The following is a 72,089-nucleotide window of genomic DNA, read 5'->3' as shown; positions in this document are numbered from 1 at the left end:
TCACTCTGTTTTCTCCTATATTGATAGATGTATTTGGAACTCTGAATCCAACAAGGTTTGTGCTAGGTTCTTGAAACTTGACACAATAATGTAGTTTCACGTTCTATCTCTGTGTTTTGTTTCCTCTTGATGTAGCCCTAACAGTGACTGGCGAGAAACACTTTCATGGAAAGGGGTTGCCAGGCTTCCCAAATATATGAATCTCCAGAAATCTCAGGAAATATTTTTTCACCCAAACAGGATGATACTTTCAGGTAATGATCAGTACACTAAGGCGACTTGGTTCCCCAAACTTCGTTTTTCTATGTTTTCAGCGTTCGTTTCCAGTAACAGTTTGAATTTTTAGGTTTCACTCTGTTTTCTCCTATATTGATAGATGTATTTGGAAGTCTAAATCCAACACGGTTTGTGCTAGCTTCTTGAAACTTGACACAATAAAGTAGTTTCACGTTCTATCTCTATGTTTTGTTTCCTCTTGATGTAGCCCTAAGCAGTGACTGGCGAGAAACACTTTCATGGAAAGGGGTTGCCAGGCTTCCCAAAATTACGAATCTCCAGAAATCTCAGCAAATATTTTTTCACCCAAACTGGATGATACTTTCAGGTAATGATCAGTACACTAAGGCGACTTGGTTCCCCAAATTTCGTTCTTCTATGTTGAAGCGTTCCTTTCCAGTAACAGTTTGAATTTTTAGGTTTCACTCTGTTTTCTCCTATATTGATAGATGTATTTGGAACTCTAAATCCAACATGGTTTGTGCTAGCTTCTTGAAACTTGACACAATAAAGTAGTTTCACGTTCTATCTCTATGTTTTGTTTCCTCTTGATGTAGCCCTAAGCAGTGACTGGCGAGAAACACTTTCATGGAAAGGGGTTGCCAGGCTTCCCAAAATTACGAATCTCCAGAAATCTCAGCAAATATTTTTTCACCCAAACAGGATGATACTTTCAGGTAATGATCAGTACACTAAGGCGACTTGGTACCCCAAATTTCATTCTTCTATGTTGAAGCGTTCGTTTCCAGTAATAGTTTGAATTTTAGGTTTCACTCTGTTTTCTCCTATATTGATAGATGTATTTGGAACTCTGAATCCAACAAGGTTTGTGCTAGGTTCTTGAAACTTGACACAATAAAGTAGTTTCACGTTCTATCTCTATGTTTTGTTTCCTCTTGATGTAGCCCTAACAGTGACTGGCGAGAAACACTTTCATGGAAAGGGGTTGCCAGGCTTCCCAAATATATGAATCTCCAGAAATCTCAGGAAATATTCTTTCACCCAAACAGGATGATACTTTCAGGTAATGATCAGTACATTAAGGCGACTTGGTTCCCCAAATTTCGTTTTTCTATGTTAAAGCGTTCCTTTCCAGTAACAGTTTGAATTTTTAGGTTTCACTCTGTTTTCTCCTATATTGATAGATGTATTTGGAAGTCTAAATCCAACACGGTTTGTGCTAGCTTCTTGAAACTTGACACAATAAAGTAGTTTCACGTTCTATCTCTATATTTTGTTTCCTCTTGATGTAGCCCTAAGCAGTGACTGGCGAGAAACACTTTCATGGAAAGGGGTTGCGAGGCTTCCCAAAATTACGAATCTCCAGAAATCTCAGCAAATATTTTTTCACCCAAACTGGATGATACTTTCAGGTAATGATCAGTACACTAAGGCGACTTGGTTCCCCAAATTTCGTTCTTCTATGTTGAAGCGTTCGTTTCCAGTAACAGTTTGAATTTTAGGTTTCACTCTGTTTTCTCCTATATTGATAGATGTATTTGGAACTCTGAATCCAACAAGGTTTGTGCTAGGTTCTTGAAACTTGACACAATAAAGTAGTTTCACGTTCTATCTCTGTGTTTTGTTTCCTCTTGATGTAGCCCTAACAGTGACTGGCGAGAAACACTTTCATGGAAAGGGGTTGCCAGGCTTCCCAAATATATGAATCTCCAGAAATCTCAGGAAATATTTTTTCACCCAAACAGGATGATACTTTCAGGTAATGATCAGTACACTAAGGCGACTTGGTTCCCCAAACTTCGTTTTTCTATGTTTTCAGCGTTCGTTTCCAGTAACAGTTTGAATTTTTAGGTTTCACTCTGTTTTCTCCTATATTGATAGATGTATTTAGAAGTCTAAATCCAACACGGTTTGTTCTAGCTTCTTGAAACTTGACACAATAAAGTAGTTTCACGTTCTATCTCTATGTTTTGTTTCCTCTTGATGTAGCCCTAAGCAGTGACTGGCGAGAAACACTTTCATGGAAATGGGTTGCCAGGCTTCCCAAAATTACGAATCTCCAGAAATCTCAGCAAATATTTTTTCACCCAAACTGGATGATACTTTCAGGTAATGATCAGTACACTAAGGCGACTTGGTTCCCCAAATTTCGTTCTTCTATGTTGAAGCGTTCATTTCCAGTAACAGTTTGAATTTTAGGTTTCACTCTGTTTTCTCCTATATTGATAGATGTATTTGGAACTCTAAATCCAACACGGTTTGTGCTAGCTTCTTGAAACTTGACACAATAAAGTAGTTTCACGTTCTATCTCTATGTTTTCTTTCCTCTTGATGTAGCCCTAAGCAGTGACTGGCGAGAAACACTTTCATGGAAAGGGGTTGCCAGGCTTCCCAAAATTACGAATCTCCAGAAATCTCAGCAAATATTTTTTCACTCAAACTGGATGATACTTTCAGGTAATGATCAGTACACTAAGGAGACTTGGTTCCCCAAATTTCGTTCTTCTATGTTGAAGCGTTCGTTTCCAGTAACAGTTTGAATTTTAGGTTTCACTCTGTTTTCTCCTATATTGATAGATGTATTTGGAACTCTGAATCCAACAAGGTTTGTGCTAGGTTCTTGAAACTTGACACAATAAAGTAGTTTCACGTTCTATCTCTGTGTTTTGTTTCCTCTTGATGTAGCCCTAACAGTGACTGGCGAGAAACACTTTCATGGAAAGGGGTTTCCAGGCTTCCCAAATATATGAATCTCCAGAAATCTCAGGAAATATTTTTTCACCCAAACAGGATGATACTTTCAGGTAATGATCAGTACACTAAGGCGACTTGGTTCCCCAAACTTCGTTTTTCTATGTTTTCAGCGTTCGTTTCCAGTAACAATTTGAATTTTTAGGTTTCACTCTGTTTTCTCCTATATTGATAGATGTATTTGGAAGTCTAAATCCAACACGGTGTGTGCTAGCTTCTTGAAACTTGACACAATAAAGTAGTTTCACGTTCTATCTCTATGTTTTCTTTCCTCTTGATGTAGCCCTAAGCAGTGACTGGCGAGAAACACTTTCATGGAAAGGGGTTGCCAGGCTTCCCAAAATTACGAATCTCCAGAAATCTCAGCAAATATTTTTTCACCCAAACTGGATGATACTTTCAGGTAATGATCAGTACACTAAGGCGACTTGGTTCCCCAAATTTCGTTCTTCTATGTTGAAGCGTTCGTTTCCAGTAACAGTTTGAATTTTTAGGTTTCACTCTGTTTTCTCCTATATTGATAGATGTATTTGGAACTCTAAATCCAACACGGTTTGTGCTAGCTTCTTGAAACTTGACACAATAAAGTAGTTTCACATTCTATCTCTATGTTTTGTTTCCTCTTGATGTAGCACTAAGCAGTGACTGGCGAGAAACACTTTCATGGAAAGGGGTTGCCAGGCTTCCCAAAATTACGAATCTCCAGAAATCTCAGCAAATATTTTTTCACCCAAACAGGATGATACTTTCAGGTAATGATCAGTACACTAAGGCGACTTGGTACCCAAATTTCGTTCTTCTATGTTGAAGCATTCGTTTCCAGTAATAGTTTGAATTTTAGGTTTCACTCTGTTTTCTCCTATATTGATAGATGTATTTGGAATTCTGAATCCAACAAGGTTTGTGCTAGGTTCTTGAAACTTGACACAATAAAGTAGTTTCACGTTCTATCTCTATGTTTTGTTTCCTCTTGATGTAGTCCTAACAGTGACTGGCGAGAAACACTTTCATGGAAAGCGGTTGCCAGGCTTCCCAAATATATGAATCTCCAGAAATCTCAGGAAATATTTTATCACCCAAACAGGATGATACTTTCAGGTAATGATCAGTACATTAAGGCGACTTGGTTCCCCAAATTTCGTTTTTCTATGTTAAAGCGTTCGTTTCCAGTAACAGTTTGAATTTTTAGGTTTCACTCTGTTTTCTCCTATATTGATAGATGTATTTGGAAGTCTAAATCCAACACGGTTTGTGCTAGCTTCTTGAAACTTGACACAATAAAGTAGTTTCACGTTCTATCTCTATGTTTTGTTTCCTCTTGATGTAGCCCTAAGCAGTGACTGGCGAGAAACACTTTCATGGAAAGGGGTTGCCAGGCTTCCCAAAATTACGAATCTCCAGAAATCTCAGCAAATATTTTTTCACCCAAACTGGATGATACTTTCAGGTAATGATCAGTACACTAAGGCGACTTGGTTCCCCAAATTTCGTTCTTCTATGTTGAAGCGTTCCTTTCCAGTAACAGTTTGAATTTTTAGGTTTCACTCTGTTTTCTCCTATATTGATAGATGTATTTGGAACTCTAAATCCAACATGGTTTGTGCTAGCTTGTTGAAACTTGACACAATAAAGTAGTTTCACGTTCTATCTCTATGTTTTGTTTCCTCTTGATGTAGCCCTAAGCAGTGACTGGCGAGAAACACTTTCATGGAAAGGGGTTGCCAGGCTTCCCAAAATTACGAATCTCCAGAAATCTCAGCAAATATTTTTTCACCCAAACTGGATGATACTTTCAGGTAATGATCAGTACACTAAGGCGACTTGGTTCCCCAAATTTCGTTCTTCTATGTTGAAGCGTTCGTTTCCAGTAACAGTTTGAATTTTAGGTTTCACTCTGTTTTCTCCTATATTGATTGATGTATTTGGAACTCTGAATCCAACAAGGTTTGTGCTAGGTTCTTGAAACTTGACACAATAAAGTAGTTTCACGTTCTATCTCTGTGTTTTGTTTCCTCTTGATGTAGCCCTAACAGTGACTGGCGAGAAACACTTTCATGGAAAGGGGTTTCCAGGCTTCCCAAATATATGAATCTCCAGAAATCTCAGGAAATATTTTTTCACCCAAACAGGATGATACTTTCAGGTAATGATCAGTACACTAAGGCGACTTGGTTCCCCAAACTTCGTTTTTCTATGTTTTCAGCGTTCGTTTCCAGTAACAATTTGAATTTTTAGGTTTCACTCTGTTTTCTCCTATATTGATAGATGTATTTGGAAGTCTAAATCCAACACGGTGTGTGCTAGCTTCTTGAAACTTGACACAATAAAGTAGTTTCACGTTCTATCTCTATGTTTTCTTTCCTCTTGATGTAGCCCTAAGCAGTGACTGGCGAGAAACACTTTCATGGAAAGGGGTTGCCAGGCTTCCCAAAATTACGAATCTCCAGAAATCTCAGCAAATATTTTTTCACCCAAACTGGATGATACTTTCAGGTAATGATCAGTACACTAAGGCGACTTGGTTCCCCAAATTTCGTTCTTCTATGTTGAAGCGTTCGTTTCCAGTAACAGTTTGAATTTTTAGGTTTCACTCTGTTTTCTCCTATATTGATAGATGTATTTGGAACTCTAAATCCAACACGGTTTGTGCTAGCTTCTTGAAACTTGACACAATAAAGTAGTTTCACATTCTATCTCTATGTTTTGTTTCCTCTTGATGTAGCACTAAGCAGTGACTGGCGAGAAACACTTTCATGGAAAGGGGTTGCCAGGCTTCCCAAAATTACGAATCTCCAGAAATCTCAGCAAATATTTTTTCACCCAAACAGGATGATACTTTCAGGTAATGATCAGTACACTAAGGCGACTTGGTACCCAAATTTCGTTCTTCTATGTTGAAGCATTCGTTTCCAGTAATAGTTTGAATTTTAGGTTTCACTCTGTTTTCTCCTATATTGATAGATGTATTTGGAATTCTGAATCCAACAAGGTTTGTGCTAGGTTCTTGAAACTTGACACAATAAAGTAGTTTCACGTTCTATCTCTATGTTTTGTTTCCTCTTGATGTAGTCCTAACAGTGACTGGCGAGAAACACTTTCATGGAAAGCGGTTGCCAGGCTTCCCAAATATATGAATCTCCAGAAATCTCAGGAAATATTTTATCACCCAAACAGGATGATACTTTCAGGTAATGATCAGTACATTAAGGCGACTTGGTTCCCCAAATTTCGTTTTTCTATGTTAAAGCGTTCGTTTCCAGTAACAGTTTGAATTTTTAGGTTTCACTCTGTTTTCTCCTATATTGATAGATGTATTTGGAAGTCTAAATCCAACACGGTTTGTGCTAGCTTCTTGAAACTTGACACAATAAAGTAGTTTCACGTTCTATCTCTATGTTTTGTTTCCTCTTGATGTAGCCCTAAGCAGTGACTGGCGAGAAACACTTTCATGGAAAGGGGTTGCCAGGCTTCCCAAAATTACGAATCTCCAGAAATCTCAGCAAATATTTTTTCACCCAAACTGGATGATACTTTCAGGTAATGATCAGTACACTAAGGCGACTTGGTTCCCCAAATTTCGTTCTTCTATGTTGAAGCGTTCCTTTCCAGTAACAGTTTGAATTTTTAGGTTTCACTCTGTTTTCTCCTATATTGATAGATGTATTTGGAACTCTAAATCCAACATGGTTTGTGCTAGCTTGTTGAAACTTGACACAATAAAGTAGTTTCACGTTCTATCTCTATGTTTTGTTTCCTCTTGATGTAGCCCTAAGCAGTGACTGGCGAGAAACACTTTCATGGAAAGGGGTTGCCAGGCTTCCCAAAATTACGAATCTCCAGAAATCTCAGCAAATATTTTTTCACCCAAACTGGATGATACTTTCAGGTAATGATCAGTACACTAAGGCGACTTGGTTCCCCAAATTTCGTTCTTCTATGTTGAAGCGTTCGTTTCCAGTAACAGTTTGAATTTTAGGTTTCACTCTGTTTTCTCCTATATTGATTGATGTATTTGGAACTCTGAATCCAACAAGGTTTGTGCTAGGTTCTTGAAACTTGACACAATAAAGTAGTTTCACGTTCTATCTCTGTGTTTTGTTTCCTCTTGATGTAGCCCTAACAGTGACTGGCGAGAAACACTTTCATGGAAAGGGGTTGCCAGGCTTCCCAAATATATGAATCTCCAGAAATCTCAGGAAATATTTTTTCACCCAAACAGGATGATACTTTCAGGTAATGATCAGTACACTAAGGCGACTTGGTTCCCCAAACTTCGTTTTTCTATGTTAAAGCGTTCGTTTCCAGTAACAGTTTGAATTTTAGGTTTCACTCTGTTTTCTCCTATATTGATAGATGTATTTGGAAGTCTAAATCCAACACGGTTTGTGCTAGCTTCTTGAAACTTGACACAATAAAGTAGTTTCACATTCTATCTCTATGTTTTGTTTCCTCTTGATGCAGCCCTAAGCAGTGACTGGCGAGAAACACTTTCATGGAAAGGGGTTGCCAGGCTTCCCAAAATTACGAATCTCCAGAAATCTCAGCAAATATTTTTTCACCCAAACTGGATGATACTTTCAGGTAATGATCAGTACACTAAGGCGACTTGGTTCCCCAAATTTCGTTCTCTATGTTGAAGCGTTCGTTTCCAGTAACACTTTGAATTTTTAGGTTTCACTCTGTTTTCTCCTATATTGATAGATGTATTTGGAACTCTAAATCCAACACGGTTTGTGCTAGCTTCTTGAAACTTGACACAATAAAGTAGTTTCACATTCTATCTCTATGTTTTGTTTCCTCTTGATGTAGCCCTAACAGTGGCTGGCGAGAAACACTTTCATGGAAAGGGGTTGCCAGGCTTCCCAAAATTACGAATCTCCAGAAATCTCAGCAAATATTTTTTCACCCAAACAGGATGATACTTTCAGGTAATGATCAGTACACTAAGGCGACTTGGTTCCCCAAATTTCGTTCTTCAATGTTGAAGCGTTCGTTTCCAGTAACAGTTTCTATTTTAGGTTTCACTCTGTTTTCTCCTATATTGATAGATGTATTTTGAACTCTGAATCCAACAAGGTTTTTGCTAGGTTCTTTAAACTTGACACAATAAAGTAGTTTCACGTTCTATATCTATGTTTTGTTTCCTCTTGATGTAGCCCTAAGCAGTGACTGGCGAGAAACACTTTCATGGAAAGGGGTTGCCAGGCTTCCCAAAATTACGAATCTCCAGAAATCTCAGCAAATATTTTTTCACCCAAACTGGATGATACTTTCAGGTAATGAACAGTACACTAAGGCGACTTGGTTCCCCAAATTTCGTTCTTCTTTGTTGAAGCGTTCGTTTCCAGTAACAGTTTGAATTTTTAGGTTTCACTCTGTTTTCTCCTATATTGATAGATGTATTTGGAAGTCTAAATCCAACACGGTTTGTGCTAGCTTCTTGAAACTTGACACAATAAAGTAGTTTCACGTTCTATCTCTATGTTTTGTTTCCTCTTGATGTAGCCCTAAGCAGTGACTGGCGAGAAACACTTTCATGGAAAGGGGTTGCCAGGCTTCCCAAAATTACGAATCTCCAGAAATCTCAGCAAATATTTTTTCACCCAAACTGGATGATACTTTCAGGTAATGATCAGTACACTAAGGCGACTTGCTTCCCCAAATTACGTTTTTCTATGTTGAAGCGTTCGTTTCCCGTAACAGTTTGAATTTTAGGTTTCACTCTGTTTTCTCCTATATTGATAGATGTATTTGGAACTCTGAATCCAACAAGGTTTGTGCTAGCTTCTTGAAACTTGACACAATAAAGTAGTTTTACGTTCTATCTCTATGTTTTGTTTCCTCTTGATGTAGCCCTAAGCAGTGACTGGCGAGAAACACTTTCATGGAAAGGGGTTGCCAGGCTTCCCAAATATATGAATCTCCAGAAATCTCAGGAAATATTTTTTCACCCAAACAGGATGATACTTTCAGGTAATGATCAGTACACTAAGGCGACTTGGTTCCCCAAACTTCGTTTTTCTATGTTTTCAGCGTTCGTTTCCAGTAACAGTTTGAATTTTTAGGTTTCACTCTCTTTTCTCCTATATTGATAGATGTATTTGGAAGTCTAAATCCAACACGGTTTGTGCTAGCTTCTTGAAACTTGACACAATAAAGTAGTTTCACATTCTATCTCTATGTTTTGTTTCCTCTTGATGTAGCCCTAAGCAGTGACTGGCGAGAAACACTTTCATGGAAAGGGGTTGCCAGGCTTCCCAAAATTACGAATCTCCAGAAATCTCAGGAAATATTTTTTCACCCAAACAGGATGATACTTTCAGCTAATGATCAGTACACTAAGGCGACTTGGTTCCCCAAACTTTGTTTTTCTATGTTAAAGCGTTCGTTTCCAGTAACAGTTTGAATTTTTAGGTTTCACTCTGTTTTCTCCTATATTGATAGATGTATTTGGAAGTCTAAATCCAACACGGTTTGTGCTAGCTTCTTGAAACTTGACACAATAAAGTAGTTTCACGTTCTATCTCTATGTTTTGTTTCCTCTTGATGTAGCCCTAAGCAGTGACTGGCGAGAAACACTTTCATGGAAAGGGGTTGCCAGGCTTCCCAAAATTACGAATCTCCAGAAATCTCAGCAAATATTTTTTCACCCAAACTGGATGATACTTTCAGGTAATGATCAGTACACTAAGGCGACTTGGTTCCCCAAATTTCGTTCTTCTATGTTGAAGCGTTCGTTTCCAGTAACAGTTTGAATTTTTAGGTTTCACTCTGTTTTCTCCTATATTGATAGATGTATTTGGAACTCTAAATCCAACACAGTTAGTGCTAGCTTCTTGAAACTTGACACAATAATGTAGTTTCATGTTCTATCTCTATGCTTTGTTTCCTCTTGATGTAGCCCTAAGCAGTGACTGGCGAGAAACACTTTTATGTAAAGAGGTGGCTTCCCAAAATTACGAATCTCCAGAAATCTCAGCAAATATTTTTTCACCCAAACTGGATGATACTTTCAGGTAATGATCAGTACACTAAGGCGACTTGGTTCCCCAAATGTCGTTCTTCTATGTTAAAGCGTTCGTTTCCAGTAACAGTTTGAATTTTTAGGTTTCACTCTGTTTTCTCCTATATTGATAGATGTATTTGGAAGTCTAAATCCAACACGGTTTGTGCTAGCTTCTTGAAACTTGACACAATAAATAGTTTCACGTTCTATCTCTATGTTTTGTTTCCTCTTTATGTAGCCCTAAGCAGTGACTGGCGAGAAACACTTTCATGGAAAGGGGTTGCCAGGCTTCCCAAAATTACGAATCTCCAGAAATCTCAGCAAATATTTTTTCACCCAAACTGGATGATACTTTCAGGTAATGATCAGTACACTAAGGCGACTTGGTTCCCCAAATTTTGTTCTTCTATGTTGAAGCGTTCGTTTCCAGTAACAGTTTGAATTTTAGGTTTCACTCTGTTTTCTCCTATATTGATAGATGTATTTGGAAGTCCAAATCCAACACGGTTTGTGCTAGCTTCTTGAAACTTGACACAATAAAGTAGTTTCACGTTCTATCTCTATGTTTTGTTTCCTCTTGATGTAGCCCTAAGCAGTGACTGGCGAGAAACACTTTCATGGAAAGGGGTTGCCAGGCTTCCCAAAATTACGAATCTCCAGAAATCTCAGGAAATATTTTTTCACCCAAACAGACTGATACTTTCAGGTAATGATCAGTACACTAAGGCGACTTGGTTCCCCAAACTTTGTTTTTCTATGTTAAAGCGTTCGTTTCCAGTAACAGTTTGAATTTTTAGGTTTCACTCTGTTTTCTCCTATATTGATAGATGTATTTGGAAGTCTAAATCCAACACGGTTTGTGCTAGCTTCTTGAAACTTGACACAATAAAGTAGTTTCATGTTCTATCTCTATGTTTTGTTTCCTCTTGATGTAGCCCTAAGCAGTGACTGGCGAGAAACACTTTCATGGAAAGGGGTTGCCAGGCTTCCCAAAATTACGAATCTCCAGAAATCTCAGGAAATATTTTTTCACCCAAACTGGATGATACTTTGAGGTAATGATCAGTACACTAAGGCGACTTGGTTCCCCGAATTTCGTTCTTCTATGTTGAAGCGTTCGTTTCCAGTAACAGTTTGAATTTTTAGGTTTCACTCTGTTTTCTCCTATATTGATAGATGTATTTGGAACTCTGAATCCAACACGGTATGTGCTAGCTTCTTGAAACTTGACACAATAATGTAGTTTCACGTTCTATCTCTATGTTTTGTTTCCTCTTGATGTAGCCCTAAGCAGTGACTGGCGAGAAACAATTTCATGGAAAGAGGTGGCTTCCCAAAATTACGAATCTCCAGAAATCTCAGCAAATATTTTTTCACCCAAACTGGATGATACTTTCAGGTAATGATCAGTACACTAAGGCGACTTGGTTACCCAAATTTCATTCTTCTATGTTGAAACGTTCGTTTCCAGTAACAGTTTGAATTTTTAGGTTTCACTCTGTTTTCTCCTATATTGATAGATGTATTTGAAACTCTAAATCCAACACGGTTTGTGCTAGCTTCTTGAAACTTGACACAATAAAGTAGTTTCACGTTCTATCTCTATGTTTTGTTTCCTCTTGATGTAGCCCTAAGCAGTGACTGGCGAGAAACACTTGCATGGAAAGGGGTTGCCAGGCTTCCCAAAATTACGAATCTCCAGAAATCTCAGCAAATATTTTTTCACCCAAACTGGATGATACTTTCAGGTAATGATCAGTACACTAAGGCGACTTGGTTCCCCAAATTTCGTTCTTCTATGTTGAAGCGTTCGTTTCCAGTAACAGTTTGAATTTTTAGGTTTCACTCTGTTTTCTCCTATATTGATAGATGTATTTGGAACTCTGAATCCAACAAGGTTTGTGCTAGGTTCTTGAAACTTGACACAATAAAATAGTTTCACGTTCTATCTCTATGTTTTGTTTCCTCTTGATGTAGCCCTAACAGTGAGTGGCGAGAAACACTTTCATGGAAAGGGGTTGCCAGGCTTCCCAAATATATGAATCTCCAGAAATCTCAGGAAATATTTTTTCACCCAAACAGGATGATACTTTCAGGTACTGATCAGTAAACTAAGGCGACTTGGTTCCCCAAATTTCGTTTTTCTATGTTAAAGCGTTCGTTTCCAGTAACAGTTTGAATTTTTAGGTTTCACTCTGTTTTCTCCTATATTGATAGATGTATTTGGAAGTCTAAATCCAACACGGTTTGTGCTAGCTTCTTGAAACTTGACACAATAAAGTAGTTTCATGTTCTATCTCTATGTTTTGTTTCCTCTTGATGTAGCCCTAAGCAGTGACTGGCGAGAAACACTTTCATGGAAAGGGGTTGCCAGGCTTCCCAAAATTACGAATCTCCAGAAATCTCAGCAAATATTTTTTCACCCAAACTGGATGATACTTTCAGGTAATGATCAGTACACTAAGGCGACTTGGTTCCCCAAATGTCGTTCTTCTATGTTAAAGCGTTCGTTTCCAGTAACAGTTTGAATTTTTAGGTTTCACTCTGTTTTCTCCTATATTGATAGATGTATTTGGAAGTCTAAATCCAACACGGTTTGTGCTAGCTTCTTGAAACTTGACACAATAAATAGTTTCACGTTCTATCTCTATGTTTTGTTTCCTCTTGATGTAGCCCTAAGCAGTGACTGGCGAGAAACACTTTCATGGAAAGGGGTTGCCAGGCTTCCCAAAATTACGAATCTCCAGAAATCTCAGCAAATATTTTTTCACCCAAACTGGATGATACTTTCAGGTAATGATCAGTACACTAAGGCGACTTGGTTCCCCAAATTTCGTTCTTCTATGTTGAAGCGTTCGTTTCCAGTAACAGTTTGAATTTTAGGTTTCACTCTGTTTTCTCCTATATTGATAGATGTATTTGGAACTCTGAATCCAACAAGGTTTGTGCTAGGTTCTTGAAACTTGACACAATAAAGTAGTTTCACATTCTATCTCTATGTTTTGTTTCCTCTTGATGTAGCCCTAACAGTGACTGGCGAGAAACACTTTCATGGAAAGGGGTTGCCAGGCTTCCCAAATATATGAATCTCCAGAAATCTCAGGAAATATTTTTTCACCCAAACAGGATGATACTTTCAGGTACTGATCAGTAAACTAAGGCGACTTGGTTCCCCAAATTTCGTTTTTCTATGTTAAAGCGTTCGTTTCCAGTAACAGTTTGAATTTTTAGGTTTCACTCTGTTTTCTCCTATATTGATAGATGTATTTGGAAGTCTAAATCCAACACGGTTTGTGCTAGCTTCTTGAAACTTGACACAATAAAATAGTTTCACGTTCTATCTCTATGTTTTGTTTCCTCTTGATGTAGCCCTAAGCAGTGACTGGCGAGAAACACTTTCATGGAAAGGGGTTGCCAGGCTTCCCAAAATTACGAATCTCCAGAAATCTCAGCAAATATTTTTTCACCCAAACAGGATGATACTTTCATGTAATGATCAGTACACTAAGGCGACTTGGTTCCCCAAATTTCGTTCTTCTATGTTGAAGCGTTCGTTTCCAGTAACAGTTTGAATTTTAGGTTTCACTCTGTTTTCTCCTATATTGATAGATGTATTTGGAACTCTAAATCCAACACAGTTAGTGCTAGCTTCTTGAAACTTGACACAATAATGTAGTTTCACGTTCTATCTCTATGCTTTGTTTCCTCTTGATGTAGCCCTAAGCAGTGACTTGCGAGAAACACTTTTATGGAAAGAGGTGGCTTCCCAAAATTACGAATCTCCAGAAATCTCAGCAAATATTTTTTCACCCAAACTGGATGATACTTTAAGGTAATAATCAGTACACTAAGGCAACTTGGTTCCCCAAATGTCGTTCTTCTATGTTAAAGCGTTCGTTTCCAGTAACAGTTTGAATTTTTAGGTTTCACTCTGTTTTCTCCTATATTGATAGATGTATTTGGAAGTCTAAATCCAACACGGTTTGTGCTAGCTTCTTGAAACTTGACACAATACATAGTTTCACGTTCTATCTCTATGTTTTGTTTCCTCTTGATGTAGCCCTAAGCAGTGACTGGCGAGAAACACTTTCATGGAAAGGGGTTGCCAGGCTTCCCAAAATTACGAATCTCCAGAAATCTCAGCAAATATTTTTTCACCCAAACTGGATGATACTTTCAGGTAATGATCAGTACACTAAGGCGCCTTCGTTCCCCAAATGTCGTTCTTCTATGTTGAAGCGTTCGTTTCCAGTAACAGTTTGAATTTTTAGGTTTCACTCTGTTTTCTCCTATATTGATAGATGTATTTGGAAGTCTAAATCCAACACGGTTTGTGCTAGCTTCTTGAAACTTGACACAATAAAGTAGTTTCACGTTCTATCTCTATGTTTTGTTTCCTCTTGATGTAGCCCTAAGCAGTGACTGGCGAGAAACACTTTCATGGAAAGGGGTTGCCAGGCTTCCAAAAATTACGAATCTCCAGAAATCTCAGCAAATATTTTTTCACCCAAACAGGATGATACTTTCAGGTAATGATCAGTACACTAAGGCGACTTGGTTCCCCAAATATCGTTCTTCTATGTTGAAGCGTTCGTTTCCAGTAACAGTTTGAATTTTAGGTTTCACTCTGTTTTCTCCTATATTGATAGATGTATTTGGAACTCTGAATCCAACAAGGTTTGTGCTAGGTTCTTGAAACTTGACACAATAAAGTAGTTTCACGTTCTATCTCTATGTTTTGTTTCCTCTTGATTTAGCCCTAACAGTGACTGGCGAGAAACACTTTCATGGAAAGGGGTTGCCAGGCTTCCCAAATATATGAATCTCCAGAAATTTCAGGAAATATTTTTTCACCCAAACAGCATGACACTTTCAGGTAATGATCAGTACACTAAGGCGACTTGGTTCCCCAAATTTCGTTCTTCTATGTTGAAGCGTTCGTTTCCAGTAACAGTTTGAATTTTAGGTTTCACTCTGTTTTCTCCTTATTGATAGATGTATTTGGAACTCTGAATCCAACAAGGTTTGTGCTAGGTTCTTGAAACTTGACACAATAAAGTAGTTTCACGTTCTATCTCTATGTTTTGTTTCCTCTTGATGTAGCCCTAACAGTGACTGGCGAGAAACACTTTCATGGAAAGGGGTTGCCAGGCTTCCCAAATATATGAATCTCCAGAAATCTCAGGAAATATTTTTTCACCCAAACAGGATGATACTTTCAGGTAATGATCAGTACATTAAGGCGACTTGGTTCCCCAAATTTCTTTTTTCTATGTTAAAGCGTTCGTTTCCAGTAACAGTTTGAATTTTTAGGTTTCACTCTGTTTTCTCCTATATTGATAGATGTATTTGGAAGTCTAAATCCAACACGGTTTGTGCTAGCTTCTTGAAACTTGACACAATAAAGTAGTTTCACGTTCTATCTCTATGTTTTGTTTCCTCTTGATGTAGCCCTAAGCAGTGACTGGCGAGAAACACTTTCATGGAAAGGGGTTGCCAGGCTTCCCAAAATTACGAATCTCCAGAAATCTCAGCAAATATTTTTCCACCCAAACAGGATGATACTTTCAGGTAATGATCAGTACACTAAGGCGACTTGGTTCCCCAAATTTCGTTCTTCTATGTTGAAGCGTTCGTTTCCAGTAACAGTTTGAATTTTAGGTTTCACTCTGTTTTCTCCTATATTGATAGATGTATTTGGAACTCTGAATCCAACAAGGTTTGTGCTAGGTTCTTGAAACTTGACACAATAAATTAGTTTCATGTTCTATCTCTATGTTTTGTTTCCTCTTGATGTAGCCCTAACAGTGACTGGCGAGAAACACTTTCATGGAAAGGGGTTGCCAGGCTTCCCAAATATATGAATCTCCAGAAATCTCTGGAAATATTTTTTCACCCAAACAGGATGACACTTTCAGGTAATGATCAGTACACTAAGGCGACTTGGTTCCCCAAATTTCGTTTTTCTATGTTAAAGCGTTCGTTTCCAGTAACAGTTTGAATTTTTAGGTTTCACTCTGTTTTCTCCTATATTGATAGATGTATTTGGAAGTCTAAATCCAACATGGTTTTTGCTAGCTTCTTGAAACTTGACACAATAAAGTAGTTTCACGTTCTATCTCTATGTTTTGTTTCCTCTTGATGTAGCCCTAAGCAGTGACTGGCGAGAAACACTTTCATGGAAAGGGGTTGCCAGGCTTCCCAAAATTACGAATCTCCAGAAATCTCAGCAAATATTTTTTCACCCAAACTGGATGATACTTTCAGGTAATGATCAGTACACTAAGGCGACTTGGTTCCCCAAATTTCGTTCTTCTATGTTAAAGCGTTCGTTTCCAGTAACAGTTTGAATTTTTAGGTTTCACTCTGTTTTCTCCTATATTGATAGATGTATTTGGAAGTCTAAATCCAACACGGTTTGTGCTAGCTTCTTGAAACTTGACACAATAAATAGTTTCACGTTCTATCTCTATGTTTTGTTTCCTCTTGATGTAGCCCTAAGCAGTGACTGGCGAGAAACACTTTCATGGAAAGGGGTTGCCAGGCTTCCCAAAATTACGAATCTCCAGAAATCTCAGCAAATATTTTTTCACCCAAACTGGATGATACTTTCAGGTAATGATCAGTACACTAAGGCGACTTGGTTCCCCAAATTTCGTTCTTCTATGTTGAAGCGTTCGTTTCCAGTAACAGTTTGAATTTTAGGTTTCACTCTGTTTTCTCCTATATTGATAGATGTATTTGGAACTCTGAATCCAACAAGGTTTGTGCTAGGTTCTTGAAACTTGACACAATAAAGTAGTTTCACATTCTATCTCTATGTTTTGTTTCCTCTTGATGTAGCCCTAACAGTGACTGGCGAGAAACACTTTCATGGAAAGGGGTTGCCAGGCTTCCCAAATATATGAATCTCCAGAAATCTCAGGAAATATTTTTTCACCCAAACAGGATGATACTTTCAGGTAAAGATCAGTACATTAAGGCGACTTGGTTCCCCAAATTTCGTTTTTCTATTTTAAAGCGTTCGTTTCCCGTAACAGTTTGAATTTTTAGGTTTCACTCTGTTTTCTCCTATATTGATAGATGTATTTGGAAGTCCAAATCCAACACGGTTTGTGCTAGCTTCTTGAAACTTGACACAATAAAATAGTTTCACGTTCTATCTCTATGTTTTGTTTCCTCTTGATGTAGCCCTAAGCAGTGACTGGCGAGAAACACTTTCATGGAAAGGGGTTGCCAGGCTTCCCAAAATTACGAATCTCCAGAAATCTCAGCAAATATTTTTTCACCCAAACAGGATGATACTTTCATGTAATGATCAGTACACTAAGGCGACTTGGTTCCCCAAATTTCGTTCTTCTATGTTGAAGCGTTCGTTTCCAGTAACAGTTTGAATTTTAGGTTTCACTCTGTTTTCTCCTATATTGATAGATGTATTTGGAACTCTAAATCCAACACAGTTAGTGCTAGCTTCTTGAAACTTGACACAATAATGTAGTTTCACGTTCTATCTCTATGCTTTGTTTCCTCTTGATGTAGCCCTAAGCAGTGACTTGCGAGAAACACTTTTATGGAAAGAGGTGGCTTCCCAAAATTACGAATCTCCAGAAATCTCAGCAAATATTTTTTCACCCAAACTGGATGATACTTTAAGGTAATAATCAGTACACTAAGGCAACTTGGTTCCCCAAATGTCGTTCTTCTATGTTAAAGCGTTCGTTTCCAGTAACAGTTTGAATTTTTAGGTTTCACTCTGTTTTCTCCTATATTGATAGATGTATTTGGAAGTCTAAATCCAACACGGTTTGTGCTAGCTTCTTGAAACTTGACACAATACATAGTTTCACGTTCTATCTCTATGTTTTGTTTCCTCTTGATGTAGCCCTAAGCAGTGACTGGCGAGAAACACTTTCATGGAAAGGGGTTGCCAGGCTTCCCAAAATTACGAATCTCCAGAAATCTCAGCAAATATTTTTTCACCCAAACTGGATGATACTTTCAGGTAATGATCAGTACACTAAGGCGCCTTCGTTCCCCAAATGTCGTTCTTCTATGTTGAAGCGTTCGTTTCCAGTAACAGTTTGAATTTTTAGGTTTCACTCTGTTTTCTCCTATATTGATAGATGTATTTGGAAGTCTAAATCCAACACGGTTTGTGCTAGCTTCTTGAAACTTGACACAATAAAGTAGTTTCACGTTCTATCTCTATGTTTTGTGTCCTCTTGACGTAGCCCTAAGCAGTGACTGGCGAGAAACACTTTCATGGAAAGGGGTTGCCAGGCTTCCAAAAATTACGAATCTCCAGAAATCTCAGCAAATATTTTTTCACCCAAACAGGATGATACTTTCAGGTAATGATCAGTACACTAAGGCGACTTGGTTCCCCAAATATCGTTCTTCTATGTTGAAGCGTTCGTTTCCAGTAACAGTTTGAATTTTAGGTTTCACTCTGTTTTCTCCTATATTGATAGATGTATTTGGAACTCTGAATCCAACAAGGTTTGTGCTAGGTTCTTGAAACTTGACACAATAAAGTAGTTTCACGTTCTATCTCTATGTTTTGTTTCCTCTTGATTTAGCCCTAACAGTGACTGGCGAGAAACACTTTCATGGAAAGGGGTTGCCAGGCTTCCCAAATATATGAATCTCCAGAAATTTCAGGAAATATTTTTTCACCCAAACAGCATGACACTTTCAGGTAATGATCAGTACACTAAGGCGACTTGGTTCCCCAAATTTCGTTCTTCTATGTTGAAGCGTTCGTTTCCAGTAACAGTTTGAATTTTAGGTTTCACTCTGTTTTCTCCTTATTGATAGATGTATTTGGAACTCTGAATCCAACAAGGTTTGTGCTAGGTTCTTGAAACTTGACACAATAAAGTAGTTTCACGTTCTATCTCTATGTTTTGTTTCCTCTTGATGTAGCCCTAACAGTGACTGGCGAGAAACACTTTCATGGAAAGGGGTTGCCAGGCTTCCCAAAATTACGAATCTCCAGAAATCTCAGGAAATATTTTTTCACCCAAACAGGATGATACTTTCAGGTAATGATCAGTACATTAAGGCGACTTGGTTCCCCAAATTTCTTTTTTCTATGTTAAAGCGTTCGTTTCCAGTAACAGTTTGAATTTTTAGGTTTCACTCTGTTTTCTCCTATATTGATAGATGTATTTGGAAGTCTAAATCCAACACGGTTTGTGCTAGCTTCTTGAAACTTGACACAATAAAGTAGTTTCACGTTCTATCTCTATGTTTTGTTTCCTCTTGATGTAGCCCTAAGCAGTGACTGGCGAGAAACACTTTCATGGAAAGGGGTTGCCAGGCTTCCCAAAATTACGAATCTCCAGAAATCTCAGCAAATATTTTTCCACCCAAACAGGATGATACTTTCAGGTAATGATCAGTACACTAAGGCGACTTGGTTCCCCAAATTTCGTTCTTCTATGTTGAAGCGTTCGTTTCCAGTAACAGTTTGAATTTTAGGTTTCACTCTGTTTTCTCCTATATTGATAGATGTATTTGGAACTCTGAATCCAACAAGGTTTGTGCTAGGTTCTTGAAACTTGACACAATAAATTAGTTTCACGTTCTATCTCTATGTTTTGTTTCCTCTTGATGTAGCCCTAACAGTGACTGGCGAGAAACACTTTCATGGAAAGGGGTTGCCAGGCTTCCCAAATATATGAATCTCCAGAAATCTCAGGAAATATTTTTTCACCCAAACAGGATGATACTTTCAGGTAATGATCAGTACATTAAGGCGACTTGGTTCCCCAAATTTCTTTTTTCTATGTTAAAGCGTTCGTTTCCAGTAACAGTTTGAATTTTTAGGTTTCACTCTGTTTTCTCCTATATTGATAGATGTATTTGGAAGTCTAAATCCAACACGGTTTGTGCTAGCTTCTTGAAACTTGACACAATAAAGTAGTTTCACGTTCTATCTCTATGTTTTGTTTCCTCTTGATGTAGCCCTAAGCAGTGACTGGCGAGAAACACTTTCATGGAAAGGGGTTGCCAGGCTTCCCAAAATTACGAATCTCCAGAAATCTCAGCAAATATTTTTCCACCCAAACAGGATGATACTTTCAGGTAATGATCAGTACACTAAGGCGACTTGGTTCCCCAAATTTCGTTCTTCTATGTTGAAGCGTTCGTTTCCAGTAACAGTTTGAATTTTAGGTTTCACTCTGTTTTCTCCTATATTGATAGATGTATTTGGAACTCTGAATCCAACAAGGTTTGTGCTAGGTTCTTGAAACTTGACACAATAAATTAGTTTCATGTTCTATCTCTATGTTTTGTTTCCTCTTGATGTAGCCCTAACAGTGACTGGCGAGAAACACTTTCATGGAAAGGGGTTGCCAGGCTTCCCAAATATATGAATCTCCAGAAATCTCTGGAAATATTTTTTCACCCAAACAGGATGACACTTTCAGGTAATGATCAGTACACTAAGGCGACTTGGTTCCCCAAATTTCGTTTTTCTATGTTAAAGCGTTCGTTTCCAGTAACAGTTTGAATTTTTAGGTTTCACTCTGTTTTCTCCTATATTGATAGATGTATTTGGAAGTCTAAATCCAACATGGTTTTTGCTAGCTTCTTGAAACTTGACACAATAAAGTAGTTTCACGTTCTATCTCTATGTTTTGTTTCCTCTTGATGTAGCCCTAAGCAGTGACTGGCGAGAAACACTTTCATGGAAAGGGGTTGCCAGGCTTCCCAAAATTACGAATCTCCAGAAATCTCAGCAAATATTTTTTCACCCAAACTGGATGATACTTTCAGGTAATGATCAGTACACTAAGGCGACTTGGTTCCCCAAATTTCGTTCTTCTATGTTAAAGCGTTCGTTTCCAGTAACAGTTTGAATTTTTAGGTTTCACTCTGTTTTCTCCTATATTGATTGATGTATTTGGAACTCTGAATCCAACAAGGTTTGTGCTAGGTTCTTGAAACTTGACACAATAAAGTAATTTCACGTTCTATCTCTATGTTTTGTTTCCTCTTGATGTAGCCCTAACAGTGACTAGCGAGAAACACTTTCATGGAAAGGGGTTGCCAGGCTTCCCAAAATTACGAATCTCCAGAAATCTCAGCAAATATTTTTTCACCCAAACTGGATGATACTTTCAGGTAATGATCAGTACACTAAGGCGACTTGGTTCCCCAAATTTCGTTCTTCTATGTTGAAGCGTTCGTTTCCAGTAACAGTTTGAATTTTTAGGTTTCACTCTTTTTTCTCCTATATTGATAGATGTATTTGGAACTCTAAATCCAACACGGTTTGTGCTAGCTTCTTGAAACTTGACACAATAAAGTAGTTTCACGTTCTATCTCTATGTTTTGTTTCCTCTTGATGTAGCCCTAAGCAGTGACTGGCGAGAAACACTTTCATGGAAAGGGGTGCCAGGCTTCCCAAAATTACGAATCTCCAGAAATCTCAGCAAATATTTTTTCACCCAAACTGGATGATACTTTCAGGTAATGATCAGTACACTAAGGCGACTTGGTCCCCCAAATTTCGTTTTTCTATGTTAAAGCGTTCGTTTCCAGTAACAGTTTGAATTTTTAGGTTTCACTCTGTTTTCTCCTATATTGATAGATGTATTTGGAAGTCTAAATCCAACACGGTTTGTGCTAGCTTCTTGAAACTTGACACAATAAAGTAGTTTCACGTTCTATCTCTATGTTTTGTTTCCTCTTGATGTAGCCCTAAGCAGTGACTGGCGAGAAACACTTTCATGGAAAGGGGTGCCAGGCTTCCCAAAATTACGAATCTCCAGAAATCTCAGCAAATATTTTTTCACCCAAACTGGATGATACTTTCAGGTAATGATCAGTACACTAAGGCGACTTGGTCCCCCAAATTTCGTTTTTCTATGTTAAAGCGTTCGTTTCCAGTAACAGTTTGAATTTTTAGGTTTCACTCTGTTTTCTCCTATATTGACAGGTGTATTTGGAACTCTGAATCCAACAAGGTTTGTGCTGGGTTCTTGAAACTTGACACAATAAAGTAGTTTCACGTTCTATCTCTATGTTTTGTTTCCTCTTGATGTAGCCCTAACAGTGACTGGCGAGAAACACTTTCATGGAAAGGGGTTGCCAGGCTTTCCAAATATATGAATCTCCAGAAATCTCAGGAGATTTTTTCACCCAAACAGGATGATACTTTCAGGTAATGATCAGTACACTAAGGCGACTTGGTTCCCCGAATTTCGTTTTTCTATGTTAAAGCGTACGTTTCCAGTAACAGTTTGAAATTTTAGGTTTCACTCTGTTTTCTCCTATATTGATAGATATATTTGGAAGTCTAAATCCAACACGGTTTGTGCTAGCTTCTTGAAACTTGACACAATAAAGTAGTTTCACGTTCTATCTCTATGTTTTGTTTCCTCTTGATGTAGCCCTAAGCAGTGACTGGCGAGAAACACTTTCATGGAAAGGGGTTGCCAGGCTTCCCAAAATTACGAATCTCCAGAAATCTCAGCAAATATTTTCTCACCCAAACAGGATGATACTTTCAGGTAATGATCAGTACACTAAGGCGACTTGGTTCCCCAAATTTCGTTCTTCTATGTTGAAGCGCTCGTTTCCAGTAACAGTTTGAATTTTTAGGTTTCACTCTGTTTTCTCCTATATTGATAGATGTATTTGGAACTCTAAATCCAACACGGTTTGTGCTAGCTTCTTGAAACTTGACACAATAAAGTAGTTTCACCTTCTATCTCTATGTTTTGTTTCCTCTTGATGTAGCCCTAAGCAGTGACTGGCGAGAAACACTTTCATGGAAAGGGGTGGCTTCCCAAAATTACGAATCTCCAGAAATCTCAGCAAATATTTTTTTACCCAAACTGGATGATACTTTCAGGTAATGATCAGTACACTAAGGCGACTTGGTTCCCCAAATTTTGTTCTTCTATGTTGAAGCGTTCGTTTCCAGTAACAGTTTGAATTTTAGGTTTCACTCTGTTTTCTCCTATATTGATAGATATATTTGGAACTCTGAATCCAACAAGGTTTGTGCTAGGTTCTTGAAACTTGACACAATAAAGTAGTTTCACGTTCTATCTCTATGTTTTGTTTCCTCTTGATGTAGCCCTAAGCAGTGACTGGCGAGAAACACTTTCATGGAAAGGGATTGCCAGGCTTCCCAAAATTACGAATCTCCAGAAATCTCAGCAAATATTTTTTCACCCAAACTGGATGATACTTTCAGGTAATGATCAGTACACTAAGGCGACTTGGTTCCCCAAATTTCGTTCTTCTACGTTGAAGCGTTCGTTTCCAGTAACAGTTTGAATTTTTAGGTTTCACTCTGTTTTCTCCTATATTGATAGATGTATTTGGAAGTCTAAATGCAACACGGTTTGTGCTAGCTTCTTGAAACTTGACACAATAAAGTAGTTTCACGTTCTATCTCTATGTTTTGTTTCCTCTTGATGTAACCCTAAGCAGTGACTGGCGAGAAACACTTTCATGGAAAGGGGTTGCCAGGCTTCCCAAAATTACGAATCTCCAGAAATCTCAGCAAATATTTTTTCAACCAAACTGGATGATACTTTCAGGTAATGATCAGTACACTAAGGCGACTTGGTTCCCCAAATTTCGTTCTTCTATGTTGAAGAGTTCGTTTCCAGTAACAGTTTGAATTTTAGGTTTCACTCTGTTTTCTCCTATATTGATAGATGTATTTGGAACTCTGAATCCAACAAAGTTTGTGCTAGGTTCTTGAAACTTGACACAATAAAGTAGTTTCACGTTCTATCTCTATGTTTTGTATCCTCTTGATGTAGCCCTAACAGTGACTGGCGAGAAACACTTTCATGGAAAGGGGTTGCAGGCTTCCCAAATATATGAATCTCCAGAAATCTCAGCAAACATTTTTTCACCCAAAGAGGATGATACTTTCAGGTAATGATCAGTACACTAAGGCGACTTTGTTCCCCAAATTTCGTTTTTCTATGTTAAATCGTTCGTTTCCAGTAACAGTTTGAATTTTTAGGTTTCACTCTGTTTTCTCCTATATTGATAGATGTATTTGGAAGTCTAAATCCAACACGGTTTGTGCTAGCTTCTTGAAACTTGACACAATAAAGTAGTTTCACGTTCTATCTCTATGTTTTGTTTCCTCTTGATGTAGCCCTAAGCAGTGACTGGCGAGAAACACTTTCATGGAAAGGGGTTGCCAGGCTTCCCAAAATTACGAATCTCCAGAAATCTCAGCAAATATTTTTTCACCCAAACTGGATGATACTTTCAGGTAATGATCAGTACACTAAGGCAACTTGGTTCCCCAAATTTCGTTCTTCTATGTTGAAGCGTTCGTTTCCAGTAACAGTTAGAATTTTAGGTTTCTCTCTGTTTTCTCCTATATTGATAGATGTATTTGGAACTCTGAATCCAACAAGGTTTGTGCTAGGTTCTTGAAACTTGACACAATAAAGTAGTTTCACGTTCTATCTCTATGTTTTGTTTCCTCTTGATGTAGCCCTAACAGTGACTGGCGAGAAACACTTTCATGGAAAGGGGTTGCCAGGCTTCCCAAATATATGAATCTCCAGAAATCTCAGGAAATATTTTTTCACCCAAAGAGGATGATACTTTCAGGTAATGATCAGTGCACTAAGGCGACTTGGTTCCCCAAATTTCGTTTTTCTATGTTAAAGCGTTCTTTTCCAGTAACAGTTTGAATTTTTATGTTTCACTCTGTTTTCTCCTATATTGATAGATGTATTTGGAACTCTAAATCCAACACGGTTTGTGCTAGCTTCTTGAAACTTGACACAATAAAGTAGTTTCACGTTCTATCTCTATGTTTTGTTTCCTCTTGATGTAGCCCTAAGCAGTGACTGGCGAGAAACACTTTCATGGAAAGGGGTTGCCAGGCTTCCCAAAATTACGAATCTCCAGAAATATCAGCAAATATTTTTTCACCCAAACAGGATGATACTTTCAGGAAATGATCAGTGCACTAAGGCGACTTGGTTCCCCAAATTTCGTTTTTCTATGTTGAAGCGTTCGTTTCCAGTAACAGTTTGAATTTTTAGGTTTCACTCTGTTTTCTCCTATATTGATAGATGTATTTGGAACTCTAAATCCAACACGGTTTGTGCTAGCTTCTTGAAACTTGACACAATAAAGTAGTTTCACGTTCTATCTCTATGTTTTGTTTACTCTTGATGTAGCCCTAAGCAGTGACTGGCGAGAAACACTTTCATGGAAAGGGGTTGCCAGGCTTCCCAAAATTACGAATCTCCAGAAATCTCAGCAAATATTTTTTCACCCAAACTGGATGATACTTTCAGGTAATGATCAGTACACTAAGGCGACTTGGTTCCCCAAATTTCGTTCTTCTATGTTGAAGCATTCGTTTCCAGTAACAGTTTGAATTTTTATGTTTCACTCTGTTTTCTCCTATATTGATAGATGTATTTGGAAGTCTAAATCCTACACGGTTTGTGCTAGCTTCTTGAAACTTGACACAATAAAGTAGTTTCACGTTCTATCTCTATATTTTGTTTCCTCTTGATGTAGCCCTAAGCAGTGACTGGCGAGAAACACTTTCATGGAAAGGGGTTGCCAGGCTTCCCAAAATTACGAAACTCCAGAAATCTCAGCAAATATTTTTTCACCCAAACAGGATGATACTTTCAGGTAATGATCAGTACACTAAGGCGACTTGTTTCCCCAAATTTCGTTCTTCTATGTTGAAGCGTTCGTTTCCAGTAACAGTTTGAATTTTAGGTTTCACTCTGTTTTCTCCTATATTGATAGATGTATTTGGAACTCTGAATCCAACAAGGTTTGTGCTAGGTTCTTGAAACTTGACACAATAAAGTAGTTTCACGTTCTATCTCTATGTTTTGTTTCCTCTTGATGTAGCCCTAACAGTGACTGGCGAGAAACACTTTCATGGAAAGGGGTTGCCAGGCTTCCCAAATATATGAATCTCCAGAAATCTCAGGAAATATTTTTTCACCCAAACAGGATGATACTTTCAGGTAATGATCAGTACACTAAGGCGACTTGGTTCACCAAATTTCGTTTTTCTATGTTAAAGCGTTCGTTTCCAGTAACAGTTTGAATTTTTAGGTTTCACTCTGTTTTCTCCTATATTGATAGATGTATTTGGAAGTCTAAATCCAACACGGTTTGTGCTAGCTTCTTGAAACTTGACACAATAAAGTAGTTTCACGTTCTATCTCTATGTTTTGTTTCCTCTTGATGTAGCCCTAAGCAGTGACTGGCGAGAAACACTTTCATGGAAAGGGGTTGCCAGGCTTCCCAAAAGTACGAATCTCCTGAAATCTCAGCAAATATTTTTTCACCCAAACAGGATGATACTTTCAGGTACTGATCAGTACACTAAGGCGACGTGGTTCCCCAAATTTCGTTCTTCTATGTTGAAGCGTTCCTTTCCAGTAACAGTTTGAATTTTAGGTTTCACTCTGTTTTCTCCTATATTGATAGATGTATTTAAAACTCTGAATCCAACAAGGTTTGTGCTAGGTTCTTGAAACTTGACACAATAAAGTAGTTTCACGTTCTATCTCTATGTTTTGTTTCCTCTTGATGTAGCCCTAACAGTGACTGGCGAGAAACACTTCCATGGAAAGGGGTTGCCAGGCTTCCCAAATATATGAATCTCCAGAAATCTCAGGAAATATTTTTTCACCCAAACAAGATGATACTTTCAGGTAATGATCAGTGCACTAAGGCGACTTGGTTCCCCAAATTTCGTTTTTCTATGTTAAAGCGTTTGTTTCCAGTAACAGTTTGAATTTTTAGGTTTCACTCTGTTTTCTCCTATATTGATAGATGTATTTGGAACTCTAAATCCAACACGGTTTGTGCTAGCTTCTTGAAACTTGACACAATAAAGTAGTTTCACGTTCTATCTCTATGTTTTGTTTCCTCTTGATGTAGCCCTAAGCAGTGACTGGCGAGAAACACTTTCATCGAAAGGGGTTGCCAGGCTTCCCAAAATTACGAATCTCCAGAAATCTCAGCAAATATTTTTTCACCCAAACTGGATGATACTTTCAGGTAATGATCAGTACACTAAGGCGACTTGGTTCCCTAAATTTTGTTCTTCTATGTTGAAGCGTTCGTTTCCAGTAACAGTTTGAATTTTAGGTTTCACTCTGTTTTCTCCTATATTGATAGATATATTTGGAACTCTGAATCCAACAAGGTTTGTGCTAGGTTCTTGAAACTTGACACAATAAAGTAGTTTCACGTTCTATCTCTATGTTTTGTTTCCTCTTGATGTAGCCCTAACAGTGACTGGCGAGAAACACTTTCATGGAAAGGGGTTGCCAGGCTTCCCAAATATATGAATCTCCAGAAATCTCAGGAGATTTTTTCACCCAAACAGGATGATACTTTCAGGTAATGATCAGTACACTAAGGTGACTTGGTTCCCCAAATTTCGTTTTTCTATGTTAAAGCGTTCGTTTCCAGTAACAGTTTGAATTTTTAGGTTTCACTCTGTTTTCTCCTATATTGATAGATGTATTTGGAAGTCTAAATCCAACACGGTTTGTGCTAGCTTCTTGAAACTTGACACAATAAAGTAGTTTCACGTTCTATCTCTATGTTTTGTTTCCTCTTGATGTAGCCCTAACAGTGACTGGCGAGAAACACTTTCATGGAAAGGGGTTGCAGGCTTCCCAAATATATGAATCTCCAGAAATCTCAGCAAACATTTTTTCACCCAAAGAGGATGATACTTTCAGGTAATGATCAGTACACTAAGGCGACTTTGTTCCCCAAATTTCGTTTTTCTATGTTAAAGCGTTCGTTTCCAGTAACAGTTTGAATTTTTAGGTTTCACTCTGTTTTCTCCTATATTGATAGATGTATTTGGAAGTCTAAATCCAACACGGTTTGTGCTAGCTTCTTGAAACTTGACACAATAAAGTAGTTTCACGTTCTATCTCTATGTTTTGTTTCCTCTTGATGTAGCCCTAAGCAGTGACTGGCGAGAAAAACTTTCATGGAAAGGGGTTGCCAGGCTTCCCAAATATATGAATCTCCAGAAATCTCAGGAGATTTTTTCACCCAAACAGGATGATACTTTCAGGTAATGAACAGTACACTAAGGCGACTTGGTTCCCCAAATTTCGTTCTTCTTTGTTGAAGCGTTCGTTTCCAGTAACAGTTTGAATTTTTAGGTTTCACTCTGTTTTCTCCTATATTGATAGATGTATTTGGAACTCTAAATCCAACACGGTTTGTGCTAGCTTCTTGAAACTTGACACAATAAAGTAGTTTCACGTTCTATCTCTATGTTTTGTTTCCTCTTGATGTAACCCTACGCAGTGACTGGCGAGAAACACTTTCATGGAAAGGGGTTGCCAGGCTTCCCAAAATTACGAATCTCCAGAAATCTCAGCAAATATTTTTTCACCCAAACTGGATGATACTTTCAGGTAATGATCAGTACATTAAGGAGACTTGGTTCCCCAAATTTCGTTTTTCTATGTTAAAGCGTTCGTTTCCAGTAACAGTTTGAATTTTTAGGTTTCACTCTGTTTTCTCCTATATTGATAGATGTATTTGTAAGTCTAAATCCAACACGGTTTGTGCTAGCTTCTTGAAACTTGACACAATAAAGTAGTTTCACGTTCTATCTCTATGTTTTGTTTCCTCTTGATGTAGCCCTAAGCAGTGACTGGCGAGAAACACTTTCATGGAAAGGGGTTGCCAGGCTTCCCAAAATTACGAATCTCCAGAAATCTCAGCAAATATTTTTTCACCCAAACTGGATGATACTTTCAGGTAATGATCAGTACACTAAGGCGACTTGGTTCCCCAAATTACGTTCTTCTATGTTGAAGCGTTCGTTTCCAGTAACAGTTTGAATTTTAGGTTTCACTCTGTTTTCTCCTATATTGATAGATGTATTTGGAACTCTGAATCCAACAAGGTTTGTGCTAGGTTCTTGAAACTTGACACAATAAAGTAGTTTCACATTCTATCTCTATGTTTTGTTTCCTCTTGATGTAGCCCTAACAGTGGCTGGCGAGAAACACTTTCATGGAAAGGGGTTGCCAGGCTTCCCAAAATTACGAATCTCCAGAAATCTCAGCAAATATTTTTTCACCCAAACAGGATGATACTTTCAGGTAATGATAAGTACACCAAGGCGACTTGCTTCCCCAAATTTCGTTCTTCAATGTTGAAGCGTTCGTTTCCAGTAACAGTTTCTATTTTAGGTTTCACTCTGTTTTCTCCTATATTGATAGATGTATTTTGAACTCTGAATCCAACAAGGTTTTTGCTAGGTTCTTTAAACTTGACACAATAAAGTAGTTTCACGTTCTATATCTATGTTTTGTTTCCTCTTGATGTAGCCCTAACAGTGACGGGCGAGAAACACTTTCATGGAAAGGGGTTGCCAGGCTTCCCAAATATATGAATCTCCAGAAATCTCAGGAAATATTTTTTCACCCAAACAGGATGATACTTTCAGGTAAAGATCAGTACATTAAGGCGACTTGGTTCCCCAAATTTCGTTTTTCTATGTTAAAGCGTTCGTTTCCCGTAACAGTTTGAATTTTTAGGTTTCACTCTGTTTTCTCCTATATTGATAGATGTATTTGGAAGTCTAAATCCAACAAGGTTTGTGCTAGCTTCTTGAAACTTGACACAATAAAGTAGTTTCACGTTCTATCTCTATGTTTTGTTTCCTCTTGATGTAGCCCTAAGCAGTTACTGGCGAGAAACACTTTCATGGAAAGGGGTTGCCAGGCTTCCCAAAATTACGAATCTCCAGAAATCTCAGCAAATATTTTTTCACCCAAACTGGATGATACTTTCAGGTAATGATCAGTACACTAAGGCGACTTAGTTCCCCAAACTTTGTTTTTCTATGTTAAAGCGTTCGTTTCCAGTAACAGTTTGAATTTTTAGGTTTCACTCTGTTTTCTCCTATATTGATAGATGTATTTGGAAGTCTAAATCCAACACGATTTGTTCTAGCTTCTTGAAACTTGACACAATAAAGTAGTTTCACATTCTATCTCTATGTTTTGTTTCCTCTTGATGTAGCCCTAAGCAGTGACTGGCGAGAAACACTTTCATGGAAAGGGGTTGCCAGGCTTCCCAAAATTACGAATCTCCAGAAATCTCAGGAAATATTTTTTCACCCAAACAGGATGATACTTTCAGGTAATGATCAGTACACTAAGGCGACTTGGTTCCCCGAATTTCGTTCTTCTATGTTGAAGCGTTCGTTTCCAGTAACAGTTTGAATTTTTAGGTTTCACTCTGTTTTCTCCTATATTGATAGATGTATTTGGAACTCTGAATCCAACACGGTTTGTGCTAGCTTCTTGAAACTTGACACAATAATGTAGTTTCACGTTCTATCTCTATGTTTTGTTTCCTCTTGATGTAGCCCTAAGCAGTGACTGGCGAGAAACACTTTCATGGAAAGAGGTGGCTTCCCAAAATTACGAATCTCCAGAAATCTCAGCAAATATTTTTTCACCCAAACTGGATGATACTTTCAGGTAATGATCAGTACACTAAGGCGACTTGGTTACCCAAATTTCATTCTTCTATGTTGAAACGTTCGTTTCCAGTAACAGTTTGAATTTTTAGGTTTCACTCTGTTTTCTCCTATATTGATAGATGTATTTGAAACTCTAAATCCAACACGGTTTGTGCTAGCTTCTTGAAACTTGACACAATAAAGTAGTTTCACGTTCTATCTCTATGTTTTGTTTCCTCTTGATGTAGCCCTAAGCAGTGACTGGCGAGAAACACTTGCATGGAAAGGGGTTGCCAGGCTTCCCAAAATTACGAATCTCCAGAAATCTCAGCAAATATTTTTTCACCCAAACTGGATGATACTTTCAGGTAATGATCAGTACACTAAGGCGACTTGGTTCCCCAAATTTCGTTCTTCTATGTTGAAGCGTTCGTTTCCAGTAACAGTTTGAATTTTTAGGTTTCACTCTGTTTTCTCCTATATTGATAGATGTATTTGGAACTCTGAATCCAACAAGGTTTGTGCTAGGTTCTTGAAACTTGACACAATAAAATAGTTTCACGTTCTATCTCTATGTTTTGTTTCCTCTTGATGTAGCCCTAACAGTGAGTGGCGAGAAACACTTTCATGGAAAGGGGTTGCCAGGCTTCCCAAATATATGAATCTCCAGAAATCTCAGGAAATATTTTTTCACCCAAACAGGATGATACTTTCAGGTACTGATCAGTAAACTAAGGCGACTTGGTTCCCCAAATTTCGTTTTTCTATGTTAAAGCGTTCGTTTCCAGTAACAGTTTGAATTTTTAGGTTTCACTCTGTTTTCTCCTATATTGATAGATGTATTTGGAAGTCTAAATCCAACACGGTTTGTGCTAGCTTCTTGAAACTTGACACAATAAAGTAGTTTCACGTTCTATCTCTATGTTTTGTTTCCTCTTGATGTAGCCCTAAGCAGTGACTGGCGAGAAACACTTTCATGGAAAGGGGTTGCCAGGCTTCCCAAAATTACGAATCTCCAGAAATCTCAGGAAATATTTTTTCACCCAAACAGGATGATACTTTCAGCTAATGATCAGTACACTAAGGCGACTTGGTTCCCCAAACTTTGTTTTTCTATGTTAAAGCGTTCGTTTCCAGTAACAGTTTGAATTTTTAGGTTTCACTCTGTTTTCTCCTATATTGATAGATGTATTTGGAAGTCTAAATCCAACACGGTTTGTGCTAGCTTCTTGAAACTTGACACAATAAAGTAGTTTCACGTTCTATCTCTATGTTTTGTTTCCTCTTGATGTAGCCCTAAGCAGTGACTGGCGAGAAACACTTTCATGGAAAGGGGTTGCCAGGCTTCCCAAAATTACGAATCTCCAGAAATCTCAGCAAATATTTTTTCACCCAAACTGGATGATACTTTCAGGTAATGATCAGTACACTAAGGCGACTTGGTTCCCCAAATTTCGTTCTTCTATGTTGAAGCGTTCGTTTCCAGTAACAGTTTGAATTTTTAGGTTTCACTCTGTTTTCTCCTATATTGATAGATGTATTTGGAACTCTAAATCCAACACAGTTAGTGCTAGCTTCTTGAAACTTGACACAATAATGTAGTTTCACGTTCTATCTCTATGCTTTGTTTCCTCTTGATGTAGCCCTAAGCAGTGACTGGCGAGAAACACTTTTATGTAAAGAGGTGGCTTCCCAAAATTACGAATCTCCAGAAATCTCAGCAAATATTTTTTCACCCAAACTGGATGATACTTTCAGGTAATGATCAGTACACTAAGGCGACTTGGTTCCCCAAATGTCGTTCTTCTATGTTAAAGCGTTCGTTTCCAGTAACAGTTTGAATTTTTAGGTTTCACTCTGTTTTCTCCTATATTGATAGATGTATTTGGAAGTCTAAATCCAACACGGTTTGTGCTAGCTTCTTGAAACTTGACACAATAAATAGTTTCACGTTCTATCTCTATGTTTTGTTTCCTCTTGATGTAGCCCTAAGCAGTGACTGGCGAGAAACACTTTCATGGAAAGGGGTTGCCAGGCTTCCCAAAATTACGAATCTCCAGAAATCTCAGGAAATATTTTTTCACCCAAACTGGATGATACTTTCAGGTAATGATCAGTACACTAAGGCGACTTGGTTCCCCAAACTTTGTTTTTCTATGTTAAAGCGTTCGTTTCCAGTAACAGTTTGAATTTTTAGGTTTCACTCTGTTTTCTCCTATATTGATAGATGTATTTGGAAGTCTAAATCCAACACGGTTTGTGCTAGCTTCTTGAAACTTGACACAATAAAGTAGTTTCACGTTCTATCTCTATGTTTTGTTTCCTCTTGATGTAGCCCTAAGCAGTGACTGGCGAGAAACACTTTCATGGAAAGGGGTTGCCAGGCTTCCCAAAATTACGAATCTCCAGAAATCTCAGGAAATATTTTTTCACCCAAACTGGATGATACTTTGAGGTAATGATCAGTACACTAAGGCGACTTGGTTCACCGAATTTCGTTCTTCTATGTTGAAGCGTTCGTTTCCAGTAACAGTTTGAATTTTTAGGTTTCACTCTGTTTTCTCCTATATTGATAGATGTATTTGGAACTCTGAATCCAACACGGTTTGTGCTAGCTTCTTGAAACTTGACACAATAATGTAGTTTCACGTTCTATCTCTATGTTTTGTTTCCTCTTGATGTAGCCCTAAGCAGTGACTGGCAAGAAACACTTGCATGGAAAGGGGTTGCCAGGCTTCCCAAAATTACGAATCTCCAGAAATCTCAGGAAATATTTTTTCACCCAAACTGGATGATACTTTCAGGTAAAGATCAGTACATTAAGGCGACTTGGTTCCCCAAATTTCGTTTTTCTATGTTAAAGCGTTCGTTTCCCGTAACAGTTTGAATTTTTAGGTTTCACTCTGTTTTCTCCTATATTGATAGATGTATTTGGAAGTCTAAATCCAACAAGGTTTGTGCTAGCTTCTTGAAACTTGACACAATAAAGTAGTTTCACGTTCTATCTCTATGTTTTGTTTCCTCTTGATGTAGCCCTAAGCAGTGACTGGCGAGAAACACTTTCATGGAAAGGGGTTGCCAGGCTTCCCAAAATTACGAATCTCCAGAAATCTCAGCAAATATTTTTTCACCCAAACTGGATGATACTTTCAGGTAATGATCAGTACACTAAGGCGACTTGGTTCCCCAAACTTTGTTTTTCTATGTTAAAGCGTTCGTTTCCAGTAACAGTTTGAATTTTTAGGTTTCACTCTGTTTTCTCCTATATTGATAGATGTATTTGGAAGTCTAAATCCAACACGGTTTGTGCTAGCTTCTTGAAACTTGACACAATAAAGTAGTTTCACATTCTATCTCTATGTTTTGTTTCCTCTTGATGTAGCCCTAAGCAGTGACTGGCGAGAAACACTTTCATGGAAAGGGGTTGCCAGGCTTCCCAAAATTACGAATCTCCAGAAATCTCAGGAAATATTTTTTCACCCAAACAGGATGATACTTTCAGGTAATGATCAGTACACTAAGGCGACTTGGTTCCCCGAATTTCGTTCTTCTATGTTGAAGCGTTCGTTTCCAGTAACAGTTTGAATTTTTAGGTTTCACTCTGTTTTCTCCTATATTGATAGATGTATTTGGAACTCTGAATCCAACACGGTTTGTGCTAGCTTCTTGAAACTTGACACAATAATGTAGTTTCACGTTCTATCTCTATGTTTTGTTTCCTCTTGATGTAGCCCTAAGCAGTGACTGGCGAGAAACACTTTCATGGAAAGAGGTGGCTTCCCAAAATTACGAATCTCCAGAAATCTCAGCAAATATTTTTTCACCCAAACTGGATGATACTTTCAGGTAATGATCAGTACACTAAGGCGACTTGGTTACCCAAATTTCATTCTTCTATGTTGAAACGTTCGTTTCCAGTAACAGTTTGAATTTTTAGGTTTCACTCTGTTTTCTCCTATATTGATAGATGTATTTGAAACTCTAAATCCAACACGGTTTGTGCTAGCTTCTTGAAACTTGACACAATAAAGTAGTTTCACGTTCTATCTCTTTGTTTTGTTTCCTCTTGATGTAGCCCTAAGCAGTGACTGGCGAGAAACACTTGCATGGAAAGGGGTTGCCAGGCTTCCCAAAATTACGAATCTCCAGAAATCTCAGCAAATATTTTTTCACCCAAACTGGATGATACTTTCAGGTAATGATCAGTACACTAAGGCGACTTGGTTCCCCAAATTTCGTTCTTCTATGTTGAAGCGTTCGTTTCCAGTAACAGTTTGAATTTTTAGGTTTCACTCTGTTTTCTCCTATATTGATAGATGTATTTGGAACTCTGAATCCAACAAGGTTTGTGCTAGGTTCTTGAAACTTGACACAATAAAATAGTTTCACGTTCTATCTCTATGTTTTGTTTCCTCTTGATGTAGCCCTAACAGTGAGTGGCGAGAAACACTTTCATGGAAAGGGGTTGCCAGGCTTCCCAAATATATGAATCTCCAGAAATCTCAGGAAATATTTTTTCACCCAAACAGGATGATACTTTCAGGTACTGATCAGTAAACTAAGGCGACTTGGTTCCCCAAATTTCGTTTTTCTATGTTAAAGCGTTCGTTTCCAGTAACAGTTTGAATTTTTAGGTTTCACTCTGTTTTCTCCTATATTGATAGATGTATTTGGAAGTCTAAATCCAACACGGTTTGTGCTAGCTTCTTGAAACTTGACACAATAAAGTAGTTTCACGTTCTATCTCTATGTTTTGTTTCCTCTTGATGTAGCCCTAAGCAGTGACTGGCGAGAAACACTTTCATGGAAAGGGGTTGCCAGGCTTCCCAAAATTACGAATCTCCAGAAATCTCAGGAAATATTTTTTCACCCAAACAGGATGATACTTTCAGCTAATGATCAGTACACTAAGGCGACTTGGTTCCCCAAACTTTGTTTTTCTATGTTAAAGCGTTCGTTTCCAGTAACAGTTTGAATTTTTAGGTTTCACTCTGTTTTCTCCTATATTGATAGATGTATTTGGAAGTCTAAATCCAACACGGTTTGTGCTAGCTTCTTGAAACTTGACACAATAAAGTAGTTTCACGTTCTATCTCTATGTTTTGTTTCCTCTTGATGTAGCCCTAACAGTGACTGGCGAGAAACACTTTCATGGAAAGTGGTTGCCAGGCTTCCCAAATATATGAATCTCCAGAAATCTCAGGAGATTTTTTCACCCAAACAGGATGATACTTTCAGGTAATGATTAGTACACTAAGGTGACTTGGTTCCCCAAATTTCGTTTTTCTATGTTAAAGCGTTCGTTTCCAGTAACAGTTTGAATTTTTAGGTTTCACTCTGTTTTCTCCTATATTGATAGATGTATTTGGAAGTCTAAATCCAACACGGTTTGTGCTAGCTTCTTGAAACTTGACACAATAAAGTAGTTTCACGTTCTATCTCTATGTTTTGTTTCCTCTTGATGTAGCCCTAAGCAGTGACTGGCGAGAAAAACTTTCATGGAAAGGGGTTGCCAGGCTTCCCAAATATATGAATCTCCAGAAATCTCAGGAGATTTTTTCACCCAAACAGGATGATACTTTCAGGTAATGAACAGTACACTAAGGCGACTTGGTTCCCCAAATTTCGTTCTTCTTTGTTGAAGCGTTCGTTTCCAGTAACAGTTTGAATTTTTAGGTTTCACTCTGTTTTCTCCTATATTGATAGATGTATTTGGAACTCTAAATCCAACACGGTTTGTGCTAGCTTCTTGAAACTTGACACAATAAAGTAGTTTCACGTTCTATCTCTATGTTTTGTTTCCTCTTGATGTAACCCTACGCAGTGACTGGCGAGAAACACTTTCATGGAAAGGGGTTGCCAGGCTTCCCAAAATTACGAATCTCCAGAAATCTCAGCAAATATTTTTTCACCCAAACTGGATGATACTTTCAGGTAATGATCAGTACATTAAGGAGACTTGGTTCCCCAAATTTCGTTTTTCTATGTTAAAGCGTTCGTTTCCAGTAACAGTTTGAATTTTTAGGTTTCACTCTGTTTTCTCCTATATTGATAGATGTATTTGTAAGTCTAAATCCAACACGGTTTGTGCTAGCTTCTTGAAACTTGACACAATAAAGTAGTTTCACGTTCTATCTCTATGTTTTGTTTCCTCTTGATGTAGCCCTAAGCAGTGACTGGCGAGAAACACTTTCATGGAAAGGGGTTGCCAGGCTTCCCAAAATTACGAATCTCCAGAAATCTCAGCAAATATTTTTTCACCCAAACTGGATGATACTTTCAGGTAATGATCAGTACACTAAGGCGACTTGGTTCCCCAAATTACGTTCTTCTATGTTGAAGCGTTCGTTTCCAGTAACAGTTTGAATTTTAGGTTTCACTCTGTTTTCTCCTATATTGATAGATGTATTTGGAACTCTGAATCCAACAAGGTTTGTGCTAGGTTCTTGAAACTTGACACAATAAAGTAGTTTCACATTCTATCTCTATGTTTTGTTTCCTCTTGATGTAGCCCTAACAGTGGCTGGCGAGAAACACTTTCATGGAAAGGGGTTGCCAGGCTTCCCAAAATTACGAATCTCCAGAAATCTCAGCAAATATTTTTTCACCCAAACAGGATGATACTTTCAGGTAATGATAAGTACACCAAGGCGACTTGCTTCCCCAAATTTCGTTCTTCAATGTTGAAGCGTTCGTTTCCAGTAACAGTTTCTATTTTAGGTTTCACTCTGTTTTCTCCTATATTGATAGATGTATTTTGAACTCTGAATCCAACAAGGTTTTTGCTAGGTTCTTTAAACTTGACACAATAAAGTAGTTTCACGTTCTATATCTATGTTTTGTTTCCTCTTGATGTAGCCCTAACAGTGACGGGCGAGAAACACTTTCATGGAAAGGGGTTGCCAGGCTTCCCAAATATATGAATCTCCAGAAATCTCAGGAAATATTTTTTCACCCAAACAGGATGATACTTTCAGGTAAAGATCAGTACATTAAGGCGACTTGGTTCCCCAAATTTCGTTTTTCTATGTTAAAGCGTTCGTTTCCCGTAACAGTTTGAATTTTTAGGTTTCACTCTGTTTTCTCCTATATTGATAGATGTATTTGGAAGTCTAAATCCAACAAGGTTTGTGCTAGCTTCTTGAAACTTGACACAATAAAGTAGTTTCACGTTCTATCTCTATGTTTTGTTTCCTCTTGATGTAGCCCTAAGCAGTTACTGGCGAGAAACACTTTCATGGAAAGGGGTTGCCAGGCTTCCCAAAATTACGAATCTCCAGAAATCTCAGCAAATATTTTTTCACCCAAACTGGATGATACTTTCAGGTAATGATCAGTACACTAAGGCGACTTAGTTCCCCAAACTTTGTTTTTCTATGTTAAAGCGTTCGTTTCCAGTAACAGTTTGAATTTTTAGGTTTCACTCTGTTTTCTCCTATATTGATAGATGTATTTGGAAGTCTAAATCCAACACGATTTGTTCTAGCTTCTTGAAACTTGACACAATAAAGTAGTTTCACATTCTATCTCTATGTTTTGTTTCCTCTTGATGTAGCCCTAAGCAGTGACTGGCGAGAAACAATTTCATGGAAAGGGGTTGCCAGGCTTCCCAAAATTACGAATCTCCAGAAATCTCAGGAAATATTTTTTCACCCAAACAGGATGATACTTTCAGGTAATGATCAGTACACTAAGGCGACTTGGTTCCCCGAATTTCGTTCTTCTATGTTGAAGCGTTCGTTTCCAGTAACAGTTTGAATTTTTAGGTTTCACTCTGTTTTCTCCTATATTGATAGATGTATTTGGAACTCTGAATCCAACACGGTTTGTGCTAGCTTCTTGAAACTTGACACAATAATGTAGTTTCACGTTCTATCTCTATGTTTTGTTTCCTCTTGATGTAGCCCTAAGCAGTGACTGGCGAGAAACACTTTCATGGAAAGAGGTGGCTTCCCAAAATTACGAATCTCCAGAAATCTCAGCAAATATTTTTTCACCCAAACTGGATGATACTTTCAGGTAATGATCAGTACACTAAGGCGACTTGGTTACCCAAATTTCATTCTTCTATGTTGAAACGTTCGTTTCCAGTAACAGTTTGAATTTTTAGGTTTCACTCTGTTTTCTCCTATATTGATAGATGTATTTGAAACTCTAAATCCAACACGGTTTGTGCTAGCTTCTTGAAACTTGACACAATAAAGTAGTTTCACGTTCTATCTCTATGTTTTGTTTCCTCTTGATGTAGCCCTAAGCAGTGACTGGCGAGAAACACTTGCATGGAAAGGGGTTGCCAGGCTTCCCAAAATTACGAATCTCCAGAAATCTCAGCAAATATTTTTTCACCCAAACTGGATGATACTTTCAGGTAATGATCAGTACACTAAGGCGACTTGGTTCCCCAAATTTCGTTCTTCTATGTTGAAGCGTTCGTTTCCAGTAACAGTTTGAATTTTTAGGTTTCACTCTGTTTTCTCCTATATTGATAGATGTATTTGGAACTCTGAATCCAACAAGGTTTGTGCTAGGTTCTTGAAACTTGACACAATAAAATAGTTTCACGTTCTATCTCTATGTTTTGTTTCCTCTTGATGTAGCCCTAACAGTGAGTGGCGAGAAACACTTTCATGGAAAGGGGTTGCCAGGCTTCCCAAATATATGAATCTCCAGAAATCTCAGGAAATATTTTTTCACCCAAACAGGATGATACTTTCAGGTACTGATCAGTAAACTAAGGCGACTTGGTTCCCCAAATTTCGTTTTTCTATGTTAAAGCGTTCGTTTCCAGTAACAGTTTGAATTTTTAGGTTTCACTCTGTTTTCTCCTATATTGATAGATGTATTTGGAAGTCTAAATCCAACACGGTTTGTGCTAGCTTCTTGAAACTTGACACAATAAAGTAGTTTCACGTTCTATCTCTATGTTTTGTTTCCTCTTGATGTAGCCCTAAGCAGTGACTGGCGAGAAACACTTTCATGGAAAGGGGTTGCCAGGCTTCCCAAAATTACGAATCTCCAGAAATCTCAGGAAATATTTTTTCACCCAAACAGGATGATACTTTCAGCTAATGATCAGTACACTAAGGCGACTTGGTTCCCCAAACTTTGTTTTTCTATGTTAAAGCGTTCGTTTCCAGTAACAGTTTGAATTTTTAGGTTTCACTCTGTTTTCTCCTATATTGATAGATGTATTTGGAAGTCTAAATCCAACACGGTTTGTGCTAGCTTCTTGAAACTTGACACAATAAAGTAGTTTCACGTTCTATCTCTATGTTTTGTTTCCTCTTGATGTAGCCCTAAGCAGTGACTGGCGAGAAACACTTTCATGGAAAGGGGTTGCCAGGCTTCCCAAAATTACGAATCTCCAGAAATCTCAGCAAATATTTTTTCACCCAAACTGGATGATACTTTCAGGTAATGATCAGTACACTAAGGCGACTTGGTTCCCCAAATTTCGTTCTTCTATGTTGAAGCGTTCGTTTCCAGTAACAGTTTGAATTTTTAGGTTTCACTCTGTTTTCTCCTATATTGATAGATGTATTTGGAACTCTAAATCCAACACAGTTAGTGCTAGCTTCTTGAAACTTGACACAATAATGTAGTTTCACGTTCTATCTCTATGCTTTGTTTCCTCTTGATGTAGCCCTAAGCAGTGACTGGCGAGAAACACTTTTATGTAAAGAGGTGGCTTCCCAAAATTACGAATCTCCAGAAATCTCAGCAAATATTTTTTCACCCAAACTGGATGATACTTTCAGGTAATGATCAGTACACTAAGGCGACTTGGTTCCCCAAATGTCGTTCTTCTATGTTAAAGCGTTCGTTTCCAGTAACAGTTTGAATTTTTAGGTTTCACTCTGTTTTCTCCTATATTGATAGATGTATTTGGAAGTCTAAATCCAACACGGTTTGTGCTAGCTTCTTGAAACTTGACACAATAAATAGTTTCACGTTCTATCTCTATGTTTTGTTTCCTCTTGATGTAGCCCTAAGCAGTGACTGGCGAGAAACACTTTCATGGAAAGGGGTTGCCAGGCTTCCCAAAATTACGAATCTCCAGAAATCTCAGGAAATATTTTTTCACCCAAACTGGATGATACTTTCAGGTAATGATCAGTACACTAAGGCGACTTGGTTCCCCAAACTTTGTTTTTCTATGTTAAAGCGTTCGTTTCCAGTAACAGTTTGAATTTTTAGGTTTCACTCTGTTTTCTCCTATATTGATAGATGTATTTGGAAGTCTAAATCCAACACGGTTTGTGCTAGCTTCTTGAAACTTGACACAATAAAGTAGTTTCACGTTCTATCTCTATGTTTTGTTTCCTCTTGATGTAGCCCTAAGCAGTGACTGGCGAGAAACACTTTCATGGAAAGGGGTTGCCAGGCTTCCCAAAATTACGAATCTCCAGAAATCTCAGGAAATATTTTTTCACCCAAACTGGATGATACTTTGAGGTAATGATCAGTACACTAAGGCGACTTGGTTCACCGAATTTCGTTCTTCTATGTTGAAGCGTTCGTTTCCAGTAACAGTTTGAATTTTTAGGTTTCACTCTGTTTTCTCCTATATTGATAGATGTATTTGGAACTCTGAATCCAACACGGTTTGTGCTAGCTTCTTGAAACTTGACACAATAATGTAGTTTCACGTTCTATCTCTATGTTTTGTTTCCTCTTGATGTAGCCCTAAGCAGTGACTGGCAAGAAACACTTGCATGGAAAGGGGTTGCCAGGCTTCCCAAAATTACGAATCTCCAGAAATCTCAGGAAATATTTTTTCACCCAAACTGGATGATACTTTCAGGTAAAGATCAGTACATTAAGGCGACTTGGTTCCCCAAATTTCGTTTTTCTATGTTAAAGCGTTCGTTTCCCGTAACAGTTTGAATTTTTAGGTTTCACTCTGTTTTCTCCTATATTGATAGATGTATTTGGAAGTCTAAATCCAACAAGGTTTGTGCTAGCTTCTTGAATCTTGACACAATAAAGTAGTTTCACGTTCTATCTCTATGTTTTGTTTCCTCTTGATGTAGCCCTAAGCAGTGACTGGCGAGAAACACTTTCATGGAAAGGGGTTGCCAGGCTTCCCAAAATTACGAATCTCCAGAAATCTCAGCAAATATTTTTTCACCCAAACTGGATGATACTTTCAGGTAATGATCAGTACACTAAGGCGACTTGGTTCCCCAAACTTTGTTTTTCTATGTTAAAGCGTTCGTTTCCAGTAACAGTTTGAATTTTTAGGTTTCACTCTGTTTTCTCCTATATTGATAGATGTATTTGGAAGTCTAAATCCAACACGGTTTGTGCTAGCTTCTTGAAACTTGACACAATAAAGTAGTTTCACATTCTATCTCTATGTTTTGTTTCCTCTTGATGTAGCCCTAAGCAGTGACTGGCGAGAAACACTTTCATGGAAAGGGGTTGCCAGGCTTCCCAAAATTACGAATCTCCAGAAATCTCAGGAAATATTTTTTCACCCAAACAGGATGATACTTTCAGGTAATGATCAGTACACTAAGGCGACTTGGTTCCCCGAATTTCGTTCTTCTATGTTGAAGCGTTCGTTTCCAGTAACAGTTTGAATTTTTAGGTTTCACTCTGTTTTCTCCTATATTGATAGATGTATTTGGAACTCTGAATCCAACACGGTTTGTGCTAGCTTCTTGAAACTTGACACAATAATGTAGTTTCACGTTCTATCTCTATGTTTTGTTTCCTCTTGATGTAGCCCTAAGCAGTGACTGGCGAGAAACACTTTCATGGAAAGAGGTGGCTTCCCAAAATTACGAATCTCCAGAAATCTCAGCAAATATTTTTTCACCCAAACTGGATGATACTTTCAGGTAATGATCAGTACACTAAGGCGACTTGGTTACCCAAATTTCATTCTTCTATGTTGAAACGTTCGTTTCCAGTAACAGTTTGAATTTTTAGGTTTCACTCTGTTTTCTCCTATATTGATAGATGTATTTGAAACTCTAAATCCAACACGGTTTGTGCTAGCTTCTTGAAACTTGACACAATAAAGTAGTTTCACGTTCTATCTCTTTGTTTTGTTTCCTCTTGATGTAGCCCTAAGCAGTGACTGGCGAGAAACACTTGCATGGAAAGGGGTTGCCAGGCTTCCCAAAATTACGAATCTCCAGAAATCTCAGCAAATATTTTTTCACCCAAACTGGATGATACTTTCAGGTAATGATCAGTACACTAAGGCGACTTGGTTCCCCAAATTTCGTTCTTCTATGTTGAAGCGTTCGTTTCCAGTAACAGTTTGAATTTTTAGGTTTCACTCTGTTTTCTCCTATATTGATAGATGTATTTGGAACTCTGAATCCAACAAGGTTTGTGCTAGGTTCTTGAAACTTGACACAATAAAATAGTTTCACGTTCTATCTCTATGTTTTGTTTCCTCTTGATGTAGCCCTAACAGTGAGTGGCGAGAAACACTTTCATGGAAAGGGGTTGCCAGGCTTCCCAAATATATGAATCTCCAGAAATCTCAGGAAATATTTTTTCACCCAAACAGGATGATACTTTCAGGTACTGATCAGTAAACTAAGGCGACTTGGTTCCCCAAATTTCGTTTTTCTATGTTAAAGCGTTCGTTTCCAGTAACAGTTTGAATTTTTAGGTTTCACTCTGTTTTCTCCTATATTGATAGATGTATTTGGAAGTCTAAATCCAACACGGTTTGTGCTAGCTTCTTGAAACTTGACACAATAAAGTAGTTTCACGTTCTATCTCTATGTTTTGTTTCCTCTTGATGTAGCCCTAAGCAGTGACTGGCGAGAAACACTTTCATGGAAAGGGGTTGCCAGGCTTCCCAAAATTACGAATCTCCAGAAATCTCAGGAAATATTTTTTCACCCAAACAGGATGATACTTTCAGCTAATGATCAGTACACTAAGGCGACTTGGTTCCCCAAACTTTGTTTTTCTATGTTAAAGCGTTCGTTTCCAGTAACAGTTTGAATTTTTAGGTTTCACTCTGTTTTCTCCTATATTGATAGATGTATTTGGAAGTCTAAATCCAACACGGTTTGTGCTAGCTTCTTGAAACTTGACACAATAAAGTAGTTTCACGTTCTATCTCTATGTTTTGTTTCCTCTTGATGTAGCCCTAAGCAGTGACTGGCGAGAAACACTTTCATGGAAAGGGGTTGCCAGGCTTCCCAAAATTACGAATCTCCAGAAATCTCAGCAAATATTTTTTCACCCAAACTGGATGATACTTTCAGGTAATGATCAGTACACTAAGGCGACTTGGTTCCCCAAATTTCGTTCTTCTATGTTGAAGCGTTCGTTTCCAGTAACAGTTTGAATTTTTAGGTTTCACTCTGTTTTCTCCTATATTGATAGATGTATTTGGAACTCTAAATCCAACACAGTTAGTGCTAGCTTCTTGAAACTTGACACAATAATGTAGTTTCACGTTCTATCTCTATGCTTTGTTTCCTCTTGATGTAGCCCTAAGCAGTGACTGGCGAGAAACACTTTTATGTAAAGAGGTGGCTTCCCAAAATTACGAATCTCCAGAAATCTCAGCAAATATTTTTTCACCCAAACTGGATGATACTTTCAGGTAATGATCAGTACACTAAGGCGACTTGGTTCCCCAAACTTTGTTTTTCTATGTTAAAGCGTTCGTTTCCAGTAACAGTTTGAATTTTTAGGTTTCACTCTGTTTTCTCCTATATTGATAGATGTATTTGGAAGTCTAAATCCAACACGGTTTGTGCTAGCTTCTTGAAACTTGACACAATAAAGTAGTTTCACGTTCTATCTCTATGTTTTGTTTCCTCTTGATGTAGCCCTAAGCAGTGACTGGCGAGAAACACTTTCATGGAAAGGGGTTGCCAGGCTTCCCAAAATTACGAATCTCCAGAAATCTCAGGAAATATTTTTTCACCCAAACTGGATGATACTTTGAGGTAATGATCAGTACACTAAGGCGACTTGGTTCACCGAATTTCGTTCTTCTATGTTGAAGCGTTCGTTTCCAGTAACAGTTTGAATTTTTAGGTTTCACTCTGTTTTCTCCTATATTGATAGATGTATTTGGAACTCTGAATCCAACACGGTTTGTGCTAGCTTCTTGAAACTTGACACAATAATGTAGTTTCACGTTCTATCTCTATGTTTTGTTTCCTCTTGATGTAGCCCTAAGCAGTGACTGGCGAGAAACACTTTCATGGAAAGAGGTGGCTTCCCAAAATTACGAATCTCCAGAAATCTCAGCAAATATTTTTTCACCCAAACTGGATGATACTTTCAGGTAATGATCAGTACACTAAGGCGACTTGGTTACCCAAATTTCATTCTTCTATGTTGAAACGTTCGTTTCCAGTAACAGTTTGAATTTTTAGGTTTCACTCTGTTTTCTCCTATATTGATAGATGTATTTGAAACTCTAAATCCAACATGGTTTGTGCTAGCTTCTTGAAACTTGACACAATAAAGTAGTGTCACGTTCTATCTCTATGTTTTGTTTCCTCTTGATGTAGCCCTAAGCAGTGACTGGCGAGAAACACTTGCATGGAAAGGGGTTGCCAGGCTTCCCAAAATTACGAATCTCCAGAAATCTCAGCAAATATTTTTTCACCCAAACTGGATGATACTTTCAGGTACTGATCAGTAAACTAAGGCGACTTGGTTCCCCAAATTTCGTTTTTCTATGTTAAAGCGTTTGTTTCCAGTAACAGTTTGAATTTTTAGGTTTCACTCTGTTTTCTCCTATATTGATAGATGTATTTGGAAGTCTAAATCCAACACGGTTTGTGCTAGCTTCTTGAAACTTGACACAATAAATAGTTTCACGTTCTATCTCTATGTTTTGTTTCCTCTTGATGTAGCCCTAAGCAGTGACTGGCGAGAAACACTTTCATGGAAAGGGGTTGCCAGGCTTCCCAAAATTACGAATCTCCAGAAATCTCAGCAAATATTTTTTCACCCAAACTGGATGATACTTTCAGGTAATGATCAGTACACTAAGGCGACTTGGTTCCCCAAATTTCGTTCTTCTATGTTGAAGCGTTCGTTTCCAGTAACTGTTTGAATTTTAGGTTTCACTCTGTTTTCTCCTATATTGATAGATGTATTTGGAACTCTGAATCCAACAAGGTTTGTGCTAGGTTCTTGAAACTTGACACAATAAAGTAGTTTCACATTCTATCTCTATGTTTTGTTTCCTCTTGATGTAGCCCTAACAGTGACTGGCGAGAAACACTTTCATGGAAAGGGGTTGCCAGGCTTCCCAAATATATGAATCTCCAGAAATCTCAGGAAATATTTTTTCACCCAAACAGGATGATACTTTCAGGTAAAGATCAGTACATTAAGGCGACTTGGTTCCCCAAATTTCGTTTTTCTATGTTAAAGCGTTCGTTTCCCGTAACAGTTTGAATTTTTAGGTTTCACTCTGATTTCTCCTATATTGATAGATGTATTTGGAAGTCCAAATCCAACACGGTTTGTGCTAGCTTCTTGAAACTTGACACAATAAAGTAGTTTCACGTTCTATCTCTATGTTTTGTTTCCTCTTGATGTAGCCCTAAGCAGTGACTGGCGAGAAACACTTTCATGGAAAGGGGTTGCCAGGCTTCCCAAAATTACGAATCTCCAGAAATCTCAGCAAATATTTTTTCACCCAAACAGGATGATACTTTCATGTAATGATCAGTACACTAAGGCGACTTGGTTCCCCAAATTTCGTTCTTCTATGTTGAAGCGTTCGTTTCCAGTAACAGTTTGAATTTTAGGTTTCACTCTGTTTTCTCCTATATTGATAGATTTATTTGGAACTCTAAATCCAACACAGTTAGTGCTAGCTTCTTGAAACTTGACACAATAATGTAGTTTCACGTTCTATCTCTATGCTTTGTTTCCTCTTGATGTAGCCCTAAGCAGTGACTTGCGAGAAACACTTTTATGGAAAGAGGTGGCTTCCCAAAATTACGAATCTCCAGAAATCTCAGCAAATATTTTTTCACCCAAACTGGATGATACTTTAAGGTAATAATCAGTACACTAAGGCGACTTGGTTCCCCAAATGTCGTTCTTCTATGTTAAAGCGTTCGTTTCCAGTAACAGTTTGAATTTTTAGGTTTCACTCTGTTTTCTCCTATATTGATAGATGTATTTGGAAGTCTAAATCCAACACGGTTTGTGCTAGCTTCTTGAAACTTGACACAATACATAGTTTCACGTTCTATCTCTATGTTTTGTTTCCTCTTGATGTAGCCCTAAGCAGTGACTGGCGAGAAACACTTTCATGGAAAGGGGTTGCCAGGCTTCCCAAAATTACGAATCTCCAGAAATCTCAGCAAATATTTTTTCACCCAAACTGGATGATACTTTCAGGTAATGATCAGTACACTAAGGCGCCTTGGTTCCCCAAATGTCGTTCTTCTATGTTGAAGCGTTCGTTTCCAGTAACAGTTTGAATTTTTAGGTTTCACTCTGTTTTCTCCTATATTGATAGATGTATTTGGAAGTCTAAATCCAACACGGTTTGTGCTAGCTTCTTGAAACTTGACACAATAAAGTAGTTTCACGTTCTATCTCTATGTTTTGTTTCCTCTTGATGTAGCCCTAAGCAGTGACTGGCGAGAAACACTTTCATGGAAAGGGGTTGCCAGGCTTCCAAAAATTACGAATCTCCAGAAATCTCAGCAAATATTTTTTCACCCAAACAGGATGATACTTTCAGGTAATGATCAGTACACTAAGGCGACTTGGTTCCCCAAATATTGTTCTTCTATGTTGAAGCGTTCGTTTCCAGTAACAGTTTGAATTTTAGGTTTCACTCTGTTTTCTCCTATATTGATAGATGTATTTGGAACTCTGAATCCAACAAGGTTTGTGCTAGGTTCTTGAAACTTGACACAATAAAGTAGTTTCACGTTCTATCTCTATGTTTTGTTTCCTCTTGATGTAGCCCTAAGCAGTGACTGGCGAGAAACACTTTCATGGAAAGGGGTTGCCAGGCTTCCCAAAATTACGAATCTCCAGAAATCTCAGCAAATATTTTTTCACCCAAACTGGATGATACTTTCAGGTAATGATCAGTACACTAAGGCGACTTGGTTACCCAAATTTCATTCTTCTATGTTGAAACGTTCGTTTCCAGTAACAGTTTGAATTTTTAGGTTTCACTCTGTTTTCTCCTATATTGATAGATGTATTTGAAACTCTAAATCCAACATGGTTTGTGCTAGCTTCTTGAAACTTGACACAATAAAGTAGTTTCACGTTCTATCTCTATGTTTTGTTTCCTCTTGATGTAGCCCTAAGCAGTGACTGGCGAGAAACACTTGCATGGAAAGGGGTTGCCAGGCTTCCCAAAATTACGAATCTCCAGAAATCTCAGCAAATATTTTTTCACCCAAACTGGATGATACTTTCAGGTACTGATCAGTAAACTAAGGCGACTTGGTTCCCCAAATTTCGTTTTTCTATGTTAAAGCGTTCGTTTCCAGTAACAGTTTGAATTTTTAGGTTTCACTCTGTTTTCTCCTATATTGATAGATGTATTTGGAAGTCTAAATCCAACACGGTTTGTGCTAGCTTCTTGAAACTTGACACAATAAATAGTTTCACGTTCTATCTCTATGTTTTGTTTCCTCTTGATGTAGCCCTAAGCAGTGACTGGCGAGAAACACTTTCATGGAAAGGGGTTGCCAGGCTTCCCAAAATTACGAATCTCCAGAAATCTCAGCAAATATTTTTTCACCCAAACTGGATGATACTTTCAGGTAATGATCAGTACACTAAGGCGACTTGGTTCCCCAAATTTCGTTCTTCTATGTTGAAGCGTTCGTTTCCAGTAACTGTTTGAATTTTAGGTTTCACTCTGTTTTCTCCTATATTGATAGATGTATTTGGAACTCTGAATCCAACAAGGTTTGTGCTAGGTTCTTGAAACTTGACACAATAAAGTAGTTTCACATTCTATCTCTATGTTTTGTTTCCTCTTGATGTAGCCCTAACAGTGACTGGCGAGAAACACTTTCATGGAAAGGGGTTGCCAGGCTTCCCAAATATATGAATCTCCAGAAATCTCAGGAAATATTTTTTCACCCAAACAGGATGATACTTTCAGGTACTGATCAGTAAACTAAGGCGACTTGGTTCCCCAAATTTCGTTTTTCTATGTTAAAGCGTTCGTTTCCAGTAACAGTTTGAATTTTTAGGTTTCACTCTGTTTTCTCCTATATTGATAGATGTATTTGGAAGTCTAAATCCAACACGGTTTGTGCTAGCTTCTTGAAACTTGACACAATAAAGTAGTTTCATGTTCTATCTCTATGTTTTGTTTCCTCTTGATGTAGCCCTAAGCAGTGACTGGCGAGAAACACTTTCATGGAAAGGGGTTGCCAGGCTTCCCAAAATTACGAATCTCCAGAAATCTCAGCAAATATTTTTTCACCCAAACTGGATGATACTTTCAGGTAATGATCAGTACACTAAGGCGACTTGGTTCCCCAAATGTCGTTCTTCTATGTTAAAGCGTTCGTTTCCAGTAACAGTTTGAATTTTTAGGTTTCACTCTGTTTTCTCCTATATTGATAGATGTATTTGGAAGTCTAAATCCAACACGGTTTGTGCTAGCTTCTTGAAACTTGACACAATAAATAGTTTCATGTTCTATCTCTATGTTTTGTTTCCTCTTGATGTAGCCCTAAGCAGTGACTGGCGAGAAACACTTTCATGGAAAGGGGTTGCGAGGCTTCCCAAAATTACGAATCTCCAGAAATCTCAGCAAATATTTTTTCACCCAAACTGGATGATACTTTCAGGTAATGATCAGTACACTAAGGCGACTTGGTTCCCCAAATTTCGTTCTTCTATGTTGAAGCGTTCGTTTCCAGTAACAGTTTGAATTTTAGGTTTCACTCTGTTTTCTCCTATATTGATAGATGTATTTGGAACTCTGAATCCAACAAGGTTTGTGCTAGGTTCTTGAAACTTGACACAATAAAGTAGTTTCACATTCTATCTCTATGTTTTGTTTCCTCTTGATGTAGCCCTAACAGTGACTGGCGAGAAACACTTTCATGGAAAGGGGTTGCCAGGCTTCCCAAATATATGAATCTCCAGAAATCTCAGGAAATATTTTTTCACCCAAACAGGATGATACTTTCAGGTAAAGATCAGTACATTAAGGCGACTTGGTTCCCCAAATTTCGTTTTTCTATGTTAAAGCGTTCGTTTCCCGTAACAGTTTGAATTTTTAGGTTTCACTCTGATTTCTCCTATATTGATAGATGTATTTGGAAGTCCAAATCCAACACGGTTTGTGCTAGCTTCTTGAAACTTGACACAATAAAGTAGTTTCACGTTCTATCTCTATGTTTTGTTTCCTCTTGATGTAGCCCTAAGCAGTGACTGGCGAGAAACACTTTCATGGAAAGGGGTTGCCAATCTTCCCAAAATTACGAATCTCCAGAAATCTCAGCAAATATTTTTTCACCCAAACAGGATGATACTTTCATGTAATGATCAGTACACTAAGGCGACTTGGTTCCCCAAATTTCGTTCTTCTATGTTGAAGCGTTCGTTTCCAGTAACAGTTTGAATTTTAGGTTTCACTCTGTTTTCTCCTATATTGATAGATGTATTTGGAACTCTAAATCCAACACAGTTAGTGCTAGCTTCTTGAAACTTGACACAATAATGTAGTTTCACGTTCTATCTCTATGCTTTGTTTCCTCTTGATGTAGCCCTAAGCAGTGACTTGCGAGAAACACTTTTATGGAAAGAGGTGGCTTCCCAAAATTACGAATCTCCAGAAATCTCAGCAAATATTTTTTCACCCAAACTGGATGATACTTTAAGGTAATAATCAGTACACTAAGGCGACTTGGTTCCCCAAATGTCGTTCTTCTATGTTAAAGCGTTCGTTTCCAGTAACAGTTTGAATTTTTAGGTTTCACTCTGTTTTCTCCTATATTGATAGATGTATTTGGAAGTCTAAATCCAACACGGTTTGTGCTAGGTTCTTGAAACTTGACACAATAAAGTAGTTTCACGTTCTATCTCTATGTTTTGTTTCCTCTTGATGTAGCCCTAAGCAGTGACTGGCGAGAAACACTTTCATGGAAAGGGGTTGCCAGGCTTCCCAAAATTACGAATCTCCAGAAATCTCAGCAAATATTTTTTCACCCAAACTGGATGATACTTTCAGGTAATGATCAGTACACTAAGGCGCCTTGGTTCCCCAAATGTCGTTCTTCTATGTTGAAGCGTTCGTTTCCAGTAACAGTTTGAATTTTTAGGTTTCACTCTGTTTTCTCCTATATTGATAGATGTATTTGGAAGTCTAAATCCAACACGGTTTGTGCTAGCTTCTTGAAACTTGACACAATAAAGTAGTTTCACGTTCTATCTCTATGTTTTGTTTCCTCTTGATGTAGCCCTAAGCAGTGACTGGCGAGAAACACTTTCATGGAAAGGGGTTGCCAGGCTTCCAAAAATTACGAATCTCCAGAAATCTCAGCAAATATTTTTTCACCCAAACAGGATGATACTTTCAGGTAATGATCAGTACACTAAGGCGACTTGGTTCCCCAAATATCGTTCTTCTATGTTGAAGCGTTCGTTTCCAGTAACAGTTTGAATTTTAGGTTTCACTCTGTTTTCTCCTATATTGATAGATGTATTTGGAACTCTGAATCCAACAAGGTTTGTGCTAGGTTCTTGAAACTTGACACAATAAAGTAGTTTCACGTTCTATCTCTATGTTTTGTTTCCTCTTGATTTAGCCCTAACAGTGACTGGCGAGAAACACTTTCATGGAAAGGGGTTGCCAGGCTTCCCAAATATATGAATCTCCAGAAATCTCAGGAAATATTTTTTCACCCAAACAGGATGATACTTTCAGGTAATGATCAGTACATTAAGGCGACTTGGTTCCCCAAATTTCTTTTTTCTATGTTAAAGCGTTCGTTTCCAGTAACAGTTTGAATTTTTAGGTTTCACTCTGTTTTCTCCTATATTGATAGATGTATTTGGAAGTCTAAATCCAACACGGTTTGTGCTAGCTTCTTGAAACTTGACACAATAAAGTAGTTTCACCTTCTATCTCTATGTTTTGTTTCCTCTTGATGTAGCCCTAAGCAGTGACTGGCGAGAAACACTTTCATGGAAAGGGGTTGCCAGGCTTCCCAAAATTACGAATCTCCAGAAATCTCAGCAAATATTTTTCCACCCAAACAGGATGATACTTTCAGGTAATGATCAGTACACTAAGGCGACTTGGTTCCCCAAATTTCGTTCTTCTATGTTGAAGCGTTCGTTTCCAGTAACAGTTTGAATTTTAGGTTTCACTCTGTTTTCTCCTATATTGATAGATGTATTTGGAACTCTGAATCCAACAAGGTTTGTGCTAGGTTCTTGAAACTTGACACAATAAATTAGTTTCATGTTCTATCTCTATGTTTTGTTTCCTCTTGATGTAGCCCTAACAGTGACTGGCGAGAAACACTTTCATGGAAAGGGGTTGCCAGGCTTCCCAAATATATGAATCTCCAGAAATCTCTGGAAATATTTTTTCACCCAAACAGGATGACACTTTCAGGTAATGATCAGTACACTAAGGCGACTTGGTTCCCCAAATTTCGTTTTTCTATGTTAAAGCGTTCGTTTCTAGTAACAGTTTGAATTTTTAGGTTTCACTCTGTTTTCTCCTATATTGATAGATGTATTTGGAAGTCTAAATCCAACATGGTTTTTGCTAGCTTCTTGAAACTTGACACAATAAAGTAGTTTCACGTTCTATCTCTATGTTTTGTTTCCTCTTGATGTAGCCCTAAGCAGTGACTGGCGAGAAACACTTTCATGGAAAGGGGTTGCCAGGCTTCCCAAAATTACGAATCTCCAGAAATCTCAGCAAATATTTTTTCACCCAAACTGGATGATACTTTCAGGTAATGATCAGTACACTAAGGCGACTTGGTTCCCCAAATTTCGTTCTTCTATGTTGAAGCGTTCGTTTCCAGTAACAGTTTGAATTTTTAGGTTTCACTCTTTTTTCTCCTATATTGATAGATGTATTTGGAACTCTAAATCCAACACGGTTTGTGCTAGCTTCTTGAAACTTGACACAATAAAGTAGTTTCACGTTCTATCTCTATGTTTTGTTTCCTCTTGATGTAGCCCTAAGCAGTGACTGGCGAGAAACACTTTCATGGAAAGGGGTGCCAGGCTTCCCAAAATTACGAATCTCCAGAAATCTCAGCAAATATTTTTTCACCCAAACTGGATGATACTTTCAGGTAATGATCAGTACACTAATGCGACTTGGTCCCCCAAATTTCGTTTTTCTATGTTAAAGCGTTCGTTTCCAGTAACAGTTTGAATTTTTAGGTTTCACTCTGTTTTCTCCTATATTGACAGATGTATTTGGAACTCTGAATCCAACAAGGTTTGTGCTGGGTTCTTGAAACTTGACACAATAAAGTAGTTTCACGTTCTATCTCTATGATTTGTTTCCTCTTGATGTAGCCCTAACAGTGACTGGCGAGAAACACTTTCATGGAAAGGGGTTGCCAGGCTTCCCAAATATATGAATCTCCAGAAATCTCAGGAGATTTTTTCACCCAAACAGGATGATACTTTCAGGTAATGATCAGTACACTAAGGCGACTTGGTTCCCCGAATTTCGTTTTTCTATGTTAAAGCGTACGTTTCCAGTAACAGTTTGAAATTTTAGGTTTCACTCTGTTTTCTCCTATATTGATAGATATATTTGGAAGTCTAAATCCAACACGGTTTGTGCTAGCTTCTTGAAACTTGACACAATAAAGTAGTTTCACGTTCTATCTCTATGTTTTGTTTCCTCTTGATGTAGCCCTAAGCAGTGACTGGCGAGAAACACTTTCATGGAAAGGGGTTGCCAGGCTTCCCAAAATTACGAATCTCCAGAAATCACAGCAAATATTTTTTCACCCAAACAGGATGATACTTTCAGGTAATGATCAGTACACTAAGGCGACTTGGTTCCCCAAATTTCGTTCTTCTATGTTGAAGCGCTCGTTTCCAGTAACAGTTTGAATTTTTAGGTTTCACTCTGTTTTCTCCTATATTGATAGATGTATTTGGAACTCTAAATCCAACACGGTTTGTGCTAGCTTCTTGAAACTTGACACAATAAAGTAGTTTCACGTTCTATCTCTATGTTTTGTTTCCTCTTGATGTAGCCCTAAGCAGTGACTGGCGAGAAACACTTTCATGGAAAGGGGTGGCTTCCCAAAATTACGAATCTCCAGAAATCTCAGCAAATATTTTTTTACCCAAACTGGATGATACTTTCAGGTAATGATCAGTACACTAAGGCGACTTGGTTCCCCAAATTTTGTTCTTCTATGTTGAAGCGTTCGTTTCCAGTAACAGTTTGAATTTTAGGTTTCACTCTGTTTTCTCCTATATTGATAGATGTATTTGGAAATCTGAATCCAACAAGGTTTGTGCTAGGTTCTTGAAACTTGACACAATAAAGTAGTTTCACATTCTATCTCTATGTTTTGTTTCCTCTTGATGTAGCCCTAAACAGTGACTGGCGAGAAACACTTTCATGGAAAGGGATTGCCAGGCTTCCCAAAATTACGAATCTCCAGAAATCTCAGCAAATATTTTTTCACCCAAACTGGATGATACTTTCAGGTAATGATCAGTACACTAAGTCGACTTGGTTCCCCAAATTTCGTTCTTCTACGTTGAAGCGTTCGTTTCCAGTAACAGTTTGAATTTTTAGGTTTCACTCTGTTTTCTCCTATATTGATAGATGTATTTGGAAGTCTAAATGCAACACGGTTTGTGCTAGCTTCTTGAAACTTGACACAATAAAGTAGTTTCACGTTCTATCTCTATGTTTTGTTTCCTCTTGATGTAGCCCTAAGCAGTGACTGGCGAGAAACACTTTCATGGAAAGGGGTGCCAGGCTTCCCAAAATTACGAATCTCCAGAAATCTCAGCAAATATTTTTTCACCCAAACTGGATGATACTTTCAGGTAATGATCAGTACACTAAGGCGACTTGGTCCCCCAAATTTCGTTTTTCTATGTTAAAGCGTTCGTTTCCAGTAACAGTTTGAATTTTTAGGTTTCACTCTGTTTTCTCCTATATTGACAGATGTATTTGGAACTCTGAATCCAACAAGGTTTGTGCTGGGTTCTTGAAACTTGACACAATAAAGTAGTTTCACGTTCTATCTCTATGTTTTGTTTCCTCTTGATGTAGCCCTAACAGTGACTGGCGAGAAACACTTTCATGGAAAGGGGTTGCCAGGGTTCCCAAATATATGAATCTCCAGAAATCTCAGGAGATTTTTTCACCCAAACAGGATGATACTTTCAGGTAATGATCAGTACACTAAGGCGACTTGGTTCCCCGAATTTCGTTTTTCTATGTTAAAGCGTACGTTTCCAGTAACAGTTTGAAATTTTAGGTTTCACTCTGTTTTCTCCTATATTGATAGATATATTTGGAAGTCTAAATCCAACACAGTTTGTGCTAGCTTCTTGAAACTTGACACAATAAAGTAGTTTCACGTTCTATCTCTATGTTTTGTTTCCTCTTGATGTAGCCCTAAGCAGTGACTGGCGAGAAACACTTTCATGGAAAGGGGTTGCCAGGCTTCCCAAAATTACGAATCTCCAGAAATCACAGCAAATATTTTTTCACCCAAACAGGATGATACTTTCAGGTAATGATCAGTACACTAAGGCGACTTGGTTCCCCAAATTTCGTTCTTCTATGTTGAAGCGCTCGTTTCCAGTAACAGTTTGAATTTTTAGGTTTCACTCTGTTTTCTCCTATATTGATAGATGTATTTGGAACTCTAAATCCAACACGGTTTGTGCTAGCTTCTTGAAACTTGACACAATAAAGTAGTTTCACGTTCTATCTCTATGTTTTGTTTCCTCTTGATGTAGCCCTAAGCAGTGACTGGCGAGAAACACTTTCATGGAAAGGGGTGGCTTCCCAAAATTACGAATCTCCAGAAATCTCAGCAAATATTTTTTTACCCAAACTGGATGATACTTTCAGGTAATGATCAGTACACTAAGGCGACTTGGTTCCCCAAATTTTGTTCTTCTATGTTGAAGCGTTCGTTTCCAGTAACAGTTTGAATTTTAGGTTTCACTCTGTTTTCTCCTATATTGATAGATGTATTTGGAAATCTGAATCCAACAAGGTTTGTGCTAGGTTCTTGAAACTTGACACAATAAAGTAGTTTCACGTTCTATCTCTATGTTTTGTTTCCTCTTGATGTAGCCCTAAACAGTGACTGACGAGAAACACTTTCATGGAAAGGGATTGCCAGGCTTCCCAAAATTACGAATCTCCAGAAATCTCAGCAAATATTTTTTCACCCAAACTGGATGATACTTTCAGGTAATGATCAGTACACTAAGTCGACTTGGTTCCCCAAATTTCGTTCTTCTACGTTGAAGCGTTCGTTTCCAGTAACAGTTTGAATTTTTAGGTTTCACTCTGTTTTCTCCTATATTGATAGATGTATTTGGAAGTCTAAATGCAACACGGTTTGTGCTAGCTTCTTGAAACTTGACACAATAAAGTAGTTTCACGTTCTATCTCTATGTTTTGTTTCCTCTTGATGTAGCCCTAAGCAGTGACTGGCGAGAAACACTTTCATGGAAAGGGGTGCCAGGCTTCCCAAAATTACGAATCTCCAGAAATCTCAGCAAATATTTTTTCACCCAAACTGGATGATACTTTCAGGTAATGATCAGTACACTAAGGCGACTTGGTCCCCCAAATTTCGTTTTTCTATGTTAAAGCGTTCGTTTCCAGTAACAGTTTGAATTTTTAGGTTTCACTCTGTTTTCTCCTATATTGACAGATGTATTTGGAACTCTGAATCCAACAAGGTTTGTGCTGGGTTCTTGAAACTTGACACAATAAAGTAGTTTCACGTTCTATCTCTATGTTTTGTTTCCTCTTGATGTAGCCCTAACAGTGACTGGCGAGAAACACTTTCATGGAAAGGGGTTGCCAGGCTTCCCAAATATATGAATCTCCAGAAATCTCAGGAGATTTTTTCACCCAAACAGGATGATACTTTCAGGTAATGATCAGTACACTAAGGCGACTTGGTTCCCCGAATTTCGTTTTTCTATGTTAAAGCGTACGTTTCCAGTAACAGTTTGAAATTTTAGGTTTCACTCTGTTTTCTCCTATATTGATAGATATATTTGGAAGTCTAAATCCAACACGGTTTGTGCTAGCTTCTTGAAACTTGACACAATAAAGTAGTTTCACGTTCTATCTCTACGTTTTGTTTCCTCTTGATGTAGCCCTAAGCAGTGACTGGCGAGAAACACTTTCATGGAAAGGGGTTGCCAGGCTTCCCAAAATTACGAATCTCCAGAAATCACAGCAAATATTTTTTCACCCAAACAGGATGATACTTTCAGGTAATGATCAGTACACTAAGGCGACTTGGTTCCCCAAATTTCGTTCTTCTATGTTGAAGCGCTCGTTTCCAGTAACAGTTTGAATTTTTAGGTTTCACTCTGTTTTCTCCTATATTGATAGATGTATTTGGAACTCTAAATCCAACACGGTTTGTGCTAGCTTCTTGAAACTTGACACAATAAAGTAGTTTCACGTTCTATCTCTATGTTTTGTTTCCTCTTGATGTAGCCCTAAGCAGTGACTGGCGAGAAACACTTTCATGGAAAGGGGTGGCTTCCCAAAATTACGAATCTCCAGAAATCTCAGCAAATATTTTTTTACCCAAACTGGATGATACTTTCAGGTAATGATCAGTACACTAAGGCGACTTGGTTCCCCAAATTTTGTTCTTCTATGTTGAAGCGTTCGTTTCCAGTAACAGTTTGAATTTTAGGTTTCACTCTGTTTTCTCCTATATTGATAGATGTATTTGGAAATCTGAATCCAACAAGGTTTGTGCTAGGTTCTTGAAACTTGACACAATAAAGTAGTTTCACGTTCTATCTCTATGTTTTGTTTCCTCTTGATGTAGCCCTAAACAGTGACTGGCGAGAAACACTTTCATGGAAAGGGATTGCCAGGCTTCCCAAAATTACGAATCTCCAGAAATCTCAGCAAATATTTTTTCACCCAAACTGGATGATACTTTCAGGTAATGATCAGTACACTAAGTCGACTTGGTTCCCCAAATTTCGTTCTTCTACGTTGAAGCGTTCGTTTCCAGTAACAGTTTGAATTTTTAGGTTTCACTCTGTTTTCTCCTATATTGATAGATGTATTTGGAAGTCTAAATGCAACACGGTTTGTGCTTGCTTCTTGAAACTTGACACAATAAAGTAGTTTCACGTTCTATCTCTATGTTTTGTTTCCTCTTGATGTAGCCCTAAGCAGTGACTGGCGAGAAACACTTTCATGGAAAGGGGTTGCCAGGCTTCCCAAAATTACGAATCTCCAGAAATCTCAGCAAATATTTTTTCACCCAAACTGGATGATACTTTCAGGTAATGATCAGTACACTAAGGCGACTTGGTTCCCCAAATTTCGTTCTTCTATGTTGAAGCGTTCGTTTCCATTAACAGTTTGAATTTTTAGGTTTCACTCTGTTTTCTCCTATATTGATAGATGTATTTGGAACTCTAAATCCAACACAGTTAGTGCTAGCTTCTTGAAACTTGACACAATAATGTAGTTTCACGTTCTATCTCTATGCTTTGTTTCCTCTTGATGTAGCCCTAAGCAGTGACTGGCGAGAAACACTTTTATGTAAAGAGGTGGCTTCCCAAAATTACGAATCTCCAGAAATCTCAGCAAATATTTTTTCACCCAAACTGGATGATACTTTCAGGTAATGATCAGTACACTAAGGCGACTTGGTTCCCCAAATGTCGTTCTTCTATGTTAAAGCGTTCGTTTCCAGTAACAGTTTGAATTTTTAGGTTTCACTCTGTTTTCTCCTATATTGATAGATGTATTTGGAAGTCTAAATCCAACACGGTTTGTGCTAGCTTCTTGAAATTTGACACAATAAATAGTTTCACGTTCTATCTCTATGTTTTGTTTCCTCTTGATGTAGCCCTAAGCAGTGACTGGCGAGAAACACTTTCATGGAAAGGGGTTGCCAGGCTTCCCAAAATTACGAATCTCCAGAAATCTCAGGAAATATTTTTTCACCCAAACTGGATGATACTTTCAGGTAATGATCAGTACACTAAGGCGACTTGGTTCCCCAAACTTTGTTTTTCTATGTTAAAGCATTCGTTTCCAGTAACAGTTTGAATTTTTAGGTTTCACTCTGTTTTCTCCTATATTGATAGATGTATTTGGAAGTCTAAATCCAACACAGTTTGTGCTAGCTTCTTGAAACTTGACACAATAAAGTAGTTTCACGTTCTATCTCTATGTTTTGTTTCCTCTTGATGTAGCCCTAAGCAGTGACTGGCGAGAAACACTTTCATGGAAAGGGGTTGCCAGGCTTCCCAAAATTACGAATCTCCAGAAATCTCAGGAAATATTTTTTCACCCAAACTGGATGATACTTTGAGGTAATGATCAGTACACTAAGGCGACTTGGTTCACCGAATTTCGTTCTTCTATGTTGAAGCGTTCGTTTCCAGTAACAGTTTGAATTTTTAGGTTTCACTCTGTTTTCTCCTATATTGATAGATGTATTTGGAACTCTGAATCCAACACGGTTTGTGCTAGCTTCTTGAAACTTGACACAATAATGTAGTTTCACGTTCTATCTCTATGTTTTGTTTCCTCTTGATGTAGCCCTAAGCAGTGACTGGCGAGAAACACTTTCATGGAAAGAGGTGGCTTCCCAAAATTACGAATCTCCAGAAATCTCAGCAAATATTTTTTCACCCAAACTGGATGATACTTTCAGGTAATGATCAGTACACTAAGGCGACTTGGTTACCCAAATTTCATTCTTCTATGTTGAAACGTTCGTTTCCAGTAACAGTTTGAATTTTTAGGTTTCACTCTGTTTTCTCCTATATTGATAGATGTATTTGAAACTCTAAATCCAACATGGTTTGTGCTAGCTTCTTGAAACTTGACACAATAAAGTAGTTTCACGTTCTATCTCTATGTTTTGTTTCCTCTTGATGTAGCCCTAAGCAGTGACTGGCGAGAAACACTTGCATGGAAAGGGGTTGCCAGGCTTCCCAAAATTACGAATCTCCAGAAATCTCAGCAAATATTTTTTCACCCAAACTGGATGATACTTTCAGGTACTGATCAGTAAACTAAGGCGACTTGGTTCCCCAAATTTCGTTTTTCTATGTTAAAGCGTTTGTTTCCAGTAACAGTTTGAATTTTTAGGTTTCACTCTGTTTTCTCCTATATTGATAGATGTATTTGGAAGTCTAAATCCAACACGGTTTGTGCTAGCTTCTTGAAACTTGACACAATAAATAGTTTCACGTTCTATCTCTATGTTTTGTTTCCTCTTGATGTAGCCCTAAGCAGTGACTGGCGAGAAACACTTTCATGGAAAGGGGTTGCCAGGCTTCCCAAAATTACGAATCTCCAGAAATCTCAGCAAATATTTTTTCACCCAAACTGGATGATACTTTCAGGTAATGATCAGTACACTAAGGCGACTTGGTTCCCCAAATTTCGTTCTTCTATGTTGAAGCGTTCGTTTCCAGTAACTGTTTGAATTTTAGGTTTCACTCTGTTTTCTCCTATATTGATAGATGTATTTGGAACTCTGAATCCAACAAGGTTTGTGCTAGGTTCTTGAAACTTGACACAATAAAGTAGTTTCACATTCTATCTCTATGTTTTGTTTCCTCTTGATGTAGCCCTAACAGTGACTGGCGAGAAACACTTTCATGGAAAGGGGTTGCCAGGCTTCCCAAATATATGAATCTCCAGAAATCTCAGGAAATATTTTTTCACCCAAACAGGATGATACTTTCAGGTAAAGATCAGTACATTAAGGCGACTTGGTTCCCCAAATTTCGTTTTTCTATGTTAAAGCGTTCGTTTCCCGTAACAGTTTGAATTTTTAGGTTTCATTCTGATTTCTCCTATATTGATAGATGTATTTGGAAGTCCAAATCCAACACGGTTTGTGCTAGCTTCTTGAAACTTGACACAATAAAGTAGTTTCACGTTCTATCTCTATGTTTTGTTTCCTCTTGATGTAGCCCTAAGCAGTGACTGGCGAGAAACACTTTCATGGAAAGGGGTTGCCAGGCTTCCCAAAATTACGAATCTCCAGAAATCTCAGCAAATATTTTTTCACCCAAACAGGATGATACTTTCATGTAATGATCAGTACACTAAGGCGACTTGGTTCCCCAAATTTCGTTCTTCTATGTTGAAGCGTTCGTTTCCAGTAACAGTTTGAATTTTAGGTTTCACTCTGTTTTCTCCTATATTGATAGATGTATTTGGAACTCTAAATCCAACACAGTTAGTGCTAGCTTCTTGAAACTTGACACAATAATGTAGTTTCACGTTCTATCTCTATGCTTTGTTTCCTCTTGATATAGCCCTAAGCAGTGACTTGCGAGAAACACTTTTATGGAAAGAGGTGGCTTCCCAAAATTACGAATCTCCAGAAATCTCAGCAAATATTTTTTCACCCAAACTGGATGATACTTTAAGGTAATAATCAGTACACTAAGGCGACTTGGTTCCCCAAATGTCGTTCTTCTATGTTAAAGCGTTCGTTTCCAGTAACAGTTTGAATTTTTAGGTTTCACTCTGTTTTCTCCTATATTGATAGATGTATTTGGAAGTCTAAATCCAACACGGTTTGTGCTAGCTTCTTGAAACTTGACACAATACATAGTTTCACGTTCTATCTCTATGTTTTGTTTCCTCTTGATGTAGCCCTAACAGTGACTGGCGAGAAACACTTTCATGGAAAGGGGTTGCCAGGCTTCCCAAATATATGAATCTCCAGAAATCTCAGGAAATATTTTTTCACCCAAACAGGATGATACTTTCAGGTAAAGATCAGTACATTAAGGCGACTTGGTTCCCCAAATTTCGTTTTTCTATGTTAAAGCGTTCGTTTCCCGTAACAGTTTGAATTTTTAGGTTTCACTCTGATTTCTCCTATATTGATAGATGTATTTGGAAGTCCAAATCCAACACGGTTTGTGCTAGCTTCTTGAAACTTGACACAATAAAGTAGTTTCACGTTCTATCTCTATGTTTTGTTTCCTCTTGATGTAGCCCTAAGCAGTGACTGGCGAGAAACACTTTCATGGAAAGGGGTTGCCAGGCTTCCCAAAATTACGAATCTCCAGAAATCTCAGCAAATATTTTTTCACCCAAACAGGATGATACTTTCATGTAATGATCAGTACACTAAGGCGACTTGGTTCCCCAAATTTCGTTCTTCTATGTTGAAGCGTTCGTTTCCAGTAACAGTTTGAATTTTAGGTTTCACTCTGTTTTCTCCTATATTGATAGATGTATTTGGAACTCTAAATCCAACACAGTTAGTGCTAGCTTCTTGAAACTTGACACAATAATGTAGTTTCACGTTCTATCTCTATGCTTTGTTTCCTCTTGATATAGCCCTAAGCAGTGACTTGCGAGAAACACTTTTATGGAAAGAGGTGGCTTCCCAAAATTACGAATCTCCAGAAATCTCAGCAAATATTTTTTCACCCAAACTGGATGATACTTTAAGGTAATAATCAGTACACTAAGGCGACTTGGTTCCCCAAATGTCGTTCTTCTATGTTAAAGCGTTCGTTTCCAGTAACAGTTTGAATTTTTAGGTTTCACTCTGTTTTCTCCTATATTGATAGATGTATTTGGAAGTCTAAATCCAACACGGTTTGTGCTAGCTTCTTGAAACTTGACACAATACATAGTTTCACGTTCTATCTCTATGTTTTGTTTCCTCTTGATGTAGCCCTAAGCAGTGACTGGCGAGAAACACTTTCATGGAAAGGGGTTGCCAGGCTTCCCAAAATTACGAATCTCCAGAAATCTCAGCAAATATTTTTTCACCCAAACTGGATGATACTTTCAGGTAATGATCAGTACACTAAGGCGCCTTGGTTCCCCAAATGTCGTTCTTCTATGTTGAAGCGTTCGTTTCCAGTAACAGTTTGAATTTTTAGGTTTCACTCTGTTTTCTCCTATATTGATAGATGTATTTGGAAGTCTAAATCCAACACGGTTTGTGCTAGCTTCTTGAAACTTGACACAATAAAGTAGTTTCACGTTCTATCTCTATGTTTTGTTTCCTCTTGATGTAGCACTAAGCAGTGACTGGCGAGAAACACTTTCATGGAAAGGGGTTGCCAGGCTTCCAAAAATTACGAATCTCCAGAAATCTCAGCAAATATTTTTTCATCCAAACAGGATGATACTTTCAGGTAATGATCAGTACACTAAGGCGACTTGGTTCCCCAAATATCGTTCTTCTATGTTGAAGCGTTCGTTTCCAGTAACAGTTTGAATTTTAGGTTTCACTCTGTTTTCTCCTATATTGATAGATGTATTTGGAACTCTGAATCCAACAAGGTTTGTGCTAGGTTCTTGAAACTTGACACAATAAAGTAGTTTCACGTTCTATCTCTATGTTTTGTTTCCTCTTGATGTAGCCCTAACAGTGACTGGCGAGAAACACTTTCATGGAAAGGGGTTGCCAGGCTTCCCAAATATATGAATCTCCAGAAATCTCAGGAAATATTTTTTCACCCAAACTGGATGATACTTTCAGGTAATGATCAGTACACTAAGGCGACTTGGTTACCCAAATTTCATTCTTCTATGTTGAAACGTTCGTTTCCAGTAACAGTTTGAATTTTTAGGTTTCACTCTGTTTTCTCCTATATTGATAGATGTATTTGAAACTCTAAATCCAACATGGTTTGTGCTAGCTTCTTGAAACTTGACACAATAAAGTAGTTTCACGTTCTATCTCTATGTTTTGTTTCCTCTTGATGTAGCCCTAAGCAGTGACTGGCGAGAAACACTTGCATGGAAAGGGGTTGCCAGGCTTCCCAAAATTACGAATCTCCAGAAATCTCAGCAAATATTTTTTCACCCAAACTGGATGATACTTTCAGGTACTGATCAGTAAACTAAGGCGACTTGGTTCCCCAAATTTCGTTTTTCTATGTTAAAGCGTTCGTTTCCAGTAACAGTTTGAATTTTTAGGTTTCACTCTGTTTTCTCCTATATTGATAGATGGATTTGGAAGTCTAAATCCAACACGGTTTGTGCTAGCTTCTTGAAACTTGACACAATAAATAGTTTCACGTTCTATCTCTATGTTTTGTTTCCTCTTGATGTAGCCCTAAGCAGTGACTGGCGAGAAACACTTTCATGGAAAGGGGTTGCCAGGCTTCCCAAAATTACGAATCTCCAGAAATCTCAGCAAATATTTTTTCACCCAAACTGGATGATACTTTCAGGTAATGATCAGTACACTAAGGCGACTTGGTTCCCCAAATTTCGTTCTTCTATGTTGAAGCGTTCGTTTCCAGTAACTGTTTGAATTTTAGGTTTCACTCTGTTTTCTCCTATATTGATAGATGTATTTGGAACTCTGAATCCAACAAGGTTTGTGCTAGGTTCTTGAAACTTGACACAATAAAGTAGTTTCACATTCTATCTCTATGTTTTGTTTCCTCTTGATGTAGCCCTAACAGTGACTGGCGAGAAACACTTTCATGGAAAGGGGTTGCCAGGCTTCCCAAATATATGAATCTCCAGAAATCTCAGGAAATATTTTTTCACCCAAACAGGATGATACTTTCAGGTACTGATCAGTAAACTAAGGCGACTTGGTTCCCCAAATTTCGTTTTTCTATGTTAAAGCGTTCGTTTCCAGTAACAGTTTGAATTTTTAGGTTTCACTCTGTTTTCTCCTATATTGATAGATGTATTTGGAAGTCTAAATCCAACACGGTTTGTGCTAGCTTCTTGAAACTTGACACAATAAAGTAGTTTCATGTTCTATCTCTATGTTTTGTTTCCTCTTGATGTAGCCCTAAGCAGTGACTGGCGAGAAACACTTTCATGGAAAGGGGTTGCCAGGCTTCCCAAAATTACGAATCTCCAGAAATCTCAGCAAATATTTTTTCACCCAAACTGGATGATACTTTCAGGTAATGATCAGTACACTAAGGCGACTTGGTTCCCCAATTGTCGTTCTTCTATGTTAAAGCGTTCGTTTCCAGTAACAGTTTGAATTTTTAGGTTTCACTCTGTTTTCTCCTATATTGATAGATGTATTTGGAAGTCTAAATCCAACACGGTTTGTGCTAGCTTCTTGAAACTTGACACAATAAATAGTTTCATGTTCTATCTCTATGTTTTGTTTCCTCTTGATGTAGCCCTAAGCAGTGACTGGCGAGAAACACTTTCATGGAAAGGGGTTGCCAGGCTTCCCAAAATTACGAATCTCCAGAAATCTCAGCAAATATTTTTTCACCCAAACTGGATGATACTTTCAGGTAATGATCAGTACACTAAGGCGACTTGGTTCCCCAAATTTCGTTCTTCTATGTTGAAGCGTTCGTTTCCAGTAACAGTTTGAATTTTAGGTTTCACTTTGTTTTCTCCTATATTGATAGATGTATTTGGAACTCTGAATCCAACAAGGTTTGTGCTAGGTTCTTGAAACTTGACACAATAAAGTAGTTTCACATTCTATCTCTATGTTTTGTTTCCTCTTGATGTAGCCCTAACAGTGACTGGCGAGAAACACTTTCATGGAAAGGGGTTGCCAGGCTTCCCAAATATATGAATCTCCAGAAATCTCAGGAAATATTTTTTCACCCAAACAGGATGATACTTTCAGGTAAAGATCAGTACATTAAGGCGACTTGGTTCCCCAAATTTCGTTTTTCTATGTTAAAGCGTTCGTTTCCCGTAACAGTTTGAATTTTTAGGTTTCACTCTGATTTCTCCTATATTGATAGATGTATTTGGAAGTCCAAATCCAACACGGTTTGTGCTAGCTTCTTGAAACTTGACACAATAAAGTAGTTTCACGTTCTATCTCTATGTTTTGTTTCCTCTTGATGTAGCCCTAAGCAGTGACTGGCGAGAAACACTTTCATGGAAAGGGGTTGCCAGGCTTCCCAAAATTACGAATCTCCAGAAATCTCAGCAAATATTTTTTCACCCAAACAGGATGATACTTTCATGTAATGATCAGTACACTAAGGCGACTTGGTTCCCCAAATTTCGTTCTTCTATGTTGAAGCGTTCGTTTTCAGTAACAGTTTGAATTTTAGGTTTCACTCTGTTTTCTCCTATATTGATAGATGTATTTGGAACTCTGAATCCAACAAGGTTTGTGCTAGGTTCTTGAAACTTGACACAATAAAGTAGTTTCACATTCTATCTCTATGTTTTGTTTCCTCTTGATGTAGCCCTAACAGTGACTGGCGAGAAACACTTTCATGGAAAGGGGTTGCCAGGCTTCCCAAATATATGAATCTCCAGAAATCTCAGGAAATATTTTTTCACCCAAACAGGATGATACTTTCAGGTACTGATCAGTAAACTAAGGCGACTTGGTTCCCCAAATTTCGTTTTTCTATGTTAAAGCGTTCGTTTACAGTAACAGTTTGAATTTTTAGGTTTCACTCTGTTTTCTCCTATATTGATAGATGTATTTGGAAGTCTAAATCCAACACGGTTTGTGCTAGCTTCTTGAAACTTGACACAATAAAGTAGTTTCATGTTCTATCTCTATGTTTTGTTTCCTCTTGATGTAGCCCTAAGCAGTGACTGGCGAGAAACACTTTCATGGAAAGGGGTTGCCAGGCTTCCCAAAATTACGAATCTCCAGAAATCTCAGCAAATATTTTTTCACCCAAACTGGATGATACTTTCAGGTAATGATCAGTACACTAAGGCGACTTGGTTCCCCAAATGTCGTTCTTCTATGTTAAAGCGTTCGTTTCCAGTAACAGTTTGAATTTTTAGGTTTCACTCTGTTTTCTCCTATATTGATAGATGTATTTGGAAGTCTAAATCCAACACGGTTTGTGCTAGCTTCTTGAAACTTGACACAATAAATAGTTTCATGTTCTATCTCTATGTTTTGTTTCCTCTTGATGTAGCCCTAAGCAGTGACTGGCGAGAAACACTTTCATGGAAAGGGGTTGCCAGGCTTCCCAAAATTACGAATCTCCAGAAATCTCAGCAAATATTTTTTCACCCAAACTGGATGATACTTTCAGGTAATGATCAGTACACTAAGGCGACTTCGTTCCCCAAATGTCGTTCTTCTATGTTGAAGCGTTCGTTTCCAGTAACAGTTTGAATTTTAGGTTTCACTCTGTTTTCTCCTATATTGATAGATGTATTTGGAAGTCCAAATCCAACACGGTTTGTGCTAGCTTCTTGAAACTTGACACAATAAAGTAGTTTCACGTTCTATCTCTATGTTTTGTTTCCTCTTGATGTAGCCCTAAGCAGTGACTGGCGAGAAACACTTTCATGGAAAGGGGTTGCCAGGCTTCCCAAAATTACGAATCTCCAGAAATCTCAGCAAATATTTTTTCACCCAAACAGGATGATACTTTCATGTAATGATCAGTACACTAAGGCGACTTGGTTCCCCAAATTTCGTTCTTCTATGTTGAAGCGTTCGTTTCCAGTAACAGTTTGAATTTTAGGTTTCACTCTGTTTTCTCCTATATTGATAGATGTATTTGGAACTCTAAATCCAACACAGTTAGTGCTAGCTTCTTGAAACTTGACACAATAATGTAGTTTCACGTTCTATCTCTATGCTTTGTTTCCTCTTGATGTAGCCCTAAGCAGTGACTTGCGAGAAACACTTTTATGGAAAGAGGTGGCTTCCCAAAATTACGAATCTCCAGAAATCTCAGCAAATATTTTTTCACCCAAACTGGATGATACTTTAAGGTAATAATCAGTACACTAAGGCGACTTGGTTCCCCAAATGTCGTTCTTCTATGTTAAAGCGTTCGTTTCCAGTAACAGTTTGAATTTTTAGGTTTCACTCTGTTTTCTCCTATATTGATAGATGTATTTGGAAGTCTAAATCCAACACGGTTTGTGCTAGCTTCTTGAAACTTGACACAATACATAGTTTCACGTTCTATCTCTATGTTTTGTTTCCTCTTGATGTAGCCCTAAGCAGTGACTGGCGAGAAACACTTTCATGGAAAGGGGTTGCCAGGCTTCCCAAAATTACGAATCTCCAGAAATCTCAGCAAATATTTTTTCACCCAAACTGGATGATACTTTCAGGTAATGATCAGTACACTAAGGCGCCTTGGTTCCCCAAATGTCGTTCTTCTATGTTGAAGCGTTCGTTTCCAGTAACAGTTTGAATTTTTAGGTTTCACTCTGTTTTCTCCTATATTGATAGATGTATTTGGAAGTCTAAATCCAACACGGTTTGTGCTAGCTTCTTGAAACTTGACACAATAAAGTAGTTTCACGTTCTATCTCTATGTTTTGTTTCCTCTTGATGTAGCCCTAAGCAGTGACTGGCGAGAAACACTTTCATGGAAAGGGGTTGCCAGGCTTCCAAAAATTACGAATCTCCAGAAATCTCAGCAAATATTTTTTCACCCAAACAGGATGATACTTTCAGGTAATGATCAGTACACTAAGGCGACTTGGTTCCCCAAATATCGTTCTTCTATGTTGAAGCGTTCGTTTCCAGTAACAGTTTGAATTTTAGGTTTCACTCTGTTTTCTCCTATATTGATAGATGTATTTGGAACTCTGAATCCAACAAGGTTTGTGCTAGGTTCTTGAAACTTGACACAATAAAGTAGTTTCACGTTCTATCTCTATGTTTTGTTTCCTCTTGATTTAGCCCTAACAGTGACTGGCGAGAAACACTTTCATGGAAAGGGGTTGCCAGGCTTCCCAAATATATGAATCTCCAGAAATCTCAGGAAATATTTTTTCACCCAAACAGGATGATACTTTCAGGTAATGATCAGTACATTAAGGTGACTTGGTTCCCCAAATTTCTTTTTTCTATGTTAAAGCGTTCGTTTCCAGTAACAGTTTGAATTTTTAGGTTTCACTCTGTTTTCTCCTATATTGATAGATGTATTTGGAAGTCTAAATCCAACACGGTTTGTGCTAGCTTCTTGAAACTTGACACAATAAAGTAGTTTCACCTTCTATCTCTATGTTTTGTTTCCTCTTGATGTAGCCCTAAGCAGTGACTGGCGAGAAACACTTTCATGGAAAGGGGTTGCCAGGCTTCCCAAAATTACGAATCTCCAGAAATCTCAGCAAATATTTTTCCACCCAAACAGGATGATACTTTCAGGTAATGATCAGTACACTAAGGCGACTTGGTTCCCCAAATTTCGTTCTTCTATGTTGAAGCGTTCGTTTCCAGTAACAGTTTGAATTTTAGGTTTCACTCTGTTTTCTCCTATATTGATAGATGTATTTGGAACTCTGAATCCAACAAGGTTTGTGCTAGGTTCTTGAAACTTGACACAATAAATTAGTTTCATGTTCTATCTCTATGTTTTGTTTCCTCTTGATGTAGCCCTAACAGTGACTGGCGAGAAACACTTTCATGGAAAGGGGTTGCCAGGCTTCCCAAATATATGAATCTCCAGAAATCTCTGGAAATATTTTTTCACCCAAACAGGATGACACTTTCAGGTAATGATCAGTACACTAAGGCGACTTGGTTCCCCAAATTTCGTTTTTCTATGTTAAAGCGTTCGTTTCCAGTAACAGTTTGAATTTTTAGGTTTCACTCTGTTTTCTCCTATATTGATAGATGTATTTGGAAGTCTAAATCCAACATGGTTTTTGCTAGCTTCTTGAAACTTGACACAATAAAGTAGTTTCACGTTCTATCTCTATGTTTTGTTTCCTCTTGATGTAGCCCTAAGCAGTGACTGGCGAGAAACACTTTCATGGAAAGGGGTTGCCAGGCTTCCCAAAATTACGAATCTCCAGAAATCTCAGCAAATATTTTTTCACCCAAACTGGATGATACTTTCAGGTAATGATCAGTACACTAAGGCGACTTGGTTCCCCAAATTTCGTTCTTCTATGTTAAAGCGTTCGTTTCCAGTAACAGTTTGAATTTTTAGGTTTCACTCTGTTTTCTCCTATATAGATTGATGTATTTGGAACTCTAAATCCAACACGGTTTGTGCTAGCTTCTTGAAACTTGACACAATAAAGTAGTTTCACGTTCTATCTCTATGTTTTGTTTCCTCTTGATGTAGCCCTAAGCAGTGACTGGCGAGAAACACTTTCATTGAAAGGGGTTGCCAGGCTTCCCAAAATTACGAATCTCCAGAAATCTTAGCAAATATTTTTTCACCCAAACAGGATGATACTTTCAGGTAATGATCAGTACACTAAGGCGACTTGGTTCCCCAAATTTCGTTCTTCTATGTTGAAGCGTTCGTTTCCAGTAACAGTTTGAATTTTAGGTTTCACTCTGTTTTCTCCTATATTGATAGATGTATTTGGAACTCTGAATCCAACAAGGTTTGTGCTAGGTTCTTGAAACTTGACACAATAAAGTATTTCACGTTCTATCTCTATGTTTTGTTTCCTCTTGATGTAGCCCTAACAGTGACTAGCGAGAAACACTTTCATGGAAAGGGGTTGCCAGGCTTCCCAAAATTACGAATCTACAGAAATCTCAGCAAATATTTTTTCACCCAAACTGGATGATACTTTCAGGTAATGATCAGTACACTAAGGCGACTTGGTTCCCCAAATTTCGTTCTTCTATGTTGAAGCGTTCGTTTCCAGTAACAGTTTGAATTTTTAGGTTTCACTCTTTTTTCTCCTATATTGATAGATGTATTTGGAACTCTAAATCCAACACGGTTTGTGCTAGCTTCTTGAAACTTGACACAATAAAGTAGTTTCACGTTCTATCTCTATGTTTTGTTTCCTCTTGATGTAGCCCTAAGCAGTGACTGGCGAGAAACACTTTCATGGAAAGGGGTGCCAGGCTTCCCAAAATTACGAATCTCCAGAAATCTCAGCAAATATTTTTTCACCCAAACTGGATGATACTTTCAGGTAATGATCAGTACACTAAGGCGACTTGGTCCCCCAAATTTCGTTTTTCTATGTTAAAGCGTTCGTTTCCAGTAACAGTTTGAATTTTTAGGTTTCACTCTGTTTTCTCCTATATTGATAGATGTATTTGGAAGTCTAAATCCAACACGGTTTGTGCTAGCTTCTTGAAACTTGACACAATAAAGTAGTTTCACGTTCTATCTCTATGTTTTGTTTCCTCTTGATGTAGCCCTAAGCAGTGACTGGCGAGAAACACTTTCATGGAAAGGGGTTGCCAGGATTCCCAAAATTACGAATCTCCAGAAATCTCAGCAAATATTTTTTCACCCAAACAGGATGATACTTTCATGTAATGATCAGTACACTAAGGTGACTTGGTTCCCCAAATTTCGTTTTTCTATGTTGAAGCGTTCGTTTCCAGTAACAGTTTGAATTTTTAGGTTTCACTCTGTTTTCTCCTATATTGACAGATGTATTTGGAACTCTGAATCCAACAAGGTTTGTGCTGGGTTCTTGAAACTTGACACAATAAAGTAGTTTCACGTTCTATCTCTATGTTTTGTTTCCTCTTGATGTAGCCCTAACAGTGACTGGCGAGAAACACTTTCATGGAAAGGGGTTGCCAGGCTTCCCAAATATATGAATCTCCAGAAATCTCAGGAGATTTTTTCACCCAAACAGGATGATACTTTCAGGTAATGATCAGTACACTAAGGCGACTTGGTTCCCCGAATTTCGTTTTTCTATGTTAAAGCGTACGTTTCCAGTAACAGTTTGAAATTTTAGGTTTCACTCTGTTTTCTCCTATATTGATAGATATATTTGGAAGTCTAAATCCAACACGGTTTGTGCTAGCTTCTTGAAACTTGACACAATAAAGTAGTTTCACGTTCTATCTCTATGTTTTGTTTCCTCTTGATGTAGCCCTAAGCAGTGACTGGCGAGAAACACTTTCATGGAAAGGGGTTGCCAGGCTTCCCAAAATTACGAATCTCCAGAAATCACAGCAAATATTTTTTCACCCAAACAGGATGATACTTTCAGGTAATGATCAGTACACTAAGGCGACTTGGTTCCCCAAATTTCGTTCTTCTATGTTGAAGCGCTCGTTTCCAGTAACAGTTTGAATTTTTAGGTTTCACTCTGTTTTCTCCTATATTGATAGATGTATTTGGAACTCTAAATCCAACACGGTTTGTGCTAGCTTCTTGAAACTTGACACAATAAAGTAGTTTCACGTTCTATCTCTATGTTTTGTTTCCTCTTGATGTAGCCCTAAGCAGTGACTGGCGAGAAACACTTTCATGGAAAGGGGTGGCTTCCCAAAATTACGAATCTCCAGAAATCTCAGCAAATATTTTTTTACCCAAACTGGATGATACTTTCAGGTAATGATCAGTACACTAAGGCGACTTGGTTCCCCAAATTTTGTTCTTCTATGTTGAAGCGTTCGTTTCCAGTAACAGTTTGAATTTTAGGTTTCACTCTGTTTTCTCCTATATTGATAGATGTATTTGGAAATCTGAATCCAACAAGGTTTGTGCTAGGTTCTTGAAACTTGACACAATAAAGTAGTTTCACGTTCTATCTCTATGTTTTGTTTC

The sequence above is a fragment of the Spermophilus citellus genome, assembly GCF_964194105.1.
Source record: "Spermophilus citellus genome assembly, chromosome: 7".
NCBI classification, from domain to species: Eukaryota; Metazoa; Chordata; class Mammalia; order Rodentia; family Sciuridae; genus Spermophilus; species Spermophilus citellus.
Note: the sequence above shows the minus strand (reverse complement) of the source record.